The 60,948-nt window shown below is 43.5% G+C and overlaps 2 protein-coding genes across 2 annotated transcripts; both read right to left on the bottom strand.

Moving 5' to 3' along the window:
• Positions 1–227: 227 nt before the first annotated feature.
• LOC129506180 (histone H3.3A-like) lies at positions 228–26,665 on the bottom strand. The gene is made up of 3 exons (XM_055319629.1): positions 26,389–26,665; positions 2,202–2,264; positions 228–295 (listed from the first exon to the last, which is right to left on the bottom strand). Exons 1-3 carry the CDS (start codon positions 26,663–26,665, stop codon positions 228–230), a joined length of 408 nt encoding a protein of 135 aa, XP_055175604.1.
• Positions 26,666–49,581: 22,916 nt separating this feature from the next.
• LOC129506427 (60S ribosomal protein L21-like) lies at positions 49,582–50,068 on the bottom strand. Its single transcript, XM_055320139.1, has one exon. The coding sequence runs from the start codon at positions 50,066–50,068 to the stop codon at positions 49,586–49,588; it is 483 nt and encodes a 160-aa protein (XP_055176114.1). The 3' UTR covers positions 49,582–49,585.
• Between the last annotated feature and the right edge of the window lie 10,880 nt (positions 50,069–60,948).

Here is a 60,948-nt window from a genome sequence, read left to right as displayed (position 1 = left end):
TGGCTGCCTTGGATGATGAAAGGCACAGTCTCTTACCCTCCAAGCCTTCCCAGATTGATGCAAATATGGGACTCATCCGGCCGGGTGCAACTGACTTCTGGCCTGGCTGGACCCATATTTCCTACAGGAGGACGTCTGATGGTTTATCTGTTACACAGAGCAAACCTGCACACCTGCCTCCCCTGCCTCCCCACATATATCATCTCCCACTCTCCTGGTTTTTATAGTCACAAATGCAACTGGCTAGATTCCGGCCCAGACACAGCTTTGCAGCTCACGGGAGGTTCCATTTTCTCTACAGGGAAAAATCATGGTTCAGGGGAAAATGATCAGAGTGTAATATGATATTAACTTACAGACCATGAGACAGTCCTGAAATGATATGATTTTTGTTAAATTTTGCATTTATGTGCTTGTGTATGTTTGTTCAAGGAACCCTCTTGTTACTTTCTTTGGTCCTCGTAAAAATCCCATGGTCAGTAGAGCCAATGACAGTCTCATTGGGAGATGAGGCCACTGAAGGGCAGAGAACCAGGACTATCTGAGGTTAACAGGCAAAGCTGCTGTAGGATCAAATGGAAACCCAGCTCTTTGCTGGCCAGCCAGGTCCCACCTCAGGGTGCATCACTGCCATTGGGCTCTGGGTGGAGCATGTGGCCAGGTGCCTCCCCACTTGGCTCTGTGGGAACCTGAGGGCGATGTGTTCAAGTCCTCTGTGCTGGCACCCCCTGGTGAAACACTTTGCAGATCACATGCCCCTTCTGTCTGTGGGGCCCGGACTGGCATTCTGTTGGGGGCAGCTCCAGAGCAACCATTTCACATGGCAAGCAAACATTGAGAGCAGATTCAGATTTAAATGACAGCTTACTTCTTTCCCAGATGTCAGATAGCAATTAAAATAAGGCAGAGGTTATAAAATAAAGCCCACCCTACCATGCTGTGTCAGAAGAACAGGTCCACGTCAATATGCGGCATATGACTTCATGGTCCCTTGTGTCGTGGGAAGAGTCCTGTGATAAAGAGGCACCAAGGCTGGAGGATGAGTTTCGGGAGAGCAGGGACCTTGCTGGTTTGCTCAGTGCTCTATTCCACATCTAGAATAGGACCTGGCCTACAGGAGGTGCTCTGTGAATGCTTGCGGAATGAAAGAATGATTGACTTCCAATATTTCTAAGCAAGGTTGATGAGATCCTCAGGCAGGGGGCACTTTGCCATCAGAGTTTCTATTTAATTCTCAGGATAGAACTCTGAGGTGGGGGAGACAGTAGAGGCAGAGAATCTGAAGCTCTGTTTTGCTGAAAGTAACACAGTAAAATCAGTAACCGGAAGGGCTGTCATCAATAACGCAGGTCCAGCTGATTCCAGGCTTCCTGCTCCCCACACTGAGCCACACCAATAACCTTCAAAGGCCCTTCCAGGCCCCCACGTTGACAGCACTGAACCCTCTCTTATCTGCAAGGCAGCCAGCGGCACGTCCTGCTAACTGCCACCGAGGTGGCCTCTGTGTCCTACCCCAGCGCATTTTAGATGCAGGGAGAAGAGCAATGACCACAGGGTCACAACTGGGGAAGGAGTGAGGATGTGTGTGTGTGTGTGTGTGTGTGTGTGTGTGTGTGTGTGCGCGTGCCCAGGCACATGTGTGGTTTTAGATGTCATCTCTGGATTCTCAAGGTAGATGAAAGTGAAACGTCCGTCAGTCAGTTCCTGTACACACAGCCCTGAAGGGCGTACAAAGCACTGAAAATGCAGTAAATTAGAAAATAGAAATCATGTGATCTTCATCTTTATATCATTTTTCTATTAGCCATTATAGTGGCTAACACAATTTCTGGCACATCATAGGTTCTTAATCCACATTAAGTAGGATGAAAGGGTTCATGAGAATAATCCAACATTGACTATATAGCAAAATAACAATAATCCTATAACACTTTTAGCTTTCAAAGTGCTCGGCGTACTCAACTTCCCTTGACCCCAAGGGATAGACAGACATCAACCCCATGATAACAGATCAGCTAAAGCAGAGACATGATATGATCTGGCTAAGGACCCCAGAGCTGTCACACCCAAGAGGCAGAACTGAAATCAGACACTGGTCACCTGTCTTTCCCACTCCACACTTCGCCCCACACCCTGCTCTCTCTTTGTTTGCATTTGGTCAGATGGACCTCTGTACCCTGAACAGACCCAGCAGGGGTCACCTTTTTGCAAACACCACACCTGCACCTCCAGCGCACCTCTGTAGGGACCCATGCGGGTCCCTTCTAAAAAACAGCATCAGAAAGAGAGGCTTCACATGCGAAAAATGAGAACCCTGGAGAAAATTTTCTTTTTAATCAAGAAGCAGTTTCTCAAGTGAGCACAGACTATCCTGTAGTGCTGAAAAAACCTACTTCTTAAAGGCATTGCTGGCAGAAGGAGGCCGGCGGATCTCAGGAGGTAGGTAGGGAGAGAGGCCGCAGCTGTTAATCTGCTGCCCTGTGAGAATGTGAACTGGCAAATCCACAGATGCTCCCTCCAGCTTATTCCCCAGACAGCTAATGTTACTGGGGACAACTTTGATTGCTCTACCCCGCCACCCCCCTGTGGAGAACCAGCCTGGTTCCCTCCCAGGTATGTGTGAGCCCCAGCAGAGCGGTCCTTCAGCATCAAATGCCTTTCTAAAATAAACTGGCTCAGATTTTATGGGCAAAGCAGCTGGGAAGGGCAGGCTGGCTCAGTCACTCTCCCAGCACCACCAGGGACACAGGCTTCCTCTCAGTGGCCTGAAATCCATTCACAGGCATAAAAGACCTCTGTCCATCACACCTCCCTGGGGGACGACAGGCTCCTGGCCTGGGTGCTCGGGGCCTGCGCCCCAGGTTCCTCCCCTCCCGCACTCCCGCCTGCTGCCCACGTTTCAATCATTACAAGGATTTTGTAAAAATGACCTCATTTTCCTGTGAGTCCGCCAAGTCTCATGCATGTCAAAGAATTGTGGGGCCAAGAACCATTCCAGCAATTATGATGCTCTGTCAAGAAGGCGGAGTGGGAGCGGGGGATCCTCGCCGAAGAAAAAGGGGAAGGAGGCGCAGAACAAAGATTTCCAGGAGGTATTGATGGAATAAACACTGGCATTTATCTCCCCCATGCCACCCACCCACACGGAGCCAGAAACCACTGCCCTCTCCCTTTAGTGTCCAGATCTCTTACGCACGTTTCAGCCGCAGCACTTCTCCAGAACCACTGCGGGGCCCAGCTTCAGTCCAGGCACACCTCGTCCTATTGCACTTCGCTTTGTTGCGTTTTGCAGATATTATGGTTTTTACACATCAAAGGGTTTTTTGTTTTGTTTTGTTTTGGTTCTGGTTTTTCTAGCATAGGTGACACACAATGTTCTATTAGTTTGAGGTGTACAACTTAGTGACTTGGCATATATTCCATTATACCGTGTTCACCGCGAGTATAGCTACCACCTGTCCCATTACCGCACTGTTACAATATCATCGACTCTGGTCCTTACGCTCTGCCTTTTACTCCTGCGACTTACTCATTCCATGTCTGGAGTCCTGTACCTCCTACTCCCCTTCACCCATGTTGTCCCCTCTTCCTCTCTGGCCACCATCAGTTTGTTCTGATTCTGCTTTTGGTTTATTCATTTGACCTTTTTTTTTTTTGGTTCCACTTATCAGTGGAATCCTATGACATTTGTCTTTCTCAGTCTTATTTCACTTAGCCTAATACTCTCTAGGTTCATCCATGTTGTCCCAAATGTCACGATCTCATCCTTTTTTATGACTGTGTAGTATTCTGTTTTCTTTACATATACACACACATACCGCATTTTCCTTATCCGTTTGTCTGTCAACAGACAGTTGCTGCCGTGTCTTGGCTATCGTAAATAATGCTGCGGGAACAGAGGGGTGCATACATCTTTTTTTTTTCTTAAGATTTATTTATGTATTTATTTATTTATTTATTTGAGAGAGAGAGAGAGGCAGAGACACAGGAGGAGGGAGAAGCAGGCTCCATTCTGGGAGCCCAACGTGGGACTCGATCCCGGGACTCCAGGATCAGCGCCCTGGGCCCAAGGCAGGCGCTAAACCACTGAGCCACCCAGGGATCCCCGCATACATCTTTTTGAGTTAGTGTTTCTGTTTTCCTTGTTTCACTAAATACCCAATAGTAGAATTACCAGATCATATGGTATTTATATTTTTAATTTTGGAGGAACCTCCGTACTGCCTTCCATAGTGACTCTACCAATTTCCATTCCCACCAGCAGTGCACAAGGGCTCCTCCTCCTCCACATCCTTACCAACACTTGTTTCTTGTCTTCTTGATTTTAGCCACTCTAACAGGTGTGAGGTAATGCCCTATTGTGCTTTTGGTTTGCATTTACCTGATGATGAGTGATCTTGAGCATCCTTTCATGTGTCTGCTGGCCGTCTGTTTATCTTCTTTGGAAAAATATCTATTCAGGTCCTCTGTCCATTTTTGATTGGATTATTTGGTTTTTTGGTGTTGGGTTGTATAAGTTCTTTATATATTTCGGATACCAACCTATTATCAGATATGTCATCTATAAAAATCTTCTCCACTTCAGTAGATTGTCTTTTTGTTTGTTGATGGTTTCCTTTGCTGTGCAAAAGCTTCTTGCTTTGCTTTTGTTGCCCTTGCCTTAAGAGACATATCTAGAAAAATGTTGCTATTGTTGATGTTAGAGGAATTACTACCTGTGTTCTCTTCTAGGATTTTTATGATTTCAGGTCTCATTTTTTCATTTGTCTCCATGTATTTTTTGACTTCTTCTTTAAATGCTTCATTGACCCATTGGTTGTTTAGTATCAGGTTGTTTAGTCTCCATATGCTTGTATTTTTTCCAGTTTTTTTCTTGTGATTTATTTCTAATTTCATACCCTTGTGGTCAGAAAAGATGCATGGTATGATTTCAATCTTCTTAAGTTTATTGAGGCTTGTTTTATGACCTGATATATGATCTATTTTGGAGAATGTTCCATGTGCACTTGAAAAGAATGTGTATTCTGGTGTTTTTGGATAGAAAGTTCTATATATATCTGTTATATCCATCTGGTCCAGTGTGTCATTCAAAGACTTTGTTTTCTTATTGATTTTCTGTCTGGATAATCTATCCACTGATATTAAGTGAAATGGTAAAGTCTCCAACCTGCTACTACTATATTGCCGTCAACTTCTATCTTTATGACTGTTAATAAGTGCTTTTTGTAATTAGGTGCTCCAGTGTTGGGTATATAGATATTTATCATTGTTATATCCTCTGGTTGGATTGATCCTTTTTTTAAATTTTTATTTATTTATTTATGATAGTCACAGAGAGAGAGAGAGAGAGAGAGAGAGAGAGAGAGAGAGAGGCAGAGACATAGGCAGAGGGAGAAGCAGGCTCCATGCACCGGGAGCCCGACGTGGGATTCGATCCTGGGTCTCCAGGATCGCGCCCTGGGCCAAAGGCAGGCGCCAAACCGCTGCGCCACCCAGGGATCCCTGGATTGATCCTTTTACCATTATGTAGTGCCCTTCTTTGTCTCCTCTTACAGTCTTTGTTTTAAAGTCTATTTTGTCTGACACAAATGTTGCTACCTCAGCTTTTTTTTCCACTTCCATATTTTTCCATCCCTGCCCTTGTAGTCTCTATGTGACTTTAGGTTTGAGGTGAGTCTCTTGTAGGCAGCATATAGATGGGTCTTGTTTGTTGTTGTTTTTTTAATCTGCTCCACAATTATGTCTTGTGATAGAGCACGTAGACCATTTACATTTAGAGTAATTATTGATAGGTAGGGACTTATTGCCATTTTAAAAATTTGTTTTCTAGCTCTTTTGTGGTTCTTTTTTCCTTCTCTTGCTCTCTTTCTTTGTGATCAGTGAGTATCTATAGTGTTTGGTTTGGCTTTCTTTCTCCTTATTTTCTGTATATCTGTCATAGGTTTTGGGTTTGTGGTTACCTTGAGGTTCATATTTAGCATTCTAAGTAAATAGCATTCCATATTAATTTGGGCATTTAAGTACAAATACATCATTAAAAAGAAAAAAAACTTTCTTTTCCTTTTCCCTTCTCTTCCCTTTTTGTTCTCTTTTCCACATTTTATGTATACGGTATCATAGTTTACATCTTTTCACTCATTTTTCTTATGTCTAATTTGGCCATTTTTTCCACTTAAAAACGTCCCTTTAAGGTTTCATGTAAGGCTGGTTTAGTGGTAATAAACTCCTTTCTCTTCTGTTGTCTGGGAAACTATCACTTCTTCAAATCTGAATGATAGCCAGCTGGATAGAGTATTCTTGATTATAGTTTTTTCTTTTCAGCACTTCCAGCACGACTATATCATGCCACTCTCTTCTGGCTTGCAACATTTCTTCTGAAAAATCAGCTGGTAGCCTTATAGTGTTTCTCTTGTGTATAACTTTTTGTTTCTCTTTTGCTGCTTTTAAGAATCTCTCTTTATCTTTAAGCTTTGACATTTTAATTATTATATGCCATGGTGTGGGCCTCCTTGAGTTCATCTTGTTGAGAGCTCTCTGTGTTTCTTGAACTCGGATGTCTATTTCTATTTCTATCTCTAGGGTAGAGAAGTTTTCAGTTATTATTTATTCAAATAATTTTTCTACACCATTCTCTCTCTTCTTCTATTGGGACCCCTATAATGTGAATGTTTGTTCTCTTAATCTTTTCCAAGAGGCCTCTTAATCAATTCTCATTTTTAAAAAATTCTTTTCTCTTTCTGCTGTTCATCTTGTGTGCTTTTCATTACCCTTTCATCCAGATCGCTGATGCATTTTTCTGCATCATTTAATCTACTGTTGATTCCCTCTAGAGTGTGAGTTTTATTTCGGTTATTATATTCTTCAACTCTGATTGGTTCTTTTAAGATATTTTCTATTTCTTTATTGAAGGTCTCACTGAGTTCTTCCATTCTTTTGCTCTAACCCAGTGAGTATCTTTACGATCATTACTTTAAACTCTTTATCAGGTATATTATTAATCTCTCATTTATTTTTCTAAGTTTTTGTTCCTTTTTCTTTCTTTTAGAGCATATTCCTCTGTCTCCTCATTTCGCTTGATTTTCTGTTTTTCTTTCTATGGATTAGGTGAAATGACTACTTCTCCTAAAGTTGAAGGAGTGGTCTTCTGTATGGTGTTCCCTGTGCAACCACACATACGTTGTGACTTTTGCTGGTTGGCTGGAGCTGCGGCCGTATATACTGGTTACTCTTTTAAACTGTGGCATGGCCCTGTCTCTGTTGAGTTCTCTTGCCATTCTCTCTACCTTTAGTTGTTCAGTAGCTGTTGAATCGGCTCTCAGTTCTTTTTTAGGAGGAATTGTTCTATTAAAAGGTGTAATTTGGTATGTTCCATGAAGGAGATGAGTTCAGAGTCTTCCTACATTACCATCTTGAGCTGGGACTCTATACGTTGAAGATTTTATGGCCATCTTATGTCAAGCAACTCTATTGGCACCATTTTTCTTTTCTTTTAAAAGGATAGTTGACATATAATGTTATATTAGTTTCAGGTGGAGAACGCAGTGATCCAACAATTCTGTACATTACAAAGTGCACACCACAATAAGTTTACTTACTATCTGTCACCATACAATGTTATTAAAATATTACTGACTATATTCCCTATGCTGTACTTTTCATCCCCATGACTTATTTGTGTTTCATAATCCCCTTGACCTAGTTTGCTCATTCCCCCACTCCTCCCTGCTGGCAACCACCAGTTTGTTCTCTGTATTTATGATTTTCCAACAATATTTTCCCACTTCATGTCTCCATCAGTTTGGTAATTCTCACAATATTTCAAACCTTTTTGTCATTATTATATTTGTTATGGTGATCTGTGATCAGTGATTATGACTTGCTGAAAGGTCAGATGATGGTTAGCATTTTTAGCAATAAAGAATTTTAAAATTAAAGTATGTACTTTTTTCTTAGAAAGCCATTGCACACAATACTACAGTGCAGTGTGAATATAGCTTTTATAAGCACTGGAAAATTAAAAAAAAACCTTTTGACTTCCTTTATTGTGATATTTGCTTCATTGTACGGGTCTGGAACCAAACCCTCAATATCTCTAAGGTATGCCTGTATCCACCATTCACAGGTCCAGTGGTTTGGGTGACTGGGACTTGGAGCTATGGAGTAGATAGCCTACATAGCCACATCTAGTGACCTTAGTCTTATCTCATTATATTAGCAACTATAATTTTACCCTAATCCCAATCTCCTGTACCCCTATTTACCCAAAACTATACCACTGACCAAAGGTACTATAACAATATGTCTTATTCATTTGACAGCATGTCAAATAGTGTTTCTATATAGGAGATCTTCCCCAGGTCTTTGTCCCTATTATAACCAATGTTTTTGTCTGCGTATCCTCCAGGCTTTGCTCTAATAATCTAGAGCAAAAGAATTATTAGAACAAGGATCCTCGGGATCCCTGGGTGGCTCAGCGGTTGAGTACCAGCCTTCAGCCCAGGGCATGATCTTGGAGTCCCGGGATCAAGTCCCACATTGGGCTCCCTGCATGGAGCCTGCTTCTTTCTCTGCCTATGTCTCTGCCTCTCCCTGAGTATCTCTCATGAATGAATAAATAAAATCTTAAAAAAAAAAGAACAAGGATCCTCCTTGTTCTGTGTCACCAGGTCTGACTTTGCTGCCATAGCAAAGGTTGCAGCAGAAAGCTGGGTCCTGCCTAACTGAAACAGAAGTGTTTATCCCCAACACACAAATCCTGATTTTCCTCTTCCTACACTATCTGTTTGACCTTTATCCATGAATAATACTTAAATGCTTAAGCTTAGTGGAAATGAATGGTTGGTAAGGTGTGATAACCCTCTAGAAGATCAAGAACATACACCTAAGGCCATGGAGTTTTGCTCCAGATAGACTTGAGATGGAAGGGTGCTTTTTTGCAGCTTGTGCTTGAAATAGGCAATATTTAAGCAGTCCCCATTTTGAAGAAGTCTCTAGACTAAACTCTTTGAATTTCTTTTCTTTTCTTTTTTTTAAGATTTTATTTTATTCATTTGAGAGAGAACACAAGCAGGGGCAGGGGAGGGGCAGGCTCCCCACTGAGCAGAGAACCTGATACAGAGCCCAGTCCTAGGACCCCAACCTGAGCTGAAGGCAACACTTAACTGACTGAGCCATAGAGGTTCCCCTCTTTTTTTTTAAAGATAGATTTATTTATTTATTTATTTATTTATTTATTTATTTATTTATTTATTTATTTATTTATTTTTGTTTTAGAGAGGGAAATAGAATCCCAAGGAGACTCTGTGCTGAGCATGGAGCCTAATGCAGTACTCTATCTCATGACTCTGAGATCATGACCTGAGTTGAAACCAAGAGCTGGACACTTAACCAACTGCATCACCCAGGCACCCTGTAATCTGTTTTCTTTCTTTTTTTTTTTTAAGATCTTATTAATTTGACACAGAGAGAACACAAGCAGGAGGAGCTGCAGGCAGAGGGAAATGGAGAAGCAGGCTCCCCATGGAGCAGAGAGCCCGATGACAGGCTTGATCCCAGGACCCTGGGATCATGACCTGAGCCAAAGCCAGCTGCTTAACCAACTGAGCCATCCAAGTGCCCTCGAAATATATTTTCTTATTTTGTTCTTGTCACAACCCTAGGATAGAAAATTATTATTCCTATTTCACGGATGAGAAAAATTAAGGCTCAGAATGATTCAGGAATTTGCCAAAGGCACATAGCCAGTAAGTAAGGGAGCAAAAGCTTTTCAGATCTTCTGGCTCTAGAGCCCAGGCCCCTTCCATTCCATGATTGTCAAGCTATACCCTTCCTTTGTACACCTGTGGAACAAGACACAGACCTGTGAGGACCACAGACCCCTTCAGCACTCTGTCTGTGATGAAGTGGGTCATGTCTCACCTGGTCTTGATTATCAATAGCACAGAGTAGGGGATGAGAGACCACGTGCCCCGCCCCCCCTAGTGAGAAACTCAGCACCAAGCTGCCTCTTTAGACTAATTGATAGGAAAAAGCCAATTGGACAGGGTGAGGAAGGCAGGATTCTCCATGGAGATCAAGAGGCAGGAACACTGTTCCCAGGTCCATCAAAGTAGGATCCATACCAGGGAGTCCCCTGGTAAGACAGCCAGGGTCCCATCCTACCGTGGATGTGGCCTCCTCTCTTCCCTTAGCCTGTCCTGGATCTGCACCATGCCTCCTACCGCATTTCCTCCAAGTGACACAGGGAACAGGTGGGACCATGATCGACTGGTTGCTTCCCAGGCCAGGCCCTGTTAGCCACAACAGAAGCTTACCTGTGCCTCTCCTGTCCATCACTCAGGGATGCCTACTGCCTCTTTCCCTACTGCCATCCCTGGCCCCATGGCCTTTCAAGACATTGATTGCCAAAGTCCTCTTCCAGGCGCTCAGTGTCCGAAGTCATCTGTTTATTTTATTCCTCTACCATCGTGGTCTTTATATTGTTATTTACTCCTGTTATTCTTTAAAGCACTTCTTAAAAGACCTTAAAGACCTATTGCTGAGACTCCCAAGTACAGCTAGGAAATAGGTTTTATTATTCTTCAGACTCCTAGTGTCTTCATGCTGAATGAGCCCTTAGCAGTCATTTTTCAGAGGAGGGAACTGAGCCCAGACGGCTGAATGGCTTTCCAAGGACCCCATAGTGTGTTCATAGCAGTTCAGGACCTGTGATGGAAAATTACCAGAAATAAATTCTATAAAATAATTTTCATAAAATAATTAGCACTATTCCTGTCATTGACTTCTCTGTGGAGTCAGGCATCATAGGGCAGTCAAAATCCTTCACCCATGGCAGTGGACAGAGCTGGGTTTAGACTCCACCTCTTTATTGACTATAGGCAGGCCCACCACCAATATTTGCAAGACCCAGGCAAGGACACAAATGAAGGCTCCATGCCACACGCCTTGATACTGAAATTATAAAATATACATATAACACACTGTTAAATGTGTGAATTCTACCTTCCGATCTCAACAAACATACCTTCATAATGACCTAGAAGGCCAGCTTTGAGAATTTTCAGGCTACTTGGAGTTCTGCTCTGATGTGATAAAATGAGTAGACCCAGCCTCTAGCTCCTCCTCTGTCTGTACATGACCCTCCTTTCTCTTCCCATCCTCTCCCCACTCAGCTCTATCCTGCATCATAAGAAGCCTCATGCATGTGTATGTGTGCAGACTGCTAGCCCACACACCCCTGCCAACATCACCCCCTTGGCAACCCCGAGGCCTAGGAATACACATCAACACCCCACTACTCGCTGAGGAGTATGAACCCAGGAAAGAGGCTGTGAAAGAAGGCTCGAGGCTATTTGGACAGAGAATTCCAGGGTTCTAGGTACCTGGAGCATCATCCAGTTGGTAAGCACATCCCTTGCCCCTGGCTTTACTTCATGGAGAGTGACGTGGCCAGAGGAAGGCCAAAGCTAGGTCCCCTAGAGCATGAGGCCCACAGTGCGGACCCCACTTGCTTAAGGGAAGGGAGACTTGCCATGAGATTTTAGGCAAACATTAAATCCTTTGTCCAAAAAATAGGACTGTTGCCTACTTTGCAGAGTGGGTTTGAGGATCAAATGAAATATTTTATATAAAAAAAACCTAGCACAGAGTAGGTACTCAACTTCCTTTTCCTTTTTCTCTGCCACCCCTCCCTCCCTGCACCCCCCACCCCCACCCTTTTTCTTTTCTCTGTAAAGCCTCAGTGGGATTGGGATTGGCACACTTAATTATGGTGGCTCTGGGAAAGGGTCATTGTCCCCCTTTCCTGCAGGAGACCTGTAACGCTTTGAGTTCTTTGTCCATTTATAAAGTATTCTTGGGTCTTCCTGATGTTAAGTAAGGGGAGATACTATGACTTACAGAGTGGGTTAGAAAACTCATACTACTCCCTGGCTTGCTAATGAGAAGCTTTAAAAAGTCCTTTGGGTCCTGACCAAAAACTCTTGGCTTTTCCTTGGCAGAAACTTGATTTCCTGTGAGATGTCAAAACTTGCCACTTAGCTTAACTCACAGAAGTTTATATTTCATTCTATCTGGTTTTGAAATGGATGAGAGACACTTCCTTTGTGTTGTCCTCAGTAGAAATGCACACCTCTGTGTAACTTGCTCTCAGTTGGCTTAGGCCTGAGGGTCTATTGAGGGATTCAAGACGCTGTCAAGTTCAGATTTCTCTGGAAGCCCTCCTCTTCTCCAAAAATCCTTTTTAGGAAAAGCCTTGACATCTCATCTTTGTTCCCTTTGACTTAAGCCTGCCTTTATGAATGTTGTTGCTGCATAGACAGAGCAGCTCAACCTTAACTCCTAAAAACCAGATCCTGGCCCAGAGGTCAAACCCCCCACTGTCTTGTGTCCCCCCCACCACCAGCCCACATCTTACCTGGAGTTCTTGAGGTTGGGTCTCTTAGAGATACTTGTCTTTGCTATTAATAAAATTTTCCAAATCTTCTCCCATGCATCCAGTTATTAAGGAATGGAGTTTAGCCTCCAGTCACTCAAACTTGTCCATTCTCAAGTTTTACATTGTTTAGGATCAAGGATTTCTCTGGGGAGAAGTGGCCACAAAATTAATAAAACATGTATGTTGCTTTCCTTATGTGAAATGTTTTCCATAAGTTGGATTAATACATGTTTTCCTCCAACTTTTACCCAGACTACATTCATCTTGTTTTCCCATCTCAAAATGTACTCTCCTTTGAGCTGTATGTGATATAACCAATTCATGATCATTTCTATCTTGATTCCATCCATTTGGCAAATATTCATTGAGCACTTCTTAAGGGGAAGGCACTGTGTTAGGTACTGTGAGTGATACAAAGAGTTATGAGCCATGACCTCTGCTCTCAACTTTTCAAAACAATCTTGGCTTAGCTTATTCTTTCTCTTGATGTGTTTTGTTTTTCCCACATGTGCCCAAAGTCAGTGATTCTTTCCTAGAAACAGAGCCATGTCTATGCAGCTCCTTGTGCATTCGAATAAGAAAGCATTCACATAATGGGTGCTCTGCACCCAATCCTGAGCCCCCAGTAGCATGGAGATACAAGGGCAAACCAAGTCATGAGCTGCTCCTCAATGATGTAGCTGCAAAGATAGTTATACAGCAATGTAAAGCAAATGCCCAGATATAAACAAATGCAAACTTTTATAGTCAGATGATTTTTATTTTTTTTAAGATTTTTATCCATTTATTCATGACAGACACACAGAGAGAGAGAGAGGCAAAGACACAGGCAGAGGGAGAAGCAGGCTCCATGCAGGGAGCCCAATATGGGACTTGATCCCGGGTCTCCAGGATCAAACTCTGGGCTGAACGTGGCACTATACTGCTGGGCCACCAGGGCTGCCCTAGTCGATGATTTTTATATTTTGATAGCCAAAATTTAAATTTTACCATAAGAGTATCTACTAATTTTTCACATATACATAGCCTAAAACTCAGTGATCCAGCTTAAATATGTATTAATATATATAACATATATTAAACATATATTTAGCAAATATATATATGTGAACATATATTCATCAAAAGACACCTAAAATAATTTTCATGACAGCATTCTTCAAAAAAGCTCTGTACTAGAATCCACTCAAGTGCCATTGGCATCTGGTAGAAGGAATAAATAAATGGTTGTGTAATCATATAATGGAATACTATACAGCAATGGGGATGAACAATCTATCTGAATATGTGATAATATCGACGAACCTCACAAAAATATTTAGCTACAACAACCAGAATAAAAAAAATGTTTTTCCATTTCTAGAAAATACAAAACAGACAAAAGTATTCTCTGCTTTTGCAAGTCAGGATAGTGGTTACTTTGGGGGAACAGTGACTGGACTTCCGGGGCTGGGAATGTTGTCTTTCTCGATCTAGGCACTAGGCAGGTTGGTGTGTTCATTTTCTGATCCTTTGTTTACTTTTCTGCATGTATATTATACTTCATCTAAAAGTTTTAAAGATCCACCAACTTAAAAATAGTTAGAACTTGGGGTGCCTGGGGGGTTTAGTCATTTAAGCAGCCGACTCTTGATTTTGGCTCAGGTTTGATTTCAGGGTCCGAGGATCGAGTCCCACGTAGTGCTCTACACTCAGCAGAGAGTCTGGTTGTGGATTCTCTCTCCCCTTCTCCTTCTGCCCCTCCCACCACTTCTCTCTCTCTCTCTCTTTCTCTCAAATAAATAAATAATTTTTTTTTCAAAAAATAGCTAGAACTCTGAATTGTAAATCAAGAAGCCTGAGTCTTAGATCTGATTCTGATGATTATTATTTACTCAAACCCTTGAGCAAATCATGCTGGGCAGTGTTTAATGTTGTGTTGATCATGCTCTAGGATTTTTCAACAGTGAGAGGGAGAGAAGGCTTTCTTCCTATGTTCCCAGCTAGATGCTTTATTATATATGGAGAAACCTGATATACCAAGAGGCAGGTGTGGGCTTCTTTGCATTATTTCACTGTATATTTAGAAGCCTGATTTAAATTGATGTAAATTCATTTTGTGCAGTCTAGCATTTTCAATGTAGGCTCTGACTTGGTCTTTGAATCATGCCTTCCATGCACTGTGTTTATTCCCTCCAGCTCCTCCATCTGAATGTCTTACCTTATGATGTTATGGTATTTGGCCCCGAAAATATCAACACAATATAGCATCTGCCAGGACGATGGAAGCTTGATTGGTTATGTCCTGGGATGATGCACATGAATGCTAAAGCTAGAGCCTGTGAGAGGAAATTCTACAAGAACCCTTTGGCCTGTTCTTAGTTCAGTTGAGTCTTAGAGACTGGGGCTTGTTCAAGGCTGGCTTTGTCCTCTTCCTACACCCCCTGACCCCACAGTGCTGCATGACCAGGCAGTGGTGCCCACCTCCTGCCCAGGCCCCTTCCCAGGAATTCTGCTTACCAGTGTTCCTGACCTCTGTCCCCCCTCATCTAATCTGTTCCTAACAGTCCCAATGGAAAGCACATGGGGCCTTCCCACTTACCATGTCTGCCTCCAAATAGGGTTATAGGAAATTTTGCAACAGAATGGCTCCATTTCTCCATCCCTGGCCATGATGCTTATGTCACACACATGCGTCTACATTTTTTATAAACTCCATGCTTCACTGTGATTATTTTTGCTCAGTCCAATGTCCTTGAAAGAGAGCTAAATAATTTTAAAATCTTACTTAGCTGTGAAGTTAACATTTCTGGAACTGTTTGTTCCTTTGCTTAGATCCATAATTGCCATCAAGGGCCATTTTCCTTCTGTCCATAGAACTTTCTTGGATGTTTTTATACAGCAGTTCTGCTGGTGATGGAGTCTTTCAGCATTGGTATGTCTGAAAAGACTTTTTACCTCACCTTCAGCCTTGGAAAGTATTTTTGCTAGATACAGAATTCTAGGTTGATAGGCTTTTGTTTTGTTTTGTTTTAATTTCAACCCTTAAAAGATGTTGTTCTACACTTCTGTCACATTTATTTCCAGAGAAAAATAATTGCTGTCATTCTTATCTTTGTTTCTCTGTCCATAACTGCTCTTCTTTCTCTCCACCACTGGTTTTGAGCAAAGTGATTACGCGCACCTTGACATAACTTTCTTCATGGTTCTCAAGCTCATGGTTTGTTGAGCTTCTCAGATAGGTGGGTTTACAGTTTTTAATCAAGTTTGGCATATTCTTGGCCATTATTTCTTCAAGCAATCCTTTCTGTTTCCCAGCTTCCTCCATTCTCCTTAGGAGACTTCTGTTACACATATCACATAAATTGTGTTCCTGCTTACTGATGCTCTGTCCATTTCCTTCCCAACTTTTTTTCTGTCTAGTTTCTATTGGATCATTTTCGATAGTTCCTATCACTGCCTTCAAGTTCACTATTCCATCTTCTGCAGTGTCCAGCCCTCCATTCATCCAACCTCAGATATGGTAGTTTTCATCTCTAGAAGTTTGATTTGAGTCTTTTTTTTTTATCTTCCACACTACTACTTGAAATTTTCCTTTAGCTTCTTGTACATATGGAAAACAGTTATCATAACTGTGTTAATGTCCTTCCCCACTGACTCTAACATCACTGTCACTTCTGGGTCAGTCTCAATTGATGGATTTATCTCCTGCATGTGGGTATTATTTTCCTACTTCTTTGAAGGCCTAACCATTTTTTAATTTGATACCAGACATTATTGGGCACTGGATATTTCTGGATTCCTATAAGTATTCTTGGGCTTTGTTCTGACACAGTTGAATTACCTGGAAACAGCATATTGCTCTTAGGTCTTGCTTTTATTATTTGTTAGGCAAATCTGGAGCAGTATTCCACCTAGAATGAGTTATTTTCCACTACTGAAGCAGAACTCCTATGTATTCTCCCCAGTGCCCTGTGAATTAAGAGGTTTTCAGTCTGGCTTGTGGGAACAGGCAATATTTTCAGTGCTACATGACCTCTGAGGATTGTTCCTCCTAATCCTGTAGGGTGGTTCTTTTTCCAGCCCTGAGTAGTTTGTTCCTATGAATGTACTGTTCATATGTACTTAGATGGCTCCTTTATCGATTTCTGCAGTTTCTCTCCATGCAGCTTTCTCCTACCTGGTATTCTTACCCTGTAAAATCTAGTCACCTTGGCCTCCCTGGACTCTCAGCTCCATCTTTTCATCTCAGAGAGACCACTAGGACTCCACCTGGGTCCCCTCTCCCTGCACCCCTAGAAACCACACAACAAGCTAGGATAATTACAGAGCTCACCTCTACAATGGTTTCCCTTCATTGCCTGTTGTCCAATGTCTTGAAAACTATTATTTCACATATTTTATCCAATTTTTTAGTTATTTCAAGTTGGTGGGTACATTCAGTCCCTGCTAATCTGTCTTGGCTAGAACAGAAATATGTAAAGCCAGTTTACCTGAAGATGTTTATGACTTCTAATGTTTTTTTTTTTTTTACTTCTAATGTTTTCCTCATAATCTGGTAGAGTTTGCAAGGCTAGTATATTTTAAACTTTTATTTTGAAATATTTTAAAAGTTACAAAAGACTTGCAAATATAGTAGAGAATTCTGGTACACCCTTCACCCAGCTTCCCCTCATGTTAGCATTTTTTTATTTGTACTTTCTTTTAGTGCACAAGTCATGAAAGCTAATGGTAAAAAAAAAAAAAGAAAAGAAAATATAAAGAATAGGTATGCTTTAATGTTATAATTTATATTTGCGAACATAAATAATATAATAATCACATTATGATTTTTCTTTCCATGTTAATATATATTGGGGAGGAGGGAACACTTCTTCTTTTCACGTTCCTACTATAGCAAATAGAAGAGGGAGTATCTCTTCTTCCTTAGAGTGTTGGAAGGACCACAATCTCCTGTCTTTTGTTCTATGCCCTCACTTACTTGCTGGGCAGAAACAGATCTTTTTAAAAAAATGATTGCTTGAGGGCAGCCTGGGTGGCTCAGTGGTTTAGCGCAGCCTTCAGCCCAGGGCCTGATCCTGGAGACCCGGGATGGAGTCCCACGTCAGAATCCCTGCGTGGAGCCTGCTTCTCCCTCTACCTGCGTCTCTGCCTCTCTCTCTCTCTCTCATGAATAAATAAATAAAATCTTAAAAAAGAAAAAATGATTCATTGGTTGATTGAGGAGAGTGAGAGAGTGCATGCACACATGAGTGTGAGTAGGGAGGGGCAGAGGGGGAGGGAGAGGGACAAGCAGACTTTGTGCTGAGTGCAGCACAATACAGGACTGATGTTCAGCTCTATCTCAGGACCCTGAGATCATGACCTGAGCCAAACCAAGAGTCAGAGATTTAACCTACTGAGCTACCCAGGTACCCCCAGAAATAGCTCTCATGGTAAAGCCCAACATTGGGCCACATTTTTGCTAGTGTGCAGGGTTTAACATGTTAAAAGTTCAGCTCTTACAAGGTGGGCTCATTTGACCTCTCCATGTGGTGAACTGCCCCAGGGCAAGGCCCAGCACGTGCTTCTCTTATCTTCCCCCTTCTGCCATAATCAAGCCAATGAGACAGGCCAATAGTCAGGAAGCCAGCTGCGGAATGGGACTCAGTCAATTCTGGGGGTCCAGCTTTCCCTATAGTCAAGTCCTTAGATCTCTATCCGGGGGTAAAAGGAAGCTCTACCTTGACTTCCAGTCCAAGTCTTGTTGTCCCAGCCAGCTTATCAAGACAGCCCCACACTCGTGGCCATGGGTGCTTGCCAGATCAGTAATAAAGCTATTATTTGACTCCCATTAGACTAGTGATTTTCCATTGGCTAGTATCCTCAGGACAGAGGGGCAGATGGTAAGATTTGTGTACCCAACCTCACATCCAGATGCCCAGAAATATGCTTTACATCATCATTTTAATGGCAATACAGCCCTACTTTGTATACTCAGTAACTCAATTGAGTAATCTCAATAACTTATACTGATAATTTGTGTAATTCTCTGTCATTGTACATTTAGCTTATTTTCATTTTCTTGCTATTATAAACAATATTGTGATAATCATTTATACATATATGTATTCATAGTTGTCTAATTTCCTTCTTTTTAAAAAAGATTTTATTTATTTATTTGAGAGAGAGGGAGGAGAGAAAGCAAGCACAAGTGGGGAGAAGTAGCAGAGGGAGAGGGAGAAGCAGACTCCCCACTGAGCAAGGAGCCCAACATGGGGCTTGATCCCAGGACCCCGGAATCATGACCTGAGCCAAAGGCAGACACTAAACTGGTTGAGCCACCCAGGTGCACCAAATTATTTTCTTATACGTGTCTTTCAGATAAGCTCTACCACCTGAGTATTGATGCCTATAGCTAATCTTGAAATCTCACAGATAGATCTCCCTTAGGCCTGGATAAATAATCCAGAAAATTCTCTTCAGTTATGTTTTCATAGAAAGATCATTTTTAAATGTCAGAAATGCAGAGAATGAGCAATTAAAAATAAATTTTGACTCTATTATATAAAAATATGCCATTTTAAGTGAGACTTAAACACACAATTTACAGCAACATAAAAGACACAAAATCTCCAGTTCAGTGTGGTAAGTTTCATGCGAACCTTTGACTCTTTGCTTTTACTACAACATTTAGTTTTTTTTTTTTTTTATGATAGTCACAGAGAGAGAGAGAGGCAGAGACACAGGCAGAGGGAGAAGCAGGCTCCATGCACCGGGAGCCCGACGTGGGATTCGATCCCGTGTCTCTAGGATCGCGCCCTGGGCCAAAGGCGCCAAACCGCTGTGCCACCCAGGGATCCCTACTACAACATTTAGTGTAGGTTGTCACTCAAGCCCAAATAGAAAGGAACCCTCTGATTTATCTTTTATTCGTGTAAAAATAATCCTCTTGGAGACATTCCTATTTTTAAGGTATGGAAATTGAGGGTTTTAGGGAAGGCTGACAGCGAAACTTCTTTCACAGTGTTCTTTTTAGTTTTGTTTCTCTGTAATGGGTTTGCCTCCCTCACTGTCTACTCAGGACTTACCTCAGATGGACTACCCTGACCCATGCAGACTCCAAGTCTGTGCCATACCTTTGCTTGCAGCACACAGAAAGAAAATAGCAGCCAGGCCACTCACCATCCCCAGGGCATAGCACCTGACACAGGGCAGGCACTTGCAAACATTTATCCAGTTTCTTACAGCAAACACTGTGCACCCAGCCACAGGCTGAGACCTCAAGAATGTGCTCTTCCAGGAAAGACTGTTGTGCTAACTAGTTCCTGAGCATTACCCTGGCTCTGTTCCCATGAGGAATTTGATCATGAGTTCAGAGGCTACACTGCAGGCACAGTGCAAAAATGTCTCTAGATATGTATGGTGGTTTGAACAAAAGAGAATCACAAGACGCCATTTCAGGAGAGGACTTTGGTAGGGGGTGGGGGGGTTCCCAAGTTGACTACTTTGAGGCATTGAAAACTCCAGGTTTCCATGATGGGGGCTATTTCGTCAGAGCTGAATTGTTAAAAGAAGCTGGGTGGGGTGCAGGGGCCATTCCATTCTGTCCACCCTGTAAGCCTAGAATCACTGCTAGTCTGGCCTGTGTGTGCAGCAAGGGAAGGAGCCCCAGAGCGAATCTTCCCACCAGAACCAAGAGTCCATGATCCACACCAGGGCAATGTGGGAAAGGACATAGAAAGGTCAGTAATACAGAGAGGTCTGAGAAAAGAGGTTGTGTAGACTAAGGACCCAGGATCCTGAAGGCCCTCAATAAGGGGATGGCTTTCATTGCTTAGATCATAAGAAAGAATGACTTTCCTAGTCTAACTAATCTCTCCATCTCTTCCACTGTCTTCCTCTTCCTCTACCCTCTCAAATGTTCCTTCCTACTCTAAGCTTTCTCACGGAGTAATCCCTCTGACACTTCCACAAGGATCCCAACATGCCCAAGGCCAAACCCAAACCAGGCCTGCCCCTTAGCCTGTGACCTCCACGTTCTGGGGTCAGAACATGGGCTCTGACCTCACCAGAATCACGGCCCTATTTGTCTCTCCTTCTCCATCACCCTAATGACACCAAGGTCTATTAGCTCTATCCCTGACATGCTTCTTAGACTAGCCCTTCCCTTCATCTGACCATCCCAACACTGGCACAGACTCATCCCGTCTCCCTGGACAATTGCAGTCTTCTCCAGCCTGGCCTCCATGACTCCAGTCCTGCTCTTCTCTGCACCAGACATCACAATGATGCCATGATTACTTAGAAAATGCCAAGTCTCACAATCCGCATCTGGCTTCCAAATCTGCTGTGGCTAACGTCCAAGATCTCCAGCAGGCATTCACCATGTACTGCCCAGTGTAGGGCTCACTATCCTAGTGTGAATATCCTGTGTTAAAGTGTTCCACGTTGGTTACCACGTGTTCAACATTCTGCATCTGGTATTTCTTTTCTTGACCAGTCCCACGGGATTTCAGTCTTCTCATTTCTAATAGATCTTCTCTTTCTTCAAAATAAATAAAGAGGGTTCTTCATTGTAGAGTTTCAAATCTGTCTAACTGCCCTCTCCTTTAATGTTTAATTAATATTTCTTCCACAATTTCTCAAAGTTCCTACCATAGTTTATTTTTATACTTCTTACAACGTTCGAATCCATAATTAAACAAATAAGAGCTCCAAAGGCATAAAATTCTTTGATTAAGTAAATATACAGTCCCAAATACCTGCATTTCACACACTTTCATGTGCGGTTCAAAAAACATTACACAGAGTGGGAATTCTAAGTTTAAATTCAAGAAGGTTAACTACCTAAATGATCAGAAATGTATACACTTCTTATAAACAGCTCTGTACTTGCCTGTCACCTCCCAGTGTCAACATTTACAAATTAACAGACATGCTTCTTGCATGATCACTGGATGTTTTGTATTCTTTGGCAGAAGTGATCAAGGTAAAAATATGACCAGATGAACTCTGAGGAAAAAGACTCAGTGTTTCATGTAGTCATATCACAGCCTGGAGCCCATTGTGTTTTAGTGAGGAGTGGCTCAGCCTGTCTCCGGTTACCCAAGTACAGTTTGGGCATTAGAGGGTGCTCCGTAAATGCCGTGGGGCCTTGGAGAGGGACAGTGCTGATATTTTTACAGCCAAGCATGCTGTCTCTAACACAGGACTGAGACACAGCTCCTCAAAAAGAATAATTGCTCTTCCTGACATAACTTCAAAATTTGGGAGTCTTTCCCCAAACATCTGTGTCTCCCTTTCTGGTCCAGGGGTCCAAGAACTTATGTTACAAGCATTTACCTTCCCCCACCTTTTCCAGTACTTGCCATGAGAAATCCAATGATATTGGTCAGGTGCTTCCTTTCCTTGGTCCTAGAACTACATTGTTTCAAACCCTAGGAGACTTCTCTAGAACTGATCTCTTGAGACAGCCAACCAGTTCTACCATATATGCTTCTTCTTGACCAATACCTACATCAGCCTAGTCTAAGATGGTAACATGACTTTTCCCACCCGGCCACCGCCCCTGGCACCTGGCACGGTGCCTGCCCTCAGTTGGCACTCATGCATGCTCATTGAATGAATGACTGAGAACCAAGTGAATACTCCTGTGACTCAGTGCAGACCATTTTATGTGTTAAAACCAGCTTCCTTGGACATGTTTCTTCACAAGTCAACCATGGCTGGGTTAACATGACTCAGGATTAATCAGTGACTAGACTCCAAGCCTCTGGAGGCAGGAAGGCAGAAGAGCAGACTTCCTGCCTGAACACTAGGCCGCAATTTGCCTGTGTGAAAAAAAGACCATATGAACCCCTGACCTCTCTTCTTTTTATTCCTCTGTCCCTTGGAGCCCATGTAGGAGAGACAAGCTGCTGTCATCTACCAGGCAGCTCGGCTCAGCTGCTTGGTGTTGGGTCACAAGCAGGGAACCATAAACCGTACACAAATCCTTGGGCTGTTGTCATTGTTTGAAATTTCTAGAGGCCTCTCTAGACCAGAGCTGGCTCCATGCAGGAACATTTCCTCAACACCCCCTGCCAAAGACCATGCCACTGAAGATCAGTCTCGAAGGCTCTAAATAGTGGAGTTGCTCCATCATGAGGCTGCCATCGAGCTGAGCTGTCATTTTTGACTCTGAGCTGTCTAATATAACATAGGCGTCAAGATGTGGCCTGGCAGTTAGCAGGGTGTGTACTTGCCTCTGCTCGGCCTTCTGCTTTCCACTAGTCACAGAGGCCACACAGAGGTAAGGCTGCTCTTTGAGTCCTGCTCTGTCACTCCTGGGCAAAAGGTTAAGCTAGGCTGTAAGATCAGATGCTGTTTCATAAAGCTCAGGCTTCATTTTAAATGTAGCAGGTTACTCCTCACTCACTGAACAAGTGTTGAGCGCCTACTAAGTGCTCACAAGGCGGTAAGGGAACATTCAACGTGGCTCCTGCTCTCACATAACTTGCATTTTAATGTAACCTGCTGATACACACTATGATAAGAGAAATGGGAAATGGTATATGATCTACCTTTTTTCTTCTTTCATTGGGCAGTATTCATAGAGAAACTCATGGCCTAGCCACCATACAACCTAACAAACAATGACAAAGTGGACACTGATAAAACCATGACCCAAGTCTAGATTGAGGATAGTTGCTAATACCCCAGAGGCCCTCTGTCTGCTTCTCCCTAATCAAAAGCAATTCGCACCCGCAGTCCCCCACTATGGTTTCCATTCTCCTGCCTTTTGAAGTGATCATTTTCTTTCTTTTCTTTTTGTTTTATCCCTGTGTATGCATCACTAAAGAATGGAGCTTAATTTGGTCTGTTCTAGGTACGGAGTCCTCCTCTACATTTTCCTTAGCATCTGGCTTCTTTCATTCAAACCATTTTTTGTGAGATTCATTCATTTGGTTATGCAGGGTTATAGTTTGTTCGCTTTAATTGCTGTACAGTGTTCTATCATATTACTATATAACAGTGTGTCCCTTCAACACTGACGAGCAATTGTATTGTTTCCTACTCTTATCTGCACACAGTGGGGTCATGTGATAGGTGTGTCAGCTTTAGTGGCTATAGCCAAACAGTCCCACAGCCAAACCCTATTCCTTACGTGTCCATCCTCAGTATATGTGAGTTCCTGTAGCTCCACATCCTTACCTGCACTTGATACTACCTCATTTTTTACTTTCTGCTATATTTTTCACCATAAAATATTTCATTGGGATTTTATGTAATACATCCCTGATTACTAAAGAGACCAAGAGATTTTTTTTTCATATGCTTTTGGACTGTTTGTGTTTCTTCTCCAATAATGTCTACTATATCTTTGCCTATTTGTCTATTGAGTTGGTTTTTTCTCTTGATGATTCATAGTTATTTTTGTGTTCTGGTTGCTAATTGTTTAATGGTGATTATATATGGGGCACATGTCTTCCCTTAATTTTTATTTTCTGTATGGTTTCATGAGGAAATTGCTAACTCTACGATGTAATTGTGTTTATTACCCTATTTTTATGATTCCTACATCTTCAGTCTTGGCTAAAAAAACCTCTTTCTACCTTGAAGTCATGCACATTTTATACTGTCTTCTAAATATTTTATAACTTTTCCTTTCATTTGCTTTTAATTTTGAAATAATTGTAAACTCAGGAAGTCGTAAAAATAGTGCATGAGTTCTGTGAACCCTTCCCTCAGCATTTATCAATGATGATATCTTATCTAACAATAGGTAAAACCTAGAAACTGACACTGGTAAATGCTGTTAACTACACTACAGACCCTATTTTAGTCTTCACCAGATTTTATATGCACTTTGTGTGTGTGTGTGTGGTTTTTATTCAATTTAACCCATGTATAGATTTGTCTTGCATTGTTTAGTGCTTAATCCACATGGAATCTAAAATGGAATTGCTTTTGTATATAGTGTGAAGCAAGGATCCTGTCTACCCCTCTCTCCCTATGGATAACCAATTGTTCTAGCATCATTCATTAAATAGTTCATCCTTTCCCCCACTGATATGCAATGCCTACTTTGTAATAAATTAAGTTTCCACATATGTTTAGGTCTGTTTCTTATCTCTCCTACTCCAATGGTCTATTTGTCCCTGCTCCTACATACTGTCTTAGTTACTTCATATGAGTATCTTGCTATATGGCAGTATCATTCCCAAGACTTTGCTCTTCTTCAGGAGTGTCTTAGCTACTCCTGACCTTTCTCTCTCCAGTGTAAATTTGGAATTGGTTTTTCAAGTTTTATGGATGAGTTTGTTAGGATTTTTATTGGAACATCATTGAACGGCATTGTGGAGAACTGCCATCTTTACAATAGTGAATCTCCCTACACCAAGGACATGACTTCACTCTTAATTTATCTAAGTTTTCTTCACTGCCTTTTAGGAAATTATTGCAATTTTCTCCATAAAAAGCCTGCATATATTTGTTTAGGTTTATTCCTAAGTAAACCTTTACTTTGCCTCTTTTGTTTCTCATATAAATTCTATCATTTCAAATACATTTCAAACTAATTATTGTTGGCATGTTGATGATATATGGTTGAATTTTGCGTATTGATTTTTTATCAATGTTGCTAAAGTCTCCTATTAATTTTAAGAATCATTTATAATAATAATTCTAATAATTATTTATAAATTATTTTGGGTTTTCTGAGAAGATAATCATGCAGTCTGCAAATAAGGATGGTTTTACTTCCAATCCTTATTCCTTTTATTTCTTCTTGTTGTTTTACAATTGACCTAAACAAAATTAGAGAAATAGTGATGGTACCCATCTTTGTTTGAATTTGTAAAGAGAAAACATCTGACATTTCACCATTAAATATACTGCTTGCATAAGCTTTTGCAGTTGCCTTAGATCAAGTTAATAAATTTCTTTCCCTTCCTACTTTATTTGCTCATCATTTCTTTTAACATCCCCAATCTTCTTTCTCACGTATTTTTTTCTTCTTGCTAACGTATGTCTTCTAAAACTCCTTTAATAAAAAAAAATTCTCTTGCCAATAACCTGCCATGACTTTTGTCTCTCTGAAAACATTTTTAGTTTTACTTTTGCTCCAATTCTTAGAAGAAAGGTCAGCACATAAAAGTCTATGTGTTTTAACTTTTCCACTCTATATCCATTTTCTCTCCACCCTGAAAAGACAACTCTAATTTAATGTTGTGTTCAGCGACGCCTGGGGGGCTCAGCAGTTTAGCGTCTGCCTTCGGCCCAGGGTGTGATCATGGAGTCCCCGGATCACAACCCACATCAGGGTCCCTGCACGGGATACACTTTTTATAGTGTAATATATTTTAACAGCAAACTTACAGGAACAGCACAAAAGACAAACAGCATTAGAAACATGTGCTTGCATGTAGAACAACTAGAAAAGTATAGTGAATGGTTGGAATCTACTGTATGATAAAAATGTTACAAAGACCATTTAGCTGCCATCAATAAGAAATTTACTTGTTTTAGAAAAAATTCAGATTCTGGCATTGGCCATGTTTATAATTATTATAAAGTTGAACTGCTGAACCGTGTTCACTGAAACATTTTGACTTGCATTAATGGTTTTATGTCCCTGCATTTATACTAAAGATTCACACACAAATTAAAATGGAAAAGCTAAAAAAAAAAAAGAAAGAAAGAAAGAAAGAAAAGAAAATGGAAAAGCTGCCAATACCTGATTTCTTTCCCCTAGCCTTCCACATGCAGTCATATACGTAAGTACCTACTGGCCCCATGGGAAGAAAATATCTAACATTCAGAACTACCAACAACAGGAAGAAGAGAATTTTTTTAATAGAATGAAATGTTTTCCATCATAGTGGATTCTTAAGCACATTCTCAATGTATGCGGCGTGCTAGCTGGATGTCTTTTGGCAGAATTGTTACGTTTGGCATGTATATAGCATGTAGGTTGGTATCTTCAAAAAGGTCCACCAGATAGGACTCACTTGCCTCCTGCCAAGCACTCTGGAAGCACAGATCTGTTTTGAAGCCCTGAGCAGTTTCTCGCACCAGCAGCTGGAAAGGAAGTTTGTGGATCAGAAGTTCAGTGGACTTCTGATAATGTCTAATTTCACAGACAATGGCAGTACCGGGTCTGTAATGATGAGGTTTCTTCACCCCTCCGGTAGAGGGCGCGCTCTTGTGAGAGGCTTTTGTAGCCAGTGGCTTTCTAGGTGCTTTACCATATGAGCATTTGTGGACCGTCTGCTTTGCACCAGCCATGGTACAGAGCCTTCCTTACTTACCCCATCTTCTCTTTTGGCTGGAGCTCAGGGAGCTGGAGGTGGTGACGGCATTAACGAGCAAGAGCGGTGTGGCAGTGACTGTGAGCCTATATCTTTTAACTTTATTGAGCTGTAGTTCATATACATAAAATTCACCCATGTTTTGCATGCAATTCAGTGGTTTTTAGTGAGTTTACCAATATACCAGTTGTGTATACATACATAGATCAGTTGTGTATACATACATTACCATAATTGACTGTTAGAATATTTTTTTAAAGATTTCATTTATTTATTTGAGAGAGAGAACACAAGCAGGGAGGGTGTCAGAGGGAGAGGGAGAAGCAGACTCCCCACAGAGCAGGGAGCCTGACAGGGGGCTCTATCCCAGAACCCAGGATCATGACCTGAACTGAAGGCAGATGCTTAACCAACTGAGCCACCCAGGTGTCCCTATTAGACCTTTTCTGTTATCCCAGTAAGACCATTTACATCCATTTATCCCACTCTCAGGCACAAGCAACCCCTAGTCTGCTTTCTGTCTTCAACAATTTGCATTTTCTGGGCATTTCACAAAGATGGAATTCTATAATATGTGGTCTTTTCTGTCTGGGATCTTTCACTTAGCATTCCACTTAATATTCCATCGTATGAATATAGTTCATTTGATTTATCCATTCCCTAATTGGTTGTTTCCACTTTGGGCTACTATGACTAATGATGCCATGAACATTATGCAAATCTTTCTGTGACCATATGTTTTCATTTCTCTGAGAGTGGAAATGCTGAGTCATATGGTAAATTTAATTTTTAAGAAACTGCCAAATTGTATTTCCAAGTAGCTTCCCACCAGTAGTAGTATTTGAGGATTTTGACTTCTCTACATCCTTGCCAGTGTTTGTTATTGTCTGTCTTTGATGGTAGCCATTGTAGTAGGTGTGAAATAGTAGCTCACTATGGTTTTGATTTGCATTTCACTGGTGACTTTGAGCATCTCTTCATGTGCTCATTTGCTATTGGGTTATCTTTTTTTTTAATTTTTTTTAAATTTTAGTTTAATTCCATTATAGTTAACCCACAATGTTAAATTAGTTTCAGGTGTGCAATATAGTGATTCAACAACTCCACATATCACCTGGTTTACATCACAAGTGCACTCCTTCATCCCCATCACCTGTTCCCACCAATCCTCTCACCCACCTCCCCTCTGGTAACCATCAGTTTGGTTACCAGAGTTAAGAGTCCATTTCTTGCTCTCTCTCTCTCTCTCTCTCTCTCTTCTTTGCTCATTTGTTTTGTTTCTTAAATTCTACATATGAGTGAAATCATATGGTATTTATCTTTCACTGACTGACTTATTCACTTAGCATAACACTCTCTAGTTCTATCCATGCCATTGCAAATGGCAAGATTTCATTCTTTTTATGGCTGAATAATATCTCGTTGTGTATATATACCACATTGTCTTTATCCACTCATCTATCTATGGAGTCTTGGGCAGCTTCCATAATTCTGCTACTGCAAATAATGCTGCAATAAACATAGGGGTGTGTGTATTCCTTTGAATTAATGTTTTTGTATTTTGGAGATAAATACCCAGTAGTGTGATTGCTGGATTGTAGTGTAGTTATATTTTAACTTTTTGAGGAACCTCCATACTGTTTTCCACAGTGACTGCACCAGTTTGTATTCCCACCAACAGAGCACGAGGGTTCCTTTTCTTCCACATCCGCACCAACACTTTTTTTCTTGTGTTTTTATGTTTTAGCAATTCTGACAGGTATGAGGTGGTATCTCATTGTGGTTTTGATTTGCATTTCCCTGATAAGATGCCAAGATCTAAGCATCCATACAAAATTCTAAGCCTTGCTCAGGATTCTTTTTCTTTTTTTTTTTTTCTTTCTTTCTTTTTTCTTTTTTTTTTTTTTTTTTTTGGTAAAATGTCTTTCCAAATCTTTTGCCCACTTTTTGATTGGGTTGTTTATCTTATTATTGACTTGAAAGAGTTCTTTGTATATTCCAGATACAAGTGTGTTATGGATTGAATGTTTATCTCCCTTGAAAATTCATATGTTGAAATCCTAACCGCCAGTGTGATGATATTAGGAAATGGAAACTTTGGGAAGTACTAAGGCCATGAGGGTAGAGTCCTCATGAATGGGATTAGTGCCTCTATATAAGAGACCCCAGATTGCTTTCTAGCCCTCTCTGCAATGTGAGGATACAAGAAACCAGCTGTCACGAAAACCTTAACCATCCTATTTCTCCTATCTCAGACTTACGGTTTCCAGAGCTTTGAGAATAAATTTAAGTTGTTTATAATCAATGGTATTTTGTTATAGTAGCCCAACCTAAGATAAAATCCTTTGCCAGATATGTGATTTACAAATATTTTTTCTCAGTCCGTGTCTTGCCTTTTACTTTGAGTATATGTCCCTTGGAACTTTATCTGTGGAATTCATTGAGGCCTGAATAGACATTGCATTGTTCCAGGAATGAATTGTGTTTACTTCTGGCAATCACCTGGGACACTTGCTTGATACAAGATGACTCCCCCACCAAGTTTACTTTTCAGACAGTAGGAAAAGGGAAAAGGGCAGGACACACTTCTTTACTTTCAGGACAGATGAGGAAGCTGCACACTTACTCCCACTCACAATCCCAGGACTTAGTCGTGTGGTCATCTACGGCTGGAAGGAAGGTTGGGGAATGTAGCCCTCACCTTGGTGGCTGTGTGCCCAGCTACAAATCCTTTGCAAAAGTGATATCACAGTCTAGTAAATAACAGACTCACATTCGATCTCAGATCTGTATGGTTCCAAAGCCATGCCCTTTCCACTATGTTACATTGCCTTCCTAGGAAGGAGCCAACAGGAAATTATTTGTAATAGGCTCCTGAGAACCCTCAGGTCCCCCAGTCAATAAGTAGCAGAGTCAGGCTTGGACATGGATCTTCTCAAAGGATGAGCTTCTCACTATACCACCCTGCCCTCTGGACTATTCCTGGAAGGGAATTTGCAGGGTAATCTGGGTGGCATTGGATTCATTCTGTATTTTTCTAGAGAGCTAGTAATTATCCTCCCAAACTTCATCCCCTCTCTTCTTTCCAGAGAACTAACTTTGTCCTGTGGCCCAGCATTGGGATTTTTTTCCACCTGCTTTGTGGTGCTCATCCCAATTTTGCGGCCCCCTGAGCATCCTCTAAGCCATGGGGCCGGAAGGCGGGGAGTCAGCCTGGAGCCTCCCTGCTAAGGACAGTACTTGGAAGATGATGCCCCTGTTGGAATGTCCGCTGTGATGGTCAGGCAGGAAATGCCACTGGCCTCCAGGCTGCACCTAGAAACATCTATTTGGGCTTGAGAGGGTGACTAAATTTGAAATTTATTGTTTCCTTTTTTTTTTTCCTTTGAAGAATTTTACAGATGTTTGAGAACCAGCTAAGGGGAGATAATTTCAAAAGCAGTTTCCTCCTATTGACAGAGCTCCTGTTAGCTGTATAAGTATGTTTTGAGTTCCCTCCACTTCACTCTTTTATCTTTTTTTTTAAGAGATCTTATTTATTTATTCATGAGAGACACACACAGAGAGAGAGGCAGAGACATAGGCAGAGGGAGAAGCAGGAGTCCAATGCAGACTCGATCCTGGGACTCCAGCATCATGCCCTGAGCTGAAGGCAAACTCTCAATCACTGAGCCATCCAAGCGTCCCAACTCTTTTTGTCTTATGTATGCCCCGTCAGGTCTAGTTCATGAGTGGTTGAGATCTCTCTACCCAGAGATGACAAGCGCCATTTAGTGCTAAGTAAAAAGGTTAGAGAGTCTGTCTTCACATAGGATAGACGCCATAGACAAAGTAAAGCAATTGGAGCTGCTCAAAACCAAGGAACTCACATTGCATCTGTACAAAACAGACATTCATGCCTTTGTTCCCACCTTCATTAGGTTATTAACATATCCTAAAATCGGAGGCCACAATGAATTTGACTTGTCCCAGAGAGAAACTCTAAAATTTGAGATTATTCATCTCTCCCCAGCATACTAGAATTCATCCCCTGAGCCAGTAGGCAGCCCTGGGGTAGGTGCTGTTGGATGGGTGAGGAAAGCACAAAAGAATAAGAGGACACTGCTTGGTTCAGCGAATATTTATATGGCACCTCCCATGTGGCAGGTACCATTCCAGGCATGGTGAATAAAAGAGCCATTCTCCTCCAGGGAAATGTGGTTTCCTGTCTGAGTTACTCATCCCAACAAATAATCAGAGCAAAATACGCTAATGCTCTGCCAGAAAAATGAAATGCCAATTGGGGAAGCCCCCCCTCACCCCTTAACACCTGGAGATATATGTAAGCTAGGATTGAGAGCTGGAATACAGAATGAGCATCCATAGCCCAGGGAAAGAATTCAGAGTCCTTCAGTTCGCTCAAGGACTGAACTGGAGGAGGGTAGGGAGGGAGGGAGACATATCTGGGGAAGCGGTGGCCTCTGTGGACCCATTCTCAGCCTTTCTCTGCCCTGCTCTTACCCTGGAGGCTGACCTGTAGGGACTGTGTTACCTGGGCTTTCACACTGCTGCCTGCCAGCTGAGTTCAGCAAACAGGAGGCCCAGTAGAAAATTAGATGGAGCACAGAGAGTGAGGTTGGCATATTGATTCCTGCCTCCCACCAGCGCCCTCGCTCCCACCAACAGCCTGCTGTTGGCTGTGGCTGCATTCTCTACCAGGCCACCCACCAGGCGGCCTCCTCTCTGTGGCTACAGTTTTCTCCAGATTTCACTAACACTGCTCCTCCTTGTAGGCCTAGAGGTGGGAGCAGTGCTATCATTTCTTCATATTCCACCCTAATTATTTATTATCTGCATTTAACAGTTATTTTTTTTAAGATTTTATTCATTCATTAGAGACAGAGAGAGGCAGAGACATAGGCAGAGGGAGAATCAGGCTCCCTCTGGGGAGCCTGATGCAGAACTCGATCCCAGGACCCTGGAATCCCAACCTGAGCCAAAGGCAGGTGCTCAACCATTGAGCCACCCAGGTGCCCCTGCACTTGACAGTTATGAAAACAACATTAGCTAACAGTTACTGTGTGCTTCCCATAGTCCAGGTACCAGATTAGACACATAGAACCTGTAATCTCATTCAGTCCTCACTCACAATGCCTCCTGAGGGAGGTATTGTGATTATTACATTTTGTTAATAAGAAACCCAAAGCTCAACTGCATAGTATATGTCAAATCACTATGTTACATCCCTAAAACTAATATAACATTGTATGTCAACTATGCTTCAATTACAATAAAATAAAAAGAAACTTGAAGCTCAGAGAGATTCCCTGACTTGGTATATAAATTTAATTTTCTACCTTGCTATAGTTTGGATTTTTTTTCATAGTATTTCAGAGTTCCATATTATTTTTTTATTTATTTTTATTTTATTTTTTGACACACAATTACATACAGTATTAAATTAGGTTCAGGTGTCCAATGTTTATTCAACATTTATATACCTTACAAAGTGATCACCACAATAAATCTAGTTACCATCTGTTGCTGTATAAAGCTGTTACAGTGTTATTAACTATATTCTCCACATTATACTTTGCAGTCTTTTTTTTTTTAAGATTTTATTTATTCACGAGAGACACACAGAGAGAGGCAGAGACATAGGCTCTGAGAGAGAAATAAGCTCCTTGTGGGGAGCCTGATACAGGACTCGATCCTGATACAGGACTCGATCCCAGGACCTCAACCACTGAGCCACCAGTCCCTATTTGTAATTTTTTTAGGAAACTCTATACTATTTTCCATGGTGGCTGCACCAGTTTACATTCACACCAACAGTGCACAAGGGAGGATTCCTTTTTCTCCATATCCTTGCCAATATTTGTTATTTCTTGTCTTTTTTGACACTAGCCACTCTGACTGGTGTAAGATGATGATACCTCATTGTGATTTTAATTTGCACTTCCCTGATGGTGAGTGATGTTGAGCATCATTTAGTGTACCTGTTGGCCATCTATATGTCTTCTTTGGAAAAATGTCTATTCAGATCCTCTGCTCATTTTTTTAAAGATTTTATTTATTATTAAAAAGATTTTATTTATTTATTCATGAGAGAGAGAAATAAAGAGAGAGAGAGAGAGAGAGAGAGAGGCAGAGACACAGGCAGAGGGAGAAGCAGAGGGGAGAGGGGAAGCCCGACATGGGACTCGATCTTGAGTCTCCAGGATCACACCCTGGACTGAAGGTGGCGCTAAACCACTGAGCCACCCAGACTCCCCCTCTGCTCATTTTTAATCAGATGATTATTATTTTTCACCATCGAGTTGTATGAGTTGTAGCCTTAGATGTTTTTTTAATATTTTATTTTTTTAATTTATTTTTTATTTATTATTGAGACACAGAGACAGAGAGAAAGAGGCAGAGATATAGGCAGAGGGAGAAGCAGGCTCCATGCGGGGAGCCTGACATGGGACTCGATTCTGGGCCTCCAGGATCATGCCCTGGGCCCAAGGCAGGCACTTAACCACTGAGCCACCTGGGCTGCCCAGATGTTTTCAATATTAACCCTTTATCAGAAATATGTTTGCAGATATTTTCTCCCATTCAGGAGTCTCCTTTTCATTTTGTTGATGGTTTCCTTTGCTGTGCAGAAGCTTTTTAGTTTGATGTTAGTCCCACTGGTTTATTTTTATTTTTGTTGCTTTTGCTTTTGGTATCAAATCCAAAAAAAATCATCACTAAGACCAATATTAGAGAGCTTATTACCTATATTTTCTTCTAAGAGTTTTATGATTTCTTCTAAGAATTTTATGTTTTCTTTAATCCATTTTGAGTTAATTTTTGTGTAATAGCTATAAAACAGTGGTCCAGCTTCATTCTTTTTGTGTAGATATCCAGTTTTCCCAATATCATGCAATGAAGACACTGTCCTTTACCTATTATACATTCCTGGTACCTTTGTCATAAATTAATTGACCATATATGCATGGATTTATTTGGGGACTTTCTACTCATTCATCTATGTGTCTGTCTTTAGGTCAATGCCTTATTGTTCTGATTACTATAGCTTTGTAATATATTTTGAAATCAGAAAGCACTTTATTGCCTCCACTTTATTATTCTTTGTCAAGATTGCCCCGGCTATTCAGGGTCTTTTGTAATTCTGTACAAACTTTAGGATTATTTGTTCTATTTCTGTGAAAAATGCTATTGGAACTTTGATAGGGATTGCATTGAAACTGTAGACTGTTTTGGGTAGTATGGACATTTTAACAATATTAATTCTTTTTAAAAATATTTTATTTATTTACTTGACAGAGAGAGTGAAAGAGAGAGAGAAAGCAGCAGGCTGAGGGAGAGGGAGAAGCAGGCTCCCCACTGAGCAGGGAAGCCAATGTGGGGCTTGATACCAGGACCCTGGGATCATGACCTGAGTGGAAAGCAGATGTTTAATCAACTGAGCCACCCAATATTAATTATTCTAATCCATGAGCATGTGATACCCATTTATCTGTGTCATCTTCAATTTATTTCATCAGCATCTTATAATTTTCAGGGATCTTATAATTTTCAGGGTACAGTTCTTTTAATTTCTTGGTTAAATTTATTCCTATGCATTTTTTGATGCTGTTGTAAATGGGATTGTTTTCCTAATTTGTCTTTCTGATAGTTTGTTACTAGTGTATATAAATTTCTGTATATTGATTTTACATCCTGCAACTTTACTGAGTTCATATATTCTAACAGTTTTTTGACAGAGTCTTTAGGGTTTTCTATATATAGTATCATATCTGCAAATAGTGATAGTTTCACTTCTTCCTTTCCAATTTTGTTACCTTTTATTTCTTTTTCTTACCTAATTGCTATGGCTAGGATTTCTAATTATTGCAATGTAAAAGTGGTGAGAGTGGGCATCCTTGTCTGGTTCCTGATGTTAGAGGAAGAGCTTTGAGCTTTTCACCACTGAATATGGTGTTAGCTGTGGATTTGTCATATATGGCCTTTATTTTTGAGGTATATACCATATATTTTACTGTATAGTTTGAGACATGAGTCTAGAAGACTTTTTCCTAAACTGTTACTCAAATTTTCCAATGCTGAACTTTACTTCTCTCCCTGCTGTTTTGTTTTCCAATGCTGAACATGACTACTTTTCCCCCACTGTATATATTATGACAAATAAGCCCGGGAACCCTGGGTGGCACAGCGGTTTGGCACCTGCCTTTGGCCCAGGGCGTGATCCTGGAGACCCGGGATCGAATCCCACATCAGGCTCCCGGTGCATGGAGCCTGCTTCTCCCTCTGCCTATGTCTCTGCCTCTCTCTCTCTCTCTCCCTGTGTGACTATCATAAATAAATAAATAAAAAATTAAAAAAACAAGTAAACCCTTATCATATATTATAGTTTTATAAAAGTGTCCATTTTGCTTCAGAACCACATGATCTTAATAATTTTTGTTTGGAAATATGCTTTTGTATTTAGTAGGTCTAAAAAATCTCATCTGTTCATCCTTCTTGTAAGGCACCCAAGTAAACAGCAGAAAATATGGGTCTGCTGTTCAACACAGGACACATTGGAGGCTGTTGATAAGCTTTGGGGGGCATTCTATGATCCTGGGGGTGACTGAGACACCAAGAAAAAGAGTGAGCAAGCAGCCTGGCCCTGAGATGCTCAGAACTAACAATGCCAGAAGAGCCTCTCAAGATTATGTCATCCAATCCCTTGAATTTATAGAGAAGAAAATCTAGGCGAAGAGATTAAGCTTTTTGCCCAAACCCACAGAGGCAGTTATTGGTAAAATTGGGACTAGATCTGTGTCTCTTAACCACTGGTCAGTGGATCTCTAATGTTCCCCAAGAAAGAAGGGTTCATGACTAGGGGAGAGGTTCAGCATCAAGGTAAGCTTAGTAATCATGAAGATAGCTTATATATGAATGCCACTTCACTGAAGTCTTTCACACCTGGTGTCTACACTTGATCCTCACTTCAACCCTCTGTCAAGTCCTGTCAGAGCTGCTTAACCACATTCCCCTTAACCAACTGATCAGGTTAATCAGCCCCCTCTCTCTGTCTTAAATTTACCAACTGATGGTCCCAGCTAGGAGCTTACCTGTGATATACTTCTGTACATCTGCTCCCAACAAATGTTGACCAAGAACCAATTATTTTTGTTCCCAAACCTATTTATGCTACTTATACTTGACATTTTAATTATGCAATTTAACTAAAAGAGAGGAGTGTAGAACAAAAGAAACTCGTTGCTGTTTTATGATAAACATATTGCCTTGGGAAAAGCTTGATGAAGGTGAATCGCTAAAAATTCTTGTGGAATAAAGTGAACAAAATAACTGGTAAAAAGAAAAGGGGGGTATACCTTTTTATAAATCTAGAAGAATTCTGCATTCACACTATTTTACAAGAAACTTAAGTTCTTTCTTCTCTTTATAAAAACAGAAACTGGAAATCATGAGCTTATATAAAACAGGGAAAATTGTCATCAGAGAAATCTTTTTTAAAGGAGAAGCCTCGGATCCATATCAAAATAAGACTTATATGTATCCTGTTTTATGATTTCCCAGTACAAATTTTTTGATTAATCAACCAACTACTTGTCCTAGTCACAAAGGATGCAAGGCTTCCATTTGCTATTAATATAAAATAATCCTTATTTTCAGATAAATCGTCCAGGCTCCCAGCACTCTGGGAGACAGACTCTGAGAGGGAAGCATGTGAATGTGACACTGACCATAAGGCCACAGAAGTAACTAGGTCCATATTCCAGCTCCACCCTAACCAACAGTATGGCCTTGGGCAAGTCATCTATGCTCTTTGAGTTCTGCTTTCTTATCTGCTAAACAACCTCCGTGTCTTGGGATTATTGTCTAAATGAGGAAATGATGTTGGTAATCACCCAGTGTAGGGTCAGACCCACCTTTGCTAATGCTACATGAAAGAAGTGAAAATGAAAAAAGCCTTAGTGGGTAGATTGTATGTGAATAAACAGGAAAAATGGGTGGCATCCCTACTCACTGGAAAATTCCAATTCACAGAATGAGGCAGTCTTTGGAGAGAGGCACCCGTCAAGTGATTCTGGTAGGTTCATGTTCAGACCCTGTATCCAAGGGTCAAGACAAGAGGATCCTGGCAACAGAAAATGCAGGACTGTACTGGAACCAACTAAGGGGATAGCTTTAGGAGCCTGAAAGAAGGAGCTGCTACCCAACTGGCATTGGAGGAGTCCATTTGCAGGGATCCTAACACCTTGCAGGTGTGCTCTGTGGTACACTGGAGGGCATTATACGCTGTTTTCCCTGATAGTCAACGCCCTGTGACTTCCCCAGCTGCCAGGTCAAGAACTGAGGAACTCCCCAGCTCCAGTGCTAGAAGCAGCCCTACTCAGACCAGAACATCTCTCTCTATCTGTCTTTGTGTCTCTGTCTCTCTCCTTATCTCTGCCTCTATCTCTCTCTCTCTGTCTCTCCCTTAGTGGCTGAGTCAGATAGACAAGTCCTCACATTTCACTGCTTGGCAGTTCTTGCTCTTCCCGGTATACCCGTTTCCAGCCCCCAAGATGAAGAAAGAGCCTCTGCCAGCATGAGTTATTTTGGTCAGCTGCATCACCACACCAGAAAATAAGATATGACCCCACCTGTGTCTGATCAGAGGGGCTGGAACCGGGTGGGACCACAGGATCTCTGAAAGCCCTAACTGAGCCATCACCCTTTTGAGTCAAGTGTCCACTCCCCACCCTTGTGACCCAACACCTAACTGGGAAGGGGTAGCCCACCCCCGACCCTGGTGATAAGGACTCTCAGGCAGCAGTGGTGCTCATCTGTTACAGCCTATCTACAGCCTGCAGGCTTTTATGTTGGGACCACTGCTCCCTGATGCTCCGGATTTGTATTATTGGGAATGGTACTCTGGGACTTGGCTGTCTGCCCCACTAGACACTGTGTTCCCTTGGTGAGGGGCCATACGTGTTTATGTCCTTCTACACAGTGGCTAGAACATAGTGGATATTCAACAAACATTAGCTTTCTTCCCCTTATTGTTCCTCTATGAACGAGCCATCTGCCCTCAGCTCCCTCACCTTCAGGAATCTCTTCTGTCTAGAAGGATTTCTCGTTTTCCCTGTGTAGCCAAGTCCAACCCCCGGGGCCAGGCCCCAGTCCACCTGGTCTGACTCTCCCAGTCCCTTGGGATTGTTGCCCCTCTGACCTTCTTCCATACTTGCTGCCTTATATCTGCGGACCTGCGCACTGCTGCATCTCCTGAGAGCATAAGTGGAAATGGTCTGTACGTGGGCATTGGCATACTCTCCTGGGAAATCTCAAAGGAGTCCTTGATCCCCATAAGGCTTAGAAGTCTGGGGAGGGGATGAGGAGGCCTGGGAAGGCTGAACAAAGCAGCCCTTTAGCCAGACTGGCCTGGCAGTGTGCATGTGGTTTCTCCTGGCACCTTTTGTTAACATTCACTTTTCAGGTGGGGAAACTTTGTGTGTGTGTGTGTGGGGGGGGTGCTTTGGCATTGTGTCATGTCACTGTGTGTGTGCTCTTCCTGTGACAGCATTCAGATGTGACGAGTGATGGTAACTATCAGAAGAGCCACTTGATGGTACACCTGGGTGGCTCAGCGGTTGAGCGTCAGCCTTCAGCTCAGGGTGTGATCCCAAGGTGCTGGGATCCGGTCCCACATTGGGTTCCCCGTGGGGAGCCTGCTTCTCCCTCTGCCTATGTCTCTGCCTCTCTCTCTGTGTGTGTGTGTGTGTCTCTCTATTATGAATAAATAAATAAAATCTTTAAAAACTAGAAATAGAATAGCTTCTTGTTAGGCTTATCATCTCTCTAGTTTTTCCTTTTTTTTCACACTCTGGACATTTTTAAAGCAGAAAGCCTATTAGCTTGGCTGGAGTGGAAACCAGAGATGGAGTGAATTACCCTGTCTCATCTAAAATAGATAAGGAGGCTGAGTTTGGTGAGAGCTGTAGTCAGCCATTTGCTTGGACATCACACACAGCGGCAGGAAATGATACACCCTTGTAAATAAATCACCTGCTGGCAGCCTCACCTTGGAATATTTATTAGGAAACAGACCTGGAAAGGAAGACAGTAAGTCTAAGGCTACGAGAATTATTGGAAGAAGGGCTTTATAGTGTATCTAGAAATTTTGATTCTCGGTTGTCTTTAGGAAGATAGGAGAGAAAGAAAGGAAAGCTGCCAATTCCATCAGAAGGAAAATAGTGTGTGGGATTTTATTTCATTTTCATCAGGTCCTGTCCTTGTGTATGTCTGGGAGTATTTCACACAACAGGAGAGTGGAACTTAGTGGGGGGAGTCTGATTCTCTCCCTAACCTCCACGCTTTCATAAAGCAACCTGGGGCAGGATTGCCTCAGATGTCTGAGGGGTCCCCAAGTTTCCTCTCAAATTATGCCAAAGCTCTGGCTCTGCTATGGGCCCCAGGAACACTGAGCTGCCCGCCCTCCCCGCCCCCACTTTCTCTGGTTCTAATGTTGAGAAAGCACCTTGGATGAAAGGGAATCTGCCATCGAGAAGAGATACAGCTGGACCTGGGGAAGTATCAGTGTGCACTTATCTCGGTGCAGAGCCAGGTGCTGCAAGTGGACCCCAAAGTGCAGTGACCCCCAAGTGTAACCTTAAGTATGCATCTTCCTCTCTGAGCATCTTCCCCACCTGCACCCCTCCAACTATGCAGTCTGTCTCATCTATAAAATTCCTCCAGGGATAGGACACCTGGGTGGCTCAGTGGTTGCATGTCTGCCTTTGGCTCAAGTCCCCTTGGTCCTGGGATCAAGTCCTGCCTCAGACTCCCTGCAGGGAGCCTGCTTTTCCCTCTGTCTCTGCCTCTCTGTGTGTGTCTCTCATGAATAAATAAATAAAATCTAAATCAATCAATCAATTAATTAATTCCTCCAAGGAAGATGGGGAATCACATCCCTCCCCCCACGCATACACCAGGAAAGCCCCAGAGAATCCCAGGAAAGGAATGTCTTGGTTTAGTAGGTACACTGAGCCAGGAACAGGGAGCATTGAGTGTCATGCCCTTGACCCGTTGATTTAGATCACACTGAATTCTCTTCAGCCAGAGTAGATTTAGCAACAATTCATGTGTTGCATTCATAACCCACATGGTGGTCTAGGTATGGGTAATGGGGACAAAAGATGTAAGCAAGATCCCATGCCTCGTGGGAATCAGAGATGTAGGGGAAAGAGTGATACACGAGTTACAGCACAATAAACTACTGACAGAGATACATTGAAGGTTCTAGGGGGTTGAGTGGGGGGATGTATCACCCAGCCTAAGGAGAGGGGCTTGTAGCAGAAGGTAGCATCTGGGTTGAGGGCTAGAGGGTGAGTAGAGGTGAGCCAGGCCAAAGAGGAGTGGCCTTCCAGGTGGAGAGAGTGGAGACACTCCCAGAGGTGGGAACATCACAGTACATAGAAGGAGAGCAGTTTCGTGTTGCGGATGGAAGTGGCAAGAAAAGGCTATGGAACAGTGGTCATTTGCAAATGACGTATCAGATAAAGGACTAGAATCCAAGATCTATAAAGAACTTATTAAACTCAACAGCTAAGAAACAAACAATCCCATCATGAAATGAGCAAAAGACAATGAACAGAAATCTCACAGAGGAAGACATAGACATGGCCAACAAGCATATGAGAAAATGCTCCGCATCCCTAGTCATCAGGGAAATTCAAATCAAAACCACAATGAGATGCCACCTCACACCAGTGAGAATGGGGAAAATGAACAAGACAAGAAACAACAAATGTTGGAGAGGATGCGGAGAAAAGGGAACCCTCTTACACTGTTGGTGGGAATGTGAACTGGTGCAGCCACTCTGGAAAACTGTATGGAGATTCCTCAAAGAATTAAAAATAGATCTGCCCTATGACCCAGCGATTGCACTATTGGGGATTTACCCCAAAGATACAGATGCAGTGAAACGCCGGGACACCTGCACCCCGATGTTTATAGCAGCAATGTCCACAATAGCCAAACTGTGGAAGGAGCCTCGGTGTCCATCAAAAGATGAATGGATAAAGAAGTTGAATGAATGGATAAAGATTTTCCAATAAAAAATATACATATAAAAAGAGAACAGTGGTCAGGGACAAAATATAAAAGACCTTGAACCTCAACCTAAGGAGCATGAATCCTAGAGATGATCTTTTTAAACTGTGACCCAGAACCTGTCATTCCTCTCCTCAAAGCTCTCCTATGCCTTTCATGTTCCCACAGTAAAAGCCAAAGTCCTTACAATGGCCCACAGGCCCAGCATGCCTGGCTTCCAGATGCCTCCCTGACCTCATCTTTTTCTGTTGCTTCCCACAGCAGTCTGACAACCTCCTCCCTAGTCCTCAAAAAAGTGTCTCCTGCCCCAGGACCTTTGTACTGTCCAGACACCTACATGTGTCATTCCCTCATCTCCTTTAAGTCTTGCTGAAATGTTGCTTCTTGGTGAAGGCTGCCCTTACCCTCCCCACTTTTCAAAACTGCAACACCCTCCTTCTCTCATTCCACACTCGTAAGCTCCTGACTATGATTTTGTTCTTTCAGAGAGCTGTTTACCTTTTAACATACTATATAATTTTATTGTATTTATTATGTCTCCCCAACTAGAATATAAACTGGACCAGGGCAGGTGTTTTGGCCTACCTTCTTTATTGCTATATCCCCAGCTAGCACATAGTGGGCTCTCAAAGAGTATTTTTTTTTTCATTTTTTTTCTTTTTTTTCTCATTTCAATAAATTTTTCATTTATTTATTCATGAGAGACACAGGCAGAGGGAGAAGCAGCCTCCCCACAGGGAGCTGATGTGGGATTTGATCTCAGGACCCCGGGATCACACCCTGAGCCCAAGGCAGACGCTCAACCACCTGAGCCACCCAGGTGCCCTCAAAGATTATTTCTTAATTAGCAAGTGATAAGCTAGAGAGCCACTGACAGGCATTAGGTAAGAGGAGTAACACACACTAGCTACACAGCATAGACTCATGGCGGTTTTTCTACTCCTCCTCCCCTGTTTTTAACATGATCCACAGTAAGAACACACTATAAACACACAAATACACAAAAAAAGCCTAACGAAAACAAAAGCCCCATGAAGTAACAGTTATCCTTTTCACCTTTACAATACTCTGTGATCTATTCTATCTATACGATGGCTACTTCATTTTTCAAAAATACATAATAGCTGCACATTATTAAATTGATTTCAAAGCCCACCAATAGATCAAGGCCCATAGTCCTAAAACCACTGCTACAATATTCTGGAATTAGATCATGAGGGTGGGTGTATAACATTGTAAAGATACTAAAAATGACTGAACTATACACTAAAACGGTTGAAATGTGAGGTTTATGTTATATGAATCTTATCTCCAAAAAATTGTTTTGATGATATTGAGTAATAATTTGAAAAAGGCCAATCTGGCGACAGGAAGGCCAATTTGGAAATGATTATAGTAATCCAAGTAAGAGGTGATGAGGGGGGGATGGCTCAGTGGTTGAGCATCTGCCTTGGGCTCAGGTGGTGATCCCACGGTCCCAGGATCGAGTCCCACATCAGACTCCCTGCAGGGAGCCTGCTTCTCCTTCTGCCTATGTCTCTGCCTTTCTCGGTATGTCTCTCATGAACAAATAAATTAAAAAAAAAAAAGAGGTGATGAGTGGACAGAGACAATCAAAATAGAGAAAGACAATTCTGGAACTATGTAGGAGATTAAATTGGAAAGCATGAGGAATAGGAAGAGTCAAGGATCATTCTAGACTTCTGCCTCAGGAACTAGGGGGTAATGGCGTTATCGTTTGAAATCAAGAACACAGTCGGTAAAACTAGTCCAATACCACTTTTATCACAAATAAATAACCCATGTGCGTGCACACGTACTGTATTGATGCGTGGAACAGCCACAAGGCTCTGCACCACTGCTGGCCAGCCAGGGAAGCCCACAGTGGGGGACTAGAGGTCTGTGGTGTTCAAAAGGGTGTGTAGAGTGGGAGGAAAGCACAAAGGAGGCCAGAAGGAAGTGACACAGAGACCCCAGCAATGTGTCACGGTGTAGAAGCCAAAAAAGCAGAGACTTCTAGAAGGAAGGTGACTAGCCAAGACATCCAGAGGTATGGGTCCTGGGAAGTGAGGAGGCAGCAAACACAGAGGCAGAAGGGCAGGAGGTGGGAAGATTAGGCCCACCTGGCCAGCCTCATTGTTTTCAGGAACAGCTCCTCCAAGTGGTGCTCAACCTGAGAGTTGAGCCTTGGGCCGTGTTGGGCCAGCTTACCCTTCATTTCCTCCATGCTCAGCCAGGCTGTCCCTGGCTCCCCTTAATGGCCTTCCTGCATGGAGGTCCAAGTAGCCTCTGAAGGAAATTTCCTATAAATAAATTTCCTCCCTCTGAGCGGGGCAAAGAGTGGGTAGTTGTCACCGTAACACCACCAAGGGCTGGATTAGGCGGAAAGAGGAAAATAGACAGTCTTCCCTCTGTTCCCTCTGGGGGAAAGAAATGCATATTTATTCAGCTAGACTCAGCCCTCCCATGATTCTGGTGATACAATCTTCTACCAGCCACCTGATGGTGTGGTCGAGCTCAAGGACCCCACCTGAGGCCGGATCTGAGATCCTTCCAGAAAGGGGTCACAGTGTCAGACAGAGTTCTTAAAGGCTTTCAGAGAAGAATGCAGCCTCTTCAGAATAGCAAAGTAAATCACCCAAGGACTTCCCAGAGACAGAGCTGAAAAACAGGGCAGGAGGGCATGACCAGTTGCAGTCGCCTTGAGTCACTATGCAGCGCTTACATCAAAGAACAGGACTGTGTCGATCCCACGAACATTCATAAAGCTCCTGTCACCCACCAAGCAAAGCTCAGGTGTTAAGAAGGGCACAGAACTTGTGTGAAACAGAAAAAAAAAAAAAAACACCTTTTCCTTGGGGCCAATACAGACCCTTGCCAGGGAGCACAGCTTGGTGAGCCACAGGCAGGCTACATCAGATCCCCTACCTCCCACTTCCAAACTGTGTGCTCTTGTGCAGTGCCCAACCTGCACAAACATATACAGCAGCCCCAGGAACAGAGATGAAGATGGCAGAGTCTTCCATCCCCAGAAGCTCATAAACTGGCTGGTCAACACACACACATAACCGGCCAACTAACAGAAGCCGTCCCTGGGAAATGCTGAAACAGAAGTGCAAAGGGTGGCAGGAGGTTCCCACCGACAGGAGGGATTCACTCCGTCAGGGAAATCCGAGAAGGCTTCCTGAGAAGATGGAATTTGAGCCTCGAAATGTGGCCACGCAGGGGAGTGGAGAAAGGAGGCACAAGATTTCAAGGTGTCTTCTGGGAAAAGGGGGGAGGGTGGATGGTTACAGCTGGGGGAGACGAGAGCTAGGGGTTGGCAAAGGACCACTGGGGAGATGTGATGGGAGATGAAAATACGGATCAAATTGTAGAGAGCTTTGAGTGACTTACTGGGGAATGTGTGCTCGGATGGAGCTGGGGAAATGTGGGGAATGGGACTCCGCCTCCAACCCTCTATCCTGGGCCTTTCTCAGAAGCGGGGTTACCTTGCGAGAGGAATTCACACTGGCCTTCCAAAGGGGGTCCCAGAAGCTCTTTAGCGCGGCTCTCAGTCAGGTGTTGACATGACCCCATCCTGCAGAGGGTGGTGTGACACATCCGGTCAGCCTTAGGAGCAGGAAAGGGGGAGTCTGGAGAGTGCCTGCCCAGCTGCATCAACTGGAGGTCATCTCAGACAGCTCTGGCCTTGTTCCTGCGGTAGAGGGGACACTCCTGCTCTCCTGGAGGGCCCGAAGGATGTCGCACACTCCACCTGGGAGTGTGATCCCAGAAGATCCCAGAAGATCACCTGGGAAAGGCTTGCCTTTCAAAACCCATAAGATGGAACCTAAAGTCTGAGGCATCACCTCGTCCAGGTAAACGTAGATAACGTGAGGCATCCAGGATACCCCAGTCCCCCCCATTCTCTGCTCCTGCTGAGGCAGACAAGCCCTGCAGGGCAAAATCCCATGGCCAACCACTTTCTCCTTCTGAAAGGCCTCTGCCCTGATTCCTCCTACACCCTTGCTTCTCCAAGTACGTTCTGCAGACCACTAGCATCAGCATCACCTGGGAGCCTCGTGGACCTGCGCAGCCCTGGGCTCCGTCCCAGATTGACTGAGCCAGGTCTGCACTTTCACACAATCCTCAGGCCATTTGTGTGGGCCCTGAGGTCTGAGAAGCTCGACCTACACCATTCCTTCCCGCTCAGGCTTAGCTCCCTGACCACCCTTGCTCAGTGGCCTTACCTTTGCACTCACCTCCCCCTTTTAATGCTAGGGATCCTCTGCCCCCCCACCCCTCCACCTGCTCCTCTCCCTCAGTGATCTCCGCCACTCCCACAGCTTCAAATACCCCACCTTTCCCGGACCCCCCCAGTCTTCACAAGCAGCACAGACCACACTTCTGGGTGTCGCTCCCTGTCCCCTCCCTGCCACATAAACCCAAATCCCTGTGAGGAGGCTCCATAAACAAGCCCTCAAATTCCACATGCATCTCTCCCTCAGCTCTGCAGCCCATCTCCTGTGCTCCCTAGGGTCCTCAGGCACCCATCCAGGGATTCCTCCCAGACTCCTCTCTCACGCTTAGTTCCTACATGCATGCAGGGAGTCTACTTCCTAGACCATTTCTGATCTGAACCCCCTTCTGTCCTCATTGCCACTGACTTGGTCACAGCCTGAGGTCTCTGTCCCAAGTCCTGCCACAAGTCTGGCCACCTCGCCAGCACCACTGCCCTCCAAGTGGCAGCTCTGCTATCTTAGAGCTACTGGAACACGAAGACTCCGTTGTTGTTGCAGGGGAAGGGAGTGCTGGAAGCTCTGGCACCAACAAATGCTTTAGCTTCAAACTGACTTGTTACTAAGGCTCACATGCCATTGGTCAGAAAGAGTCACATGGGCCCATCTCCCTTGATGGGAGGAGGGGGCTGTTGGGTATAGGTGAGCACTGGAAACCTCTACCAAACATCTCCCACCTTTCTCCAGAGCCCTTATCATCATCGACATACTGTGTATTGTGAGCTCTCTGAGGGCAGGTAACTCATTTTGTTCATTATTCTATTGCCAGTACCTGGGACAGGGTCTGGTCCATAGTAAACACTCAATACATATTTGATAAATGAGTAACTGATAAAATGAGTAAATGAATGGGTTGGATGGTATGTGTTTATGGGGGCCAGAGGTGGGGGCAGTGCTGAGAAGGAGAAGCCTGGAAAGTAAGAAGAGGTAATAACACAAAAGGCATTATAAGCCATTTAAAGGAGGTTTTACTTTAGCTGGTCAGGTGTAGAGAACCACTAGGGGGATGTTAAAAGGGGAATGATGTTCTGCAAGGGCCCTCGAGGTGCAGTTTGGAAGATTCATTGGAATGTGCCCCATGGGAAGCAGGTAGACCAACAGGAGGACAACGCGTGGTGGCTTAAACCAAAGTGGTGAAGGGCTTGAAGGAGGAAAACAATGCTGAGAGCTTGAATGTGGATTTGAGAGGAGTGGAGATGACGTTAAAGGGTTTGGCTTGAGTTACTAGAAGGATGGAGTCCCGTTGTTCATCCCCAAGTGAGGAGGACTGAGCCCTGGTACAGATCTGGGGAAGGTGGTCAGGATGAGGCCTTTGTCCGAGACCCTTGAACTTTGACACCTGTTCAACATGCCCTGGCCTTGCTAAACGACACGCAACTCCCCACACACGTGATGCTTTTCTTTGCCACTGAAATTTTGCACGTGCCATTTCCTGCCCGTGAATAGGGTGCCCTCCACCTCCGCCAATCACTCCAAGCCCTGACCTCAGAGGACAAATCAGAGAACCTTAAGAATTTGGGCCTTCCCTTCTGTGTCTCCCTGAGCGCTCCCACCTGCCCTGTGGCCACAGAACTGCTCCTCGCACCCTCAGGTGGGTGGAGAGGTCCCCAGGGCTGGAAGGGAGTGGCCAGCCTGGCCCCATGCAGACCAGGCCGTGTGGACGGACAACCTCCAGGCAGGGCCAAAGCACCCACCCTGTTCGAAGGCAGCCACTTCAGCCTACTGTGGGTAACGTAGTGATTTCTGGGTGAAGTGCAGCTCTCTCTCTGACACGGCTGCTCCCTCTCTGGATTCTGGTCCCCACCTTTGGCTCTCAGCAGTGCCCCTGTCAGTCCTCTTCTCTCTGGCCTCAGCTGTACGGTTGGGAACCAGTTCAGGGTCACAGTTCAGCCACAGCCCGACTCTGGTCGTCGTCAGGATAGTAATTTGGTGCATAGTTAGCTGCTCTCCTGCTTCTAACTGCTGTGCTGGCAGGTGATTGAATGTCTCCTCATATATTAACCATGCACAGGGGAAGGCTGCTGGAGCTCCATTACCCTCCCCTCCACCTGCCCCATCCCTTCATCACAGGCCACCTGGATTGACACCTTGATTGATTAACAAGGGTTCCATTATGTGGAGCTGCCACAAGCACTCCTGGGGGTGGGCGTGGGGAGGGTGCTGGTAGCCAGCCTCTCTATACGGAGTGTCCCCTCTTTTGAGACTTGGACACATCACGCTGGCATATTCATCAGAGCCCTTGTTTCGTGGGCACGTGTCTCCAGCTAGGAGAGCATCTGCCACCCTGCCAACTGCTCCAAATTCTATATAGAAGGGGCTTTGGCCAAAAGAATCACAATTCAAACTTAAAAAAAAAAAAAAAGATTCACAATTCAGCAGGTTTGATCACCATCCCCCGGAGAAGATCCTCCCTATCCCTGGGCCTGTTCGAGGGTGGGAAGTACTGCCCTTACTTGGGAATCCTAAAACACAGACGCAAAATTAAGGGTTGTTAGTCTGCAGGGGCGTTGGCACTGCTGGGAAAGACAACTTTTCCAGGAGAAGCAGCTCCGCTTCCCAAATATCAGTGGGCAAAGAAGAAATAGCAAACCCTGCCCTCAAAGCCTTTGGAAGACGAAAAGAATTCAAAATTGTGAATTTTGGTTGACATGGAAAGGGCTGCTGCCTGGAGATGGGCAGGAGGGGAGTCAGAGGAGGGAGGTTCGGGGGCGCCTGTGTGGCTCAGCGGTTGAGCATCTGCCTTCGGCTCAGGGCGTGATCCCGGGGTTCTGGGATCGAGTCCCACATCAGCCTCCCTGCATGGAGCCTGCTTCTCCCCCTGTCTGTCTCTGCCTCTCTCTGTGTGTCTCTCATAAATAGATAAATTAAATCTTACACACACAGAGGAGGGAGGCTCGTATTTGCTGAGTTCCTGCCATGGCTCAGAGGTGGTGTGGGCGCTGTCGTGTGCATCACCTCACTGCGTCTGTACCCCAGCCTCGAGACAGGTGTCTCTGTGCTCATCGGTCAGGTGAGGTGACCAGCTCAGAGGGGCCGTAGAGCGCGGCCACAGCTCGCAGTTGCATTGGCCAAGCAGTGACTCAGCCAAGGCGGTCTGGTTCCAAAGCCCACCCTCCCTCCTGTACCAGGCTCCCCCAGTTCATTTCAGGCCAGTGGGAACCATGAAAGGAGCTTAACTCATTAAAACAAAATCAGAACAAAAAACTTGAGAGTGAGTACCCCTGGGTAAAAAATAGTTTGAACAAGCTATATTTCATTGAGGGTCTCATGAGGCATCCATCCAGAAGGGACAAATAATGGAGCCTCAGCACATACTGTGTTGAGTAAACCTATTTCCGTCAAGTACAAGAGTTATTGTCATTGAACACTCCTACTGCAGCTATTTTTTTAAAGATTTTATTTATTTATGAAAGACACAGAGAAAGAGAGAGAGAGAGAGAGGCAGAGACACAGGCAGAGGGAGAAGCAGGCTCCGTGCAGGGAGCCCGACGTGGGACTCGACCCCAGGACTCCAGGATGACACCCTGGGCCAAAGGCAAGCGCTAAACCACTGAGTCACTCAAGGATTCCCCTACCGCAGCTGTTGACCCTGGGGGGGACTGGACAGGGTTTAAAAGAGACACCATCGGCAGGTGAATCACAGGGAACTGAGACCTTGCCTGGTGGCCCTAGTACCCCTGAGGCTCTGAGGCTTCCTTACCAAGGTTTGGACGCACCGAGCCGGAAAAGGGTTGGGGGACCTTGTACCTGGAACTGCTTTAAACTTTATTTTTTTTAACTCAAGTATAATTTAAATAGTGTTATATTAGTGCCAGGTGATTAGTGATATCAGTTTCAGGTGATTAGGTAGTGATTTGACACTTCTATGCATTACTCGGTGCCCGTCATAAGTGTGCTCTTTATTCCTGCATCCCCCACCCACCTCCCCTGTGCTAACTATCCATTTGTTCTCTTTAGTTAGGAGTCTGGTTTTTTGTTCATCCCTTTTTTTCTTTGTTTCTTTTGTTTCTTAAATTCCACATGTGAGTGAAGTCATGTGGTATGTGTCTTTCTCTGACTTATTTCACTCATACCCTCTAGGTCCATCTGAGCTGTCGCAAATCACAAGATCATAGTCTTCTTTATGGCTGAGTAGTATTCTGTTCTGCATATTACATCACATTTTATTTGTCCATTCATCTATGGTTGGACACTTGAGTTGCTTCCATATCTTGGCTATTGTGAATAGTGCTGCAATAAACACAGGGGTGCATATAGCTTTTCTTTTTTTTTTTTTCTTTCTTCTTTCTTTTTTTCTTTCTTTTTTCTTAGGGATGGGGGAGCAGAGGGGCAGAGGCAGAGGGAGAGAGAAAATCTTAAGCAGGCTCCATATCCAACATGGGGCCCGACATGGGGCTCAGTCTTACAACCCTGAGATCAGGAGATCAGGACCAGAACTACATAGATCTTTTTGAATTAGCATTTTCATTTTCTTTTTTCTTTTTCTTTCTTCTTTTTTTTTTTTTTTTTTACAATCCTGAGGTCTTTTATTTGCTTTACAGTTATCATGCCATGAATTCATAGGGAATGGGTTCCAGCAGTTCAGGCTCCTTTCCATTGGTTCTCACAAAGTGTGCTTCTCTTGGTGGGGCAGGCTGGCGCTTCAGTTGGACCCAAGTACCTTTCTCTTTGGTTTCCTTCTTTTTCTGATCATTTTCCTTCACACGCTTCAGGAAGCTATCTCGGCTCTTTGAGTGTTTAATATGCTCAATGCGGACATTAATTCTCTTGGCAAGAATCTTGCCCTTAACTTGTTTGTTTACAACAATGCCAACAGCATGCTGAGTAACACTGTAGACCCTTCCAGTTTTGCCATGGTAACATTTGTGAGGCATTCCTTTTTGAACAGTGCCCATTCCCTTGATGTCCACAATATCACCTTTCTTATAGATTCGCATGTATGTGGCCAAAGGAACAACTCCATGTTTTCTAAAAGGCCTAGAGAACATATAGTGGGTACCTCTCCTCTTTCCCTTTGTGTTGGTCATTTTGGCCAATCACTGGAAGATGGCGGTTCCGGCCAAAACAGCATTTTCGTTTTCTTTGATGGTACATACCCAGTATAAGAATTATTGGATCATATGATAATTCTATTTTTAACTTTTTTTAAGAATCTCCATACTGTCTTCCATAGTGGCTGCACCAGTTTGCATTCCCAGCAACAGTGCAAGAGGGTTCCCTCTTCTCCACATCCTTGCCAATGATTGTTACTTCTTGTGTTTTTGATTTTAGCCACTCGGACAGGTGTGAGGTGATACCACATTGTGTCAACCTCCACTGTGTAGAAGAATCACACTATTATGGTTAATGCTAGCAGTAACCATTGCCATGGACTGCATGTGTCCCCCCATGATTCATATGTTGAAATCCTTCACCCCCTGTGTGATGGTATTTGGAGTTGGGACCTTTGGGAGGTAATTAGGTGATGAGGATGGAGCCTTTAGGAATAGGATTGGTGCCCTTATAAAAGAGGCCCCAGAGAGCTCACTTGTCCTCCTTCCATCATGTGAAGACACAAATAGAAGTCAGCAACCTGGAAGAGGAGCTTCACAAGAACCAGACTGTGTCCACACTTTGACATTGGACTTCCAGCCTCCAGAAACTGTGAGAAACTTCTGTTCTTCATAAGCTACGTGGTCTGTGGTACTTTGTTTTAGTGACCCAAACAGACCAGGACAAGCATTATTTTTCAGCTGCTCTGAAAGCAGTATGAGACCATGTTGGGGATTTCAGCAGTGGTAGGTGGTCTACAACTCAGGTATCTGTGAAGGTGAAGGGCTGGGAGGAGAGGGGTACAGAGATTCCTGGAGACGGAATGTTCACAGAACAGCAGATCGTATCTGAAGGCAAAGCGAGATGCCGACTTGCCAAAGGAGGAGACATGCGGAGGAAGAAGAGGGAAGGCACTCTGAATACTTCCCCCTCCTCCATGCTCACGTACTAGCCACATATATTGCCACATAAATAAAGCTCCGGAGTAGTTTAGAGCAGCACTGTCTGATAGAACTTTCTGTGATGATGGAAATATTCTTTATCTGCAATGTCCAATATGGTGCCCAGTTGGCCACACATAGCTAGTTGGCTCTGGAAATGTGGTTAGTGTAACTGAGGAACCATATTGTTATTTAATTTCAGTTAATTGGGGACACCTGGGTGACTCAGCCATTGAGTGCCTGCCTTCGGCTCAGGGCATGATCCCAGGTCTAGAGATCGAATCCCACACTGGGCTCCTTGCAGGGAGCCTGCTTCTCCCTCTGCCTATGTCTCTGCCTCTCTCTGTGTGTCTCTCATGAGTAAATACATAAAATCTTAAAAAAAAATTTTTTTTAAGAAAAACAATTTTAATTAATTGAAATTGAAAATATAAATGGCCACATGGAAGTAGTGGCTCCCAGACTGGATGTCACAGAGAGGAAACTAACCTAAAATTTGGGGAAATTATGGAACATAGGCCCATGTCTAGAGGGGATTGACTGGGCACCACATTGCAGCATGAGCAGCTCTGAGCGTCTGAGGCAAAGAAGAGAAATTCCAGAGGCAAGCATGTGGCTGAGGGGTGTTTGAAGACAGCCTCACCAGCTCAGGTTTGTCCAGAAACAGCTCTATTCATTCAGCATCTGGAATTTGACTGGATAGATGTGGCTCCAGGGTATGCGACTGACCTCCTAACTTGATTCAAGCTCTGGGAGGTATACCGTTGTGCAGGAGGCAAATGTGACTTGACATGGAATCTTCTTTGATAATGGGCTGTTCTGTCCATGCCATTTGATCCCACAAGCTGGGAGAGTCACTGCCCACTCCACTATTTCCCTTGATCCCTGTATGTGCCTCCTAGAGAGTACCCACTCTGTGATTCCTCCTTTTTTCCTTCCTTGCTTCCTTCCTTCCTTCCTTCCTTCCTTCCTTCCTTCCTTCCTCCCTTCCTCTCTCCCTCCCTCCTCTCCCTTCCTTCATGTGTTCTTTCCTTCCTGTTGTTTAAAAAACTTTTGATGCAATGAAATGGAATTTATTCATAGGCCCTAAATTTTGCTCTGTAGGTCCCATTTTCCTAGCAATAGCCTCTCTCAATTAATGTTTCTATCATATTTGCCTGAGGCTTGCAAGTGCAGTCATAGAGGCCAGTTTTTGTTTTCTTCTTAGACCACACAGGGTGCAATCTACAGAGCATCTTAGAAATTGATGTGTCCAGATCCCTTATGTTCTGTATGTTATGAATGAAGCTCAGAGAGCAAGACTCACCCCAGGCCTTGCTGTGAATTGGTGGAAAGAGAGGGATTAGAAACTGCACATGACATACCCAGGCCCTTCCCATCCAGGAACCACTTACCCTCCCTGTCTAGGCTAAGACTTCAGATTTTGTCATCTTCTCACGTGTTTCTACAGTCTCTGGTCTCCTCAAAAAGGTATCCTTCACCCTGTGTGCAGGGATACAGCTGAAAGACTTAGAATTCCCAGCACCATCTTCCCTCTTATCCAAGCTCCCAGACTCCAGTGGAAATTAGGCCACAGAGGAATCACTCTTCCCACTGTGCTCCATTCAGAGCTCATAGTGCTAATAATCTAGGACACCCTTCCCAGACTGTACTGTGCACACACTTCTCCTTGGGAGCTTGTTAAATTACACATGCAGGTTCACTGGGTCTGGCATGGGGCCCAAGACTCAGCAGCACTAACCAGATAGCAGATAATGCTAAGGCTGTCCATCCACAGACCACACTTTGAGCAGCAAGGCTCTAGACTCTAGCTTTGGTCCTAGAGAGCTGGATCTGAAAGGGATTGTCAGAGGTCAGGTTCTCTAGAAACAGAGCCTGAGCCAGCAATTCCTGTAGAAGTGCTCTCTAGAGAAACTTGTAAGAGAGTGTAGGACAAGACCGGAGAAGAATCTAAGCACAAAGGTGGTTCAGATGAACTTTAACCTCAGCCTGATCCTCAGGGCAGCTCCGGAACATAAGTGACACCACAGAGGTATCCTACCTTGAGGCAGGGGAGCCCTGGGTTTATATCAGCAACAGTCAATCTTTGACCACGGACTGCCACAGGGAGAAAGCAGTACCTCCCGTATAGCCAGGCATGTCCAGGGTGGGGGGCTCCAATTTGGTCAAGGGCAAGTGTCTACAGAAGTATACAATGGTGAGCCATCAGCATCCAACATCTAGCAGCTGCAGGTTGCGTACTTCCATGGTATAGGAGATCTGGGCAGGCCACCCCCAGTCTACTGCAGAGGCCTCAAAGTCTTCCAGGCCAACTGCCCCTTCCCTACTTATTTTCATGTCAGAGATTTTATCTTTGAAAGTGTGTATATGTACATAGAAGAAGAAAACTAGAAATATATATACTCAACTGTTCATAATGATGACCTCCCTAAGTTTTTCTATATCTTTCAAACTTGCCATGAAGGACATGCCTTAATAGCAAGCAACAATCACAGTAAACCACTGATACCCCAGCTCAGGCTCTTAGAGGTGACTAACTCACAAACTCCAGTGTTTGTGTCATAATAGACATGACGATCATATGGCTGCATGATTCTGATCTGTGTTCATAATGCAATACTAATGACAGGGCAGTCTGAAATGCAGTTTGTCGCAAAGAGAAATTACAGACCCTTTGGTATGGTTTTAAGTTGGAATTTATTTACTCGTATTTTTATTTTTGTCCAATTCTTTGAAAATTGCTCATATATATACATATATATAACAAATATATATGAGCAATTTTGTATATCTATAACATATATATAACATTTATATATAACAATATATATTTTATATAACAATATATAAGCAATATATATTTTATATAACAATTTTATATATGTATTATATATATATATATATATATATATATATATATATAAAACAAATGTCCTAGTAACAGGAACAGCCCTTTCATCAACCCCTGGTTTAGCAATGCTAACCTCTGTGCTTGACATGGGTCTCTGGATCTTGGCAAAAGGACAAACAGAACTCAGACCTCCCAACTAACACTGGTTCTCAAAGACCACACAGTCTGTGTGCCATGAGCAATTTTCATTTTGAGGATTTCCTCTTTTTCTTTTTTTGCACTGCTTAATTAAGCAATCAAGTTAATTGAGATTAATGACTGGCTATTTAATAGGGATTAATAAGTTGCCAAAACTCCCTTGGGTTTGGGAACCCAGCTCAGAGCTGCAGAAATGCTCCCTGGGAAAGTTGGAGATGAGGAGGTGCTAAGTCTCAGCAGCTGGGCCTCTCTGGTTGCTTTTTTTTTTTTTTTTAATTCTGGTACAATTAATATATAGTGGTATATTAGTTTCATGTGTATAATATAGTGATTCAACAATTCTATACATAACTCTGCGCTTCTTATGCTAAGTGTACTCTTAATCTGTTTCACCTATTTTACCTCATTTCCCCCCACCTCCCCACCAATTTGTTCTCTGTATTTCAGAGTCTGTTTTATCTTTTTCTTTGTTCATTTGTTTCTCAAATTCCACATATGAGTAAAATCATGTGATATTTGTCTTTCCTCTGATGAACTTATTTCACTTAGCATTATACCCTCTAGATCTATCCTTGTTGTTGCAAATGGCAAGATTTCATTCTTCTTTCTGGTTAATGTTCCTGAGTGTGTGTGTGTGTGTGTGTGTGTGTGTGTGTGTGTGTGTGTTTACCATATCATCTGTATCCATCTATGGATGGATACTTGGTTTGCTCCCATAATTTGGCTATTGTAAATGATGCAATAAATATAGGGGTGCATATATCTTTTCTAACTGGTGTTTTCATATTTTTTGCATAAATACCCAGTATTGGAATTACTGGGTCATATGGTATTTCTATTTTTAACTTTTTGAAGAACTGCCATTATCTTTTCCACAGTGGCTGCACCAGTTTGCCAACCGTGCACATCCTTACCAACACTTGTTATTTCTTGCCTTTTTTATTTTAGCCATCTGAGAGGTGTAGGTGATATCTCACTATGTTTTTGATTTGTATTTCCCTGGTGATTGGTGATGTTGAGCATCTTTTCATGTGTCTGTTGGCCATCTGTATGTCTTCTTTGAAAAAATGACTTTTTTTCTTGTGCCCATTTTTAAATTGGGTTATTCGGTTTTTTGGTGTTGAGTTGTGTAAGTTCTTTATATATTTTGGATATTCACCCCTTATCAGATATGTCACTTGCAAATATCTTCTCCCATTCAGTAGGTTGCTTTTTAGTTTTGTTGATTGTTTCTTTTGCTGTGCAAAAGCTTTAACTTTGATGTAATCCCAATAGTTTCTGCTTTTGTTTCCCTTGCCCTAGGGAGTATCTGGGGAAATGTTGTTACGGCAAAAGTCACAGAAATTACTGCCCATGCTCTCTTCTAGGACTTTTACGGTTTCCAGGTCTCACATTTAGATCTTTAATTCATTTTGATTTTATTTTTGTTATGTGTATGCCAAAAACATGGTATAAGAGAGTGGTCCAGTTTCATTCTGTTGCAAGTAGCTGACCAGTTTTCCCAGAACCATCTGTTGAAGACTTTTTCCCATTGCATATTCTTGCCTCCTTTGTCAGAGATTAATTGACCATATAATTGTGGGTTTATTTCTCTATATTCTGTATTCTGTCCCATTGATTTATGTGTCTATTTTTGTGAGTGTCTCATAACATTTGGATTACTATAGCTTTGCAGTATATCTTGAAATTTGGGATTGTGATACCTCCAGTTCTTCTTTTTCAGAATTGCTTTGGCTATTCAGGCTCTTTTGTGCATCCATATAAATCTTAGGATTATTTGTTCTAGTTCTGTGAAAAATACCATTGATATTTTGATGGGGATTGCATTAAATGTGTATATTGCTTTGGGTAGAATGGACATTTTCACAATATTTGTTCTCCCAATCCATGAACATAGAATGTCTTCCCATGTGTTTGTGTCATCTTCAGTTTATTCCATCAGTGCTTTATAGTTTTTGGTTGATATTCTTTCACCTCCTTGGTTAAGTTTATTCCAAGGTATTTTGTTATTTTTGGTGCAATTGTAAATGGGGTTGTTTTCTTAATTTCTCTTTTTGCTACTTCATTATTGGCATATCGAAATGCAATGGCTTTCGGTATATTGATTCTGTATCCTGGAACCTTAATGAATTCATTTACCAGTTCTAATAGTTTTTTTCGTGGAATCCTTCAGGTTTTCTATATACAGTATCATCATATACAGTATCAGGTTTTCTATATACAGTCACCTGCAAATAGTGAAAGTTCTACTTCTTCCTTGCCAATTTGGAGGTCAGCCCTCTTTGTTTCATTCCTACAGCTCAGGACTTCTGGAGGCAGTGGGATGCTGAGGGTAGAAAAGGCCAGAGGAAGGAAAGCGGCTGGATTCTCCTGGTCTTCAATGCTGCTTTCTGATGGCAAGACACTACATCTCTCACCCACGCCGCAGCCAGCGCCTCTCTGAGCAAGGCACACCCCTCATGTCCAAAGGCTATGTCCCCCACTCTGAGTGTGCCCCCAGGGGCCTGGACTCGTGAATAATGATAAGGAGCTTTCCAGTCCTAACTGCTTCTTGGTCTCATGGTCTCAGCCCAGGGTGTCTCTTAGAGCCCCTTGGCAGAGCTTTTAAAAAGTGCTGTTGCCCCAGCCATACCCCCAGAGATCTGATTTAATTGATCTGGTGACTGGGGAACGCATTATCTGAAAGTTCCCCAGATGAGCCAAATGTGCAGACATGGATTATGAGATCCAGGAGTATTTTTAATTATTTTGAACCACCACCCCAATAAACCACTGACAGAGAAGTTATCAGATTGAGAGGACTGAGCAATCAGCAGGGCAGGAGGTACATGGAATCGTGGCTGCCCCCTTTTGTGTGTCAGCTGTGGAAGGACTTTGGTTGCCTTTTCTCACCTCCAGTGGAAAAAGAACCAATGACCTGGGTTTTCCTGTCCTTTTTTTTTTTTTTTTTTTCTTGACTGCCCCCTTGACTCTCAGTAGAGGCTTCACAGAGGTGGGGACATTTGTCTCAGGTAAACTGCAGGCAGGCTGCATACTCAGATGAAGGGAATTTTGTATCTGCTGCCACCTGAACCCCTCCCCATGTGGAAAGGCTCCATCCCCTCCCTGCCTATGGCCTCTCAGCCTGCAGGTGTGACATGGACACCAGAGCCGGACTCCAGGGGGCACATGGATCTGCCAGCAGGGTGAGGATTCTAGTGTTACCAGATCCTGGCCTTAACCTCCCTGTCCCTCCTCCCAAACAGCTGAGGCTTCACAAAACTTAAGAGTGTGACTCTGGGGTCAGAGACCTTTCTGGAAGGAGGTGGGAACTGTGCTCACAGAACTGAATGGACAGGGAAAGCTACATTGGCTGTTGGTAGGAGAGGTGAAGAATTATCCTAAGATGCTGAGAGGGAGGGAGAAGAAAGTTCTCGAGAGTTTGGGGGTACTTTGATGGGTGCTGAGAGATCTTGGCCCAGTTGCCCTGCTCTGATGAGAAGGGCTGGGGCAGATATGTGTAAGCACATAGTTGTCAACGTTTTGCAATGCTTCACAGATGGATGATCCTCTTCAATGCTTCTCAAGTGACGGCAGAAACAATTTAAGTTGCTTTTCAGCTATATTTGGATGTAGGATTGTTGCTACTTCTGAATGCAATACCTTGAGAATGAGAGCTGAAGCTCAGACCAAGAATCCCCAATTTTTTCAGGACCCAGACATCTGCCAGGTGCAGGTGAGGACTGAACAGATGACGTAGCTACCGATGCCCAGCAGCACAGTGCCTGGCACAGAAGGGCAGACACTTGCCAAGTGCTGGATCTCACTACACCCTCCCACAGCCATCCTTCCCAAAGCTCATTCCATAGAACCATGTTTTGGCCGAATTGCACAACACAGGGTGTATTTCTCTAAGAGGTGACTGAGAGCGAGCCCTCCAGACCCTGGAAGCTGATGGAGGTTCTGTGGGATCCTAGGAAATGGCTCAGGGCAGCTGTGACCTGGTGGGGGTAGAGGGGGTGTATATTGGATGTAGTGTGAGCCTTCTGGGCAATTTACTCCAAGTGCCAGCATCACCCTTGGCAAGGTCAGACCCCCAGCAGCTTCCTCTGAGTAGCGGTCACCCCGATGACCTCTGTAGCCACCACTGGTCAGCCCATACCCATCCCTCCCCTGGCTCACTCTGCTTCTCCTGGCAGGCTGGGCCTCGGCCACAGGACCAGTGCTGTGGGAGGAAGCAGTGAACTGCCTTGGCCCCTCCAAGAACAGTGTCTGTAATTTGGCCTAGAGAGAGTGGTCAACCAGATGCAGGCAATTTTGACTTCGATGTGAGCAGAATTATAAAGAGTCATAAAAGGAGCCTACAATTTGGGCTGAAACCCTGCCAACCCAGTCTGGTCCCAGCCCTGTTTTTTTTCCAAAAAGAAATACTTGAGAAGTCAAAATCCTTAATACTGGTTGGCAACAGACTGCTGGATTGACCCCTGCTTGGCGCCTCAGCCTCATTCTCCAGCCCCCCCCCATATCCTGGCACCCACATTAGCCCTCCCTGGCTCCTCAGACTGACTGGGCTCTTCACCCCAGCCTTTGCCACCTGGGTGTTTATTTTGCCTGAGGGTCCCCCTCCCAGCATTCACCCTTCTGGCCAGCTCATCATCTTGTCTATAGTTCCATTTAAACATCACTTCTCGGGATCCCTGGGTGGCGCAGCGGTTGAGCATCTGCCTCCGGCTCAGGGCATGATCCCAGGGTCCTGGGATCAAATCCCTCATCGGGCTCCCCACAGGGAGCCTGCTTCTCCCTCTGCCTGTGTCTCTGCCTCTCTCTGTGTGTCTCTCATGAATATATAAATAAAATCTTTTAAAAAGATAAAAATTAAAAAATAAATAAACATCACTTCTCTGGGTAAGCCCCCCTGACTTCAACCTCCAGAAGAGTCTAGAAGTCCTAGTGTCCTTGCTCACAGCACCCACCCCTTCCTTCACTGCACTTACCACCTGTTCACTTCCATCCCTATTGGGGTGATTACTTCACCCTCTTTCCCCCTGCTAGTCTGCATTGTCCACAGAGACAGAGACCATGACTGTCCTGCTCACCCCTGTATCTGAGAGCTGGCCCAGGGCCAGCACGTGACAGGGACTCAGAGCACATTTGTTGAACACACAAATGAATGAAAACGAGCTGGTTTTTCAACAGAACATTTCGTGTCACATAAAGGGTGTGGTTACACGGAGCCCCCCGGAAAGGTGGGGAACCTTCTTACCGGAGGAGGATCTAGACTTTGTGAACCCTAAAGCTTATACACTTTGGGTGTCCCTCTGAAGGAAAATAATATAACTGTGCTATAAAATTTACAAAAACATGATATGGACGCACACGGTCTAGGCTACTCTGGGGACTTGCTGATGATGGACCCTACAGCTAAAGCTGCCTAAGCTTCCTGGTAAATCCATGCTCCTCTGGCTCCATGTGAGGATGATGCAGAGTTATTTCCAGAACACTTCCATTGATGCACAGCTTTGGGGTCTAAGGAGCATGCAGAGGCCTCCATCCTCAGCAAACCCTCTCCCCTCCCATTCCTGAGCCTCAGCCCTACCAGATCATTTGGGCCAAGAGGTTAGAGGTGTGGGGGTGAAGAATAAAAATACACGAGGTCCCTTCAGGGGACCCCAACTACTTCTTGAAACCTCATTACCTGTAGCCCCTCCTGCCTTCAATCCTTGTAATGGGGGTGGAGGTCTGCACTGAGATTCTGGGCTAGCTCAGTGCTTAGCTGAGGAAGAGCCCTCCAACCTCTCTGGGTTACACATTCTCTGAATTTTCAGCTCTGTTTTCTCAACTCCGGGAGACTGCTGGCTCTGTTTGGGAGCCTTCCCCACACTGTGGCCTGGCAACTCTCCAGGCAGCAAGCTGGAACACCTCATTTGTGACCCTTCTCCGAGGGTCACTGTCCTGAGCTGCCTATTGTCCAGTATCTGAAGACCATTGCTTCCTATATTTTGTCTGGCTTTTTTTTTTAAGTTGTATTAGGTAGGAGGATAAATACAGTTCCTGTGGCTCTGTTTCGGCCAATCATAAAAATTCACTTCATCCATTTTCAGGAAATTGCGGAATCCAAGTGTGAAGAAGCAGAGTGTATGTCAGTCACTCTGTGCAGTAGAACTGGCATTCCATAAAAAAGCAGCCAGTGTAACCTGTGACTCAGATAGTCACCTGAGTGCGTTCCCTGGAGAGGCCCATTGCACGTCGGCGTGCAGCAGGAGTGCTTTATGGGTGCACCCCACTTCATGGCCCAAACGGTTCTACTCAAGGGCTGAGATTTAATAGAATTAATAATTTTACTGCTCCATCAAGGTCATTCCTCATTGTAACTTTTTCTTTCCTTTTTCCCTGTGAGTGCACAGCAGCAAAGAATGACCTGTGGCTCCATTTGGGGCCACAGGCTCGGGTCAGGCCAGGGTGCCACTTCATACCCACCTTTGCCTTTGCACGGGTAGTGCAAATAACCATGTAGCCATGGTATTGTGATGAAAATAGTTTGGGCCTCTCAGATCCCCAGAAGAGTCTCAGGGACTGCTCAAGGGTCTATGGAACATCCTGTGAGAACTGCTAGTTGGGTTTCCCCCCCTGCCCAAAGAACCCCCAAACTGCTGGTTTGTGGGACCTGATTGAAAAACAGCCTTGCCATGGATTGGTTACAGCTTTCTTGGTCTATTTCTCATTTTTCAAAGTGAGTTTTCCCTGCTGTGTGAGCTTAGTGGCACTTCTCTTGTACCTGCTCACTGTTTCTCCCTCTGGAACCAGGACTTGGGGTCCCAGGGCAGCTGCTTGAACCATCCCAGAGGAAGAAGCCCCCAGCAACCATTCACAACTTTGGCTCATTCCAACTGAGCAGATTTATGGACAT

This window comes from Nyctereutes procyonoides, unplaced genomic scaffold (genome assembly GCF_905146905.1).
Source record: "Nyctereutes procyonoides isolate TBG_1078 unplaced genomic scaffold, NYPRO_anot_genome, whole genome shotgun sequence".
Classification (NCBI taxonomy): Eukaryota; Metazoa; Chordata; class Mammalia; order Carnivora; family Canidae; genus Nyctereutes; species Nyctereutes procyonoides.
The sequence above is the reverse complement of the archived record's forward strand: the minus strand, read 5'-3'. Positions and strand labels throughout refer to the sequence as shown.

What these genes read in the sequence shown, in the direction of transcription:
- LOC129506427 (XM_055320139.1), bottom strand. Translation starts at nt 50,068, where the DNA reads ATGACCAACACAAAGGGAAAGAGGAGAGGTACCCACTATATGTTCTCT.
- LOC129506180 (XM_055319629.1), bottom strand. Translation starts at nt 26,665, where the DNA reads ATGGCTGGTGCAAAGCAGACGGTCCACAAATGCTCATATGGTAAAGCA. An exon ending in GAGTGCTTGGCAGGAGGCAA is followed by an intron (nt 2,265 to 26,388) that starts GTGAGTCCTATC and finishes GCTGTTTTTTAG; the next exon opens with AAGGGACCCGCATGGGTCCC. An exon ending in GGTGTGGTGTTTGCAAAAAG is followed by an intron (nt 296 to 2,201) that starts GTGACCCCTGCT and finishes TTTTCCCTGTAG; the next exon opens with AGAAAATGGAACCTCCCGTG.